Raw genomic sequence first — 71,692 nt, 5'->3', positions numbered from 1 at the left:
CCATTGCAGTGAACCAAACTTCCTGCTCTTAATTTTTAAATTATTAGAGTTGCAGTGGCAACTGACGGAAGGAATTTCCCTTTTTTGCTCTTCTTACAAGCAATCTGCTTCTCCCAGACATCTACAAAAAAGTATAGGTTTGCATAATGAGGTTTGAGCAGTTGTCTGACTTCCTCCTTATCTCATAGCTAACTTATTACATAACCTCCCCACTTGATCAAACTTGGCTGAATAATATGGTAAGCTGAAAAGTTCAACATAAACAGTTGTTAGTGCATTCTCTAGCATTTCATAGTTTTGACTTCACCTGGCATAATAGTGCATTTTTGAGTTAAGAACCTGATTCTTGGTGCACCAGGAACACCTGCCCCTTTTGCAGGATGTTTTGATGTGTCTGTGGTGTTAAAAGGACACTTATCAAAATATTTCATGATTACAAACAGTTGAGGTTAAGTGAAAACTGGAAATCAGCTAGCTGTGTGCATGCCCATCTCTTCCTCCCACTTGCCCTGCACCCCTCAGTAGACTCAACTGGGTCAGGTTTTCCAGGGCCACATCCATTTGGATTTTGAATATATCCAAGGATATATTCATTCCACAACACTTCTGGGCAAACTGTTTCATTATTTGACCATTCTCATAGCAAATAAGTTTCCTCTTACATTTAAATGGAATATGCTGTATCTTAACTTGTGTATGCTGCTGTTTGTCATGTCACTACATACCTCTGAGAGTCTAGCTCCATCTTCTTTACTCCCTGCTTCCTCCATTCATTCTTAATCAGGAGTTTATATACATTGAGATCCCATACAGCCTTCTCCTCCAAGCCCGACTGATCCCAGCATTCAGCTCTCGTATCTGGTGCTTCAGCAAGCCCTTATTGGGACTTTGCTGGGCTTGGTTCAGCATGCCTGTGCCTGTCTTGTGCTGGGGAGCCCAGCACTGCATACAGCATTCCAGCCATGGTTTCACCTCTGCTGAATTGAGGAAAAAATCCATGCCTCACTCAACCCATATGCATCGGTTTTCCTAATGCAGCCCATGAATATGTTGGCTTTCTTTGCTGCAAGGGTATGTTACTGGCTCAGGTAGTTTTTGAGGCTTCAGCTGCAACTGGTATTCAGTTGGAACTACAAACATCAGGAAGATTATAAGTTTTTCCAGGTAGAGACTAAGCAAATGTGGAAGCTTAATCTTTTATAGCAACATTAGAGTGTTGTATCAGAATTCCTTCATAATCTCACAACTGTCTTCAGTAATAAATGCCTACTTCTCATTCTTTAAAAATTGGGTTTTGCATGTCTAGTGGTATGACTCTTCAAATCTTAACTTGTCTCCTACAGCATGTACTGTTCTGTTTCCAGCTGTAGATCTTTCATCTGCTTTACCTTCTTATAGTAAAAAAGTTTCAACTTGCCATCATGTCTTCCATGGAAACTGTAGCTCTGTTTGGTATTTGTTAGCTATTTCAGTGTTGCATGATGCTTAATTATGACCAGTGTCTAAGACGATTGGCATTGCTCCGTAAGCTGTGGCTTGTAATTAAGATCTGTGGCTAAATCAGCCTGCTGTTGTAACTTCTGCTGATGTGGCTAAATGGAAATACGGAGAAAATCTTGGTTGAATTAACTGCTGTAATCAATTTTTCCTTTCTTATCAATTGTCAATCTTCTTGTTCTTATCAATTATCAATCATTTATCAATTCTGTTCTTATCAAATGCCTGAAATGTTGTCTTCAGTGGGAAGAAACTCCTCTTTTTGATGAAAGAATGAGCATTAAACAAAATGCAATATCTGAATTATCATAATTGATGTCTAATAGATGGAAGAAACCAAACAGTCATGTTTGATACTCTTGAGGACTGGCGCGCTGAGTTGGAGCGAACCAAAGGGAACGTGCAATACAAAGTGGTGACTACCAATGAAGGCTACAGAGTTTCTGAAAAGTAAGCTTCCCTGTCTAATGATGACCTTGTATATATACATCTCATTAATACTTGTAAAAATTAATGCTCATCATCAAGAGGTAGCATTATACCATTTTGTAGGATCTGTTTTCAGTTTTGATTTGGGACCCCAGGTCATTTTACAGAACCCTGAACTTCAGTGTTAGGTCAGGCTTAATCCATCAAGTTTTGAATATCTTCGGGGTGAAGAATACTGCCTTAATGTGGAATAGAAAATCTGTACCTCTAGTACCTACACTTATCAGTCAAGATGATGCTATCAGTCTTACATCTTTACTTTGGTAAGACTTAAGTTAACATGCAATTGAAGTTTCTTATTGTTTTAGTTGGGGGGAGAAAATAGTTATCTTAAGTAACTGGTTTGAAGTATATCTGCAAATGTGCCAATGGAAATTAACTTGCATCTCCTGTAGTGGAAGGTTAAAGATGTGTTCATCTGCCAGTTTTGCTAGGGAGTATCTGTGGGTGATTCCTTGATTCCTTTGAGATCTATACAGTACTTTGCATATTACTGTTCGATAGTCAAATCCTGAAAAGCTTCACAGACCTTGGAAACAAAGACCAATTTTCAAAGTAGAGCTAGATCTTATTTGTTCATTCTGGAGCGGTCTTGAGACCCAAACTAAGGTGAAGTATGTATCATTACCTCTGTGGCCCTTAACATAAAAGTGCTGTCTGATGCTGGAAATTCGTAATATATTAAATGACATCCTTGAATTGCGATGAAAACAGCTTACAAGAAATAAAAATGGAAGTAGTTATCCAGCATTACAGTGGTATCTTTGAAATGTCAAAGAGTGAGAGAGCCAAGGCAGTCTTAATGATCAGTTTTGGATGCTACAATTAAATGTAGGAGTTAATTGCAGCATTGTAAAGGCAGGGTAGTGTTGCAGTGAAAATAATGAACATCTCAAGGTTGGAAGAGAATACGCTATCCAGCTGAATATAAAGCAAGGGTGTTAAGGACAATGTAATTATCTAGTTAAAACTTTTCTAGTTGTAAGAGTGAATAGGTAATTAGCATGTGGGGTAGAGCACTTGCTGTTACTAAAAGGAGTTTGGAGATGTTCCTTTTTCAGTTCTCAAGTGCAAGAAACTTTTTTGTCATCTTAGGTTGCCTCTATATTTTGTCGTTCCGATATGCGTTTCTGAAGAGAGTATCTTGAAGTATGAAGGCAGAGGCATTCCTGTAAGTATATTTGCATGGCTTCTCCTACTGAGAAGACAATTCAACTAATGTTTTAGATGTTACTGCATATTATTTTGGAACTTGTTTTTAACAGGCCATGTTTAGAGTACTTAGTCTCTAGAAGGGAAAATAGGTTTTGGAAGGAGAAGCACACAGTATTCTGTATTCCCCTAAACAGTGTAGAACAAAATATATAGTCTGCTTCAATTCAAAGCACCATGTACTTAAATAAAATGCCTGATGTCCTATATTCCACACATACTACTAATTGTATTTCCATCAGCCTGTTTTTCATGAGACTGAGTACTGGCTGACATCTAGCTGAGACAGGATGTAGGGCTTGAAATGCTCTTTGGATATTGAGGTGAAGACCATGTATGTTCAGGTAGAGTTGAATACCTCCAGTACCCTACGGTACTGATAAGTAGTATGGCTGTAATGATGCAGCATTTTTTGCTAGTGTAAATTGGTAGCACAGAACTCTTAACTTCCCAATTTGGCTTTTGTAATATTTCTTATAAAAGGATACTGACTCCTAATTTCACATTGAGTTTAAAGATCAATTTAAGAGGTTCAAGCAGGAGGTGTGACTCAAATTGTTTAAGGGAAATAAACTTGGAGAACTGACTTGCTATAGGGAAAGTCTGCAACAACCCAGTTTGTTTCAGTTGTGGAGTTTGATATCATGTTTCATGTGCCTAGGTGACTTTTCATGCACAGTTCATGTGGAAAGGCATGACAGTATCTATTGAGTTATCTCAAGGCTGAACTGTAGGAAAAATGCTACCATCTGTGTGGAGAAACTGATGACTAGTACGAGTTAGTTACAAGAGCCATCTTTAGCATATCTTCCAAAATAATTTGGCCATAGCCATTTTGATCCATTTTTCACCTGTGAGCACAGTTGAGAAAGCAATGTTTTGATATAATCTTACATCTTATGTATACTTATTTTTTCCTGTGCTTTTATAAAGCTTAACTTAAAACTTCCAAGTGATAATGCAGTGTACTGAGGCATATAGTTGGGGTGCAAATGTAGGAGTGTGCTATTACTGATGGATTCATTGAATGCACCAAACACTCAAAGCACAGCATAAAGAAATGTCTTGTAATGACTCAGTCACTCAGGCAACTATTTTGTACAGGACAGTTTACCAACTTTTATCCACCTGGTAAATGTCTTTCTGCAGATTTGGTGTTGGTCTTGCCATAACGGTGCTGCTCTTCTCAAAATGTCTGCATTTCCCAAAGAACAGGATGACAGTACTTCACAAATGCAAAAAGCCTTCTTGGATGGGTCAGTAATAGCTATTCTGTCCACAACACTTTGCTTGGTATGGACCTTGCTTCTCTTTTTCCATATATGCTATATCTTTAAGCTTGCACGCATCAGGAAACAAGTTCTAGATCTAAAAGTAGTTCTCTCGAGTGGAGTGGGTTTAAGCCCTCGGCCTAACAGCATCATTGGTCAGTTGTGCTGGACTGTAACATCACTGAAGGCTTACTTGCCTATAAATATATACGTGTATATATACACACCAGAAGAATCTCTGTACAAAGGGGCTTCTTAAATAAAGCAGCACCAAATTCTTTAGGTCTTAAGTACAGTGAAAGTATCGTGAACTGATAGGCCTACTTGTGTTTGCAAGTAAGTGAAATTCACTCTTTGTATCCAAACTTGAATTTGCAAGCTGAGGTTTTAATTCTTTTGTAAACTCAGCTGTCCTCTCAACTAGATTCTTACTCTTAGGTAACTTCAGATAAAGTGGCTCAGAATGGCTGAGACAATTTATTGGTTCACATTTGCTACTTTGATTATGTGGTGGCAAGACAGTACTTTGTTTCAGCCCAGTTAGTGAGCTGATTTTACTCAGCAGTTTCAAAAATGCCAAACATAACATAAATCCTTCTAAGAGCACATCTGCCTGTCTGGGAGGTACAGTAATGACTTAGTCCTCTTTTTTCCCTGGCTGTGTTTTTGTAACTTGGGTCCAGGAGAGAACTTCTCTCTTAGGAGCAAGCTATAAGATCAGGTCGGTACATACAGTTTGTAATTCTTTACTGCTTGCTTCTTCATCATAGAAGGAGAGCCTGTTGATCATACAGAATTAACAGATGGTAACTTGATTAGGCTATTAAACCTCTTTTTGTTTTTAAAATTATTCTTGCAAGGGCTTTTGACCCTTCCTGCAGATTCTTCAGCATTTTGCTCTGAAATGGGGAAGTTTACTTGTCTTGTGTCTCTTCTTAATGCTATTTCAAAATGTGAAAGTAAAACTAGCAGTAAGCTCTAACAATGTATAACTGATATTCTGATCTCTTGTCTGTGGCCATCTGAACTTGTGAGAGGTATTGTTGTATGTATTTTTTGCTGTGGAGTGCAGGTGGTTAACCACTAATATTTAAATATATATATATATATATATATATAAAAGTTGTCCATAAGGGTGTGTTAAGCCATTGTGATGAGTATCTGAACTCAACCACACAGCAGATGTGTACTATTGACAGCTTCTTTTATTGAAATTGTTTAGTACCAGATCTTCTGCCAGAAATTGTCAATTATGATACTATTTCCAAATTGAAATGATTGCTTTTGCTCGATTCTCTTTTGATCTGATGCATCTTCCAGTAGGTATAATGATCTGCATTCTCACATGGACTCCTGTGGTTCTTACTTAAAGCAGGGTCCTGTTCTACGATAAACAGGAAACTAGATACTCTCTTGTGTACTGGCCAAGTGTTTGCTTCTGAAGTATAGGCTGGAGTAGCTCTTTCCAAATATTGACAATAAAATTCAGCCCGACAACAGAGATATTTACTAATATATCTGTTCAAGTATGGCACTCATAGACAACCTCTGGAGTCTGAATGAGAGTGGTCATTCTGGATCCAAATCAAAGCTTTATATGACCTAGCGTTTTTGTCCCTTCCTAGGGGAAAAATGCAGATATGTAAGGAAGTATAAGGCAGGTATACTGTCCTGTGTCAAAACAAATAAAACAACTTCTTTTATTCACGTTTCATGAGCAGACCTGGCAGTTAAGTGTCAGAATGTAACTTGGTAAAAGTCGGGAATAATAAGTGTCTACTGGGAGACTTGTGTTTCTATCCATCTGGTCTTTCTGGATTTACTTCTATATAGTCTGCTATTAAAATAATTTCAGTGCCTGACCTGTAGTGAAGACTGCCTACTGAAGAAGCAGTAATAAAAGTCAAGTATTCTTTGTAATATTCATAAAATTGCACAAATATGCATGAACATCACTTTGTGTAAGAGGTCAGAGCAGCAAAACTTGTCCTAAGCTTGTAGGCAGTGTTGTCATAAGCTTCCAGCCAGTATTTAGATATGTATGGAGGCCATTAACTTTTCTGGGTGTGTATCTCTTAGTTTTACAGCTGTTTCCCAAACCATACCTATTAACTTTGTCTTCAGTGGTGGTAGTTGGTGCATGGTTTGACTTGTGAAGGAGAAGTCTTTAATTTCTTGATGATTTGATCTAGAATCTACAAGACAATTAGCAAACCTCCCTATGAACTCCTGAAGACAGATGACTTGTCAAGCAGCCTTCCATCTCTGCAAGATATCCAGACTGCATACACAAGATTTAAGCAGCTATTTCTGATAGGTAAGGCAAACTTTACTTGTTAGTCTCTAAAGTGACTGAGAAGCAAGGCATGACAATGCTGTTTCATGCCTAATGAATGTATTGCTTGTCTTGGTTGGTGTCTGGCTTCTGATGGTGGTTAAAAGCAGACTTTTAAATATATAAATGAGAACTGTGCTTAGGACTGGCATACTAATGGAGATCTGTAGTACTTAGACTTAGTACCTCTATCTAGCTAAGCAGTCACAGTATCTGAAAATCTTTTTTTCAAGAGTGGCTATTACTAGAGTTTAAATGTTAGTTTGAATACATTAGCTGGATTGAAATTGATGTGAGAGACTTTCAATTTTCTCTGGTCCACTGAAATTGAGTGCTCAGTGTAAAGCTTTTTAATCCTTTGGGCTATGTCAAGAGTTGAGAGTAAATGCTAATTAATTTTTCCCTTGCTTTTGTTGTAAACCAGTTACACTTCAAAATGTATGAAGCATGAGCCTGATTAAAATTCTGTGGTCATTCTCTCTGTAGAGCTATACATAACTACTGTAAATAGCAAGTCCACTTGAAAGGGGTGGAAACTGGAGCCATGTGAAAGCGTAATCTAGGCTTTCAGGCTCTTTTTTGGGAATCCTTAACTATTTTGCTGCCATAAAACTACTTTGATCTCACATCCTAGCATAACAAAAGCTCCACACCAACTTGCAATTGTTCAAAATGTGCAATTGGACCAGCTTGGAAAAGTGGGTCTTTACAAGATAATGAGTGTAAGTGTTGCAATATCCTCTGGTGACATGCTGAACACTGGGGACAGTTCACCTAAAGCTATTGATGTTAGACTAAAGGAACTGATCATCACTGAGGACTGTATATTTGTAGTGTATCATACAGTATCTAAGTCCGGTTGATTTTATATGTGGAATGCAGCTGGTAAGTTGAAATTGATTGTGAATTAGCATGAATGGCTTGTGTTAAATTTGCAGTAAGTATTTTGGTAACACTGAAGAGAAGTCTAGGATATGAGGTATTTGGTGTTTGAGGTATTGGTTTATACTGAAGATATTTTTCTAGAATACACTGTCAAATTCACAGTGAATCCTTCGTACTACTTAGGAGCTAAAAACAATTGCCTATATTTTCATGTAATTTCTAATACTTTGCCCTCCTATAGGAAAAAGGCCAAGGTTTGAATTTGAGTTGCTCAACATGTCACAAAACATTGCAAGTTAAAATAATGTAAGACTAGTATACTTACAACATTTAAAACAAAAGGAAATATGCATTCCATTTTATCATACAACTTTTTAATAAGTTTTGTTAGTAGACTACAGCTCACTGAATATAACATTAAGTACTAGGAGTCTGAGAACCATTCAGGCAAATTTTTGTGTAAGTATTACGATCTGACATGAATTATCTGCCTTAACATTGCTTTTCAAAATCTGAACACAGTAACCATTATTTTTGTTCAATGCATGCCTAGTTAATTTGATTTCAGTAACTTTCAATGTGGTTTTAAACTTCCTGAATACATGCCCAATCTGAAGAGAATTTTGAAATTAAAAAAAAAATCCTTAAAAGCTGAAACCAATAGTAGGTAGCTTCTTGAAAGAGGATTTTGATGGGAAAACTTGTATCTTTTTACATTTCAAATAAGGGGAACAATTTTGCAAGGACAAATGCTAGTTCTGCTAGACTGATCACAAGTCTGTGTATGCCATTTCTTTGCACACCTTTAACAAGACTTTAAGTATATCAGTTCTCAAATCCTACTGAAGTATTTCTTTGCCCTTGAAGATGGGGAGAAAGGGAAAGCTTGTTTTCCATTGTAATGTTGTTATGAAAATATTAAGAAAAATGCCATGATTAAGGGTAAAGCTAGCTGGAGGTGTTTTGTTCTGGCTTTTAAAAAGAAGTTCCTGTTTTGACTTGGAGATAGCTTTGGCTGGAGGGGAAGTGCCAGACTAAGCAATTGTTTATAGAGGCCTGCATTCAAGTAGTTGAGTCTAATCAGTGCAATGGAACAACAACAATAAAAACATACAACAAAGCACAACACCAAATTTAGCTACTGAGATTTTTGAAGTAAAACTGAATTCTATGTTGTCCATAATGTAAGAGAGCTAATGCACATTTATATTACATGAAAGTGTAATCACTTTGGGTGAAAATGTAATATTTCTGTAGGTAAAGATGACAAATCTCTTTTCCTTGGCATCACGATTTGGTTTGGAGGTTTTTTTGATAGGACTAGAAATTGGTGCTATAATCTTGCCTAGGTTCAGAATGAATAGAAGTCTTTCAGATAGTGATGATAAGCTAAATGGAACATGAGGCTTGAATGCAAGGGCATATTCTAAAACTTGGATGGAAAGAAGGTGAACTGGGGAGTAAATGGTGTCTTTCTTGAAGTACTGTAATATACATACTTTAAAGGTATGTATAACTTTAAAGTAAAATACTTTTATGCATACTTTATATGTTTAAACTTCCCAGTTCTTAAAATTTGGACATGAACTGGAAGATGTCAGTCAGAAAAGACTGGAGAAAAATGATGTTTAATGTGAATAGAAATGACTAGAGAGCTTTGAAGATGCACTATAGTGCTTAAGTTGCAGAGAACAGTTGGGAGTTAACATTGGAAGCATATGGAGAGACTTAGGTGAAAAATTATACAGAAGCATGAAGAACTGAAGCATCAGAGTGGCACAGAGTTGAGGAGGAAGTGTGATGTATCAAATGGTATCAAATTGTTTTAATAGAACTGTCATAGTCCCTGGGCTTCAAGGTTTGCGTCTTATGCAGGAAAGGTGATCTCTTCTGGTTTTAATTGACCGTATAGGCTAGTGACAGCCTTCAGTTTCTGAATATTGACTTTGGTAGAAATGAAAGCAATAGAGGTTTTGGTTGTGTTTAACCAGCTACAAACATCCTAGAGAAATTCGTAAAAGTTAAATGACTTGGTGGTATTATACTGGTCTCCTGGTTTATCCTAGTTATTGCCTTTTTGATGTTTTAATGCCTCTTTTATAGTTGCAGTGAAAACCGCTTAACACTTGTCTTGGTAGTTTTCCATCTCATAAACTTGTGTAACTCCCTTTTAAAATCCACTTGTTTCTGGCTCCGATAGTAGTGACTTTCAAAATCCTACCTCCTTATGTTAGGCTTTGTATAGATTGTGCTTTAAAGTCCAGGCAACTGGGACTCAAAAGTAAGAATTCATCCCCTCTGATTAAACTTATCCTTCTCCATTTTTGCCAACAGATTTATTTACTTGGTCTGGTTACTATGAACTTACAACATACTTATTCTAAAAGCCTGTCATGCTACAAAGCTTTACTTGTGCTTGTATTTGTAATGCTACTTTACGTACTGGTTTAATTATAAATAGTGTCAACTTTCCTAGTGATTAGGATTTAGTATTTAGTATTGGTTGTTTTATAGCGCTTCGTAACTGAGGAATAATATAATGGATGGCTATTAATTAGCACTACAAATGAGTAAACTTTTTTTCAGATAACAGTACAGACTTCTGGGCAACTGATGTGAAATGGTTTTCATTACTGGAGAGCACAAACTGGCTGGAGATTATCAGGTTTGCTATTTTTATAAATATCTAACTGTCTGGGTTTCAAGTTTTTGTTAAAGGAATTTGTGTGTTTCCAAGAGATGTTTGTATTTCAAGAAACTGTTACTCACCTTTCCAGTAGGAAAGAAAACGAAGACAGACTTATTGTCCTATGTGTATCTTATTTCTATGATACGACAGTATTTTTGTAGTGCACAATTGTGTTAAGCCTCCCATATTAAAAGACGTAAGAAGCAGCAGATCATTTCTGATTACAACTCATTCAACAAACCTATAAAAAGCTACAGATCGGTAACTTCCCTCCTGTACTTAGTCACCTTCTTTCCAAACTGAAGAATCTTTTCTTGCATGAAACCTATTCCATGTCTCTGACTAGCCTTGCCATTCTCTGTACTCTCTACTTCTATAATATCCTTTAGGATGGGATGAACTGCAAGATGTTAGCCCACCACAGATTTATAAAATGACAGTTGTTCTCAGTTTTGTCCCCTTCCTCTCCTGATTGTTCCTCAAGTTCTTTTTCTTCTCTCAGCAGTCCACAGTGAGTAAGTCTTGGGAATGGTGTTGGCTAACGCAAGGCTTGTTGTAGTGGAATGTTGAGGCTATTTTATTTTTAGTGTTATTTCGTGTTGGCTTAATTGTCTGTCAGCTTATTCTGTGATTGGCTTGTTACTCTGAAGTATTTCTGCGGTTTTCTGCAGTCAGCTTCAATTCTTTGTATTCTCAATAATAAACAACTATTGACATTATTGTTCATTCCTTATTCCAGAACTTGAATTTAAGTTGAATCAGAGGTTCTAATGAAGATTATATGTTGAGAAGTGCATGGATGTAACTTATAAGTAGTTAAAAGTACTTACTAGCCCAAGTTCCTATCCTTAAGTTGTTTTGAGACTGGTTACTTCCATACTTGGATCCAGTTGCTTCCTGGATTAGTCTATTCTTAGCTCTTGGAATCAGTAGGAATGCCTTCTTAACTATTCTAGATGCTTGAATAAAGAATTTAGCAATTCCAGACTTAAAAAATAAACTGTCAGCTTTGGGATCTAATCTTTTACTAGAATCCTAGTTTCTGTGCAGACTTTTGCTGAAAATAACGTTATGAAGTTAGGAAGTTAGGACTAGAAACCAACCATGTTACATCTGGTTTTACATGATCTGTAATCCCTCTGTTATCTTTAATGACATTCTCTGAATAAATATTTTCTGCCTGCTTACAAGACCTTGTTGCTGATCCTTCTGGTGCTCAAAAAGATTGTGGGAGAAACATACTATGTAGAAGATTTGAAAATAGCTGAGGCAATGTACGTCTCTTCAGGATAAAGATCTGGATTTTAGCAGTAGTAATACTTTAGTCTATCTTCTGGTTTATACTGATCCTGAATAGAGTACTGTATTATGGATGTGCAGAGGTAATATGAAAATAAACGATTCTTTGCCAGATAAAGATACCTCTTGGAAGTCTTGAAACTAAATGTTTTTTTTATTTATGGAAGTTGAGCATGTCCTTTTTTAGTTTTTAAAGGACTAGGCAAGCTTCAATAGTATATTTTCTCCCCTTTTAAGGGGAGACTAATGTGAAAGACATAATTTTAAAAATGCGTTTAAGATGTTCACTTCACCTTTTTTGTACCACAATAGGCGAGTCTTGAAGAAAGCCATAGAAGTTGTTGAGTGTTTGGAAAGGCAGCATACAAATGTTCTCCTTATAGGTAAGTATTTCATGAGACTATCCTATTTAATATATATTTCCTCATTATATATATATTATAAAGATATCTTACATTTAATTTTCTTCTGATCTCCTTTAAATGTAGCTTAAGCTGTAAGCTTGTAATTAACAGGAAAAGCTGGTACAATTCATAAGCATCTGCTACTTTATGCTAAAGCTCACACATTCCTGGAAATGCTTCCTGTAGCTTAAAAACAAAGCAGAAACAAACAAAAACCCAACTGACCAAAATAAAAACACTAAGTATAGTTCCAGGCAAAGAAGAATATATTATGAATGAGTAAGCTGCTTATAAATTTGCATGAAAGTCATTACCTCCTTATGTGTTCTTATCCTAATGTGCTTTCATTAAAGGTCTTCTTGGACCTTTTGCTGTACTTTCAGGTGGGGAAGAGCAGGAGTTGCACACAGAACTTAGAGCACGAGAACTTTCTGAAAGGATGCCTTTGTTCTAGATGCACACTGAATAATATGCTATCTCCTTATTAAAGAGTGTGTTCATTGTACACATCTCGAGCAGTTTGCCTAGATTGAGGAAAGTAATCACACAAAACCAATCTTAATGTCAACCATTACCCTATTTTTGTGTTGTCAGTTGAGGGATTTTTCCCCCACACTGCCATTTGAGAAACTTGTTACAGTGAGATGCTTCTAGAAGGCACTTGAATGGTAGAGTATGCTTAATGCTTGAGGAAGCAATTTCAGTGCTGCTGCACACTCCATGTGTGTATGTTTAAGGATACTTCAAGTCACAGCCACACCTAGTGAAAAGATGTATGCAGGTTAGGAAGAGTAGGCTTGAATAGCTGTCCTGGTTGCATAATGCAGGGGGCTAATATGTGCACTGTAGTAGAGCAGAAAGAGTAGGGACCAAAGTTATAGTAGTAAAAACTTGCTTTTTAGGTATAATTGTCAAAGTTTTATCCTGGTATAAGTGTACATAAAAACACTTAGGTTTTCATCAAAAAAAAGGATTAGAAATACGGTTTTAGCTCTTCCTGTGGTATGTAATTTGTAAGGAATTGTCTTCTCTGGGTTTGCAGTACAACTTTGTTTGTGTAAAGCCAGCAATTCTTTGATTCCTTATCAGAAACTTTAGAAATGGCTTAGTAGACAATGTAGCCTTTTCTTCTCTTCTGTAGAAGAGAGTGCTGCTGATCTGTGCTGTGTAATCTCCAGTCTGGTTCAAGTGATGATGGATTCATACAGCAGAACAAAGTCAGGATTTCAGAGCCTTATTCAGAAGGAATGGGTAATTGGAGGACATGGCTTTTTGGATCGTTGTAACCACTTGCATAACAGTGACAAAGAAGAGGTATGATTTTTTTTCCTTACATGCTATTTAAAAGTTTACTTAGCATAAGGAGGAAATTAGATGTCTGCCCAGAAGTTCTAATTACTCTGAGGATCTTCAATTTTATATTTTGATTCATGGCTGGGTGTTTTTAGTGTTACTATTTTTGCTGTTCAGAGTTCAGCAGTGTCCTTATAACTAAAAAGAATACTAATTTCACTTCTGATCCTGGAGTATTTTGAAAGACATGTATTTCGTGTACTTTTAAACTGTGTTAAATGGTGAAATTCATAGAAATTACGTAGTGAATTACATTTTTGTCACATGTAGAGTTTAGTTTTGTACTGTATTTCTAGATGTTGCAGTCTCATTTCTATGTATTTGTATTTTGGGAATAAAATAGATTGTTGTACAGAAAGAAAGTCCTAGGTGTAAACTGTTTAGTTCTGATCCAGAATGGCTATAAACTAGTGTTGCTTTGTCAACTGAGAGTTGCTGCTGTGCAGCCTTTTATAGTCAGTTAACCTGAATTTGCACTCACTAGAAAGTATTAATCTCTTCTATCAACAGCTGGCCAGGTATGATACTTCTGAGTTCAGCCTAAGTTATTTACAGCGAATTTTGTAGTTCACCAGATTGCTTTCCTTAAGACTTGTATTTGGGGACACTAAATACTGTAATATAATTGGTCTGTGTGATAGAACACTTTTTCTGAAACAGATGCAATATTTTCTTTTAGGCTCCTGTTTTTCTGCTCTTGCTAGATTGTGTTTGGCAGTTGGTACAACAGTATCCTGCAGCATTTGAGTTCACAGAAACATACTTAACTGTCTTGTCAGACAGCCTCTATGTGCCAATTTTTAGCACTTTCTTCTTCAATTCGCAACATCAAAAAGACACTAACACGGTAAGGGTTTGTTTTGTCTATGCAATGTGTTGGAGAACAGGTTTGACCAATGAGCTAGGGATGCTCAAAAAAAGTACTAGCAGCATGCTTTTTCCTTTTTTTTCCTATTTAATCGAAGGATAATGTGATGCCTTGAAGGTGAATGAGTACAACTTGAGTTGTAAGCAGTCAAGTTCAGTACTCTGAGTCTATGATGACAATATGAAAATAACTCAGAAATAAATTACTTCTAATGTGGAGCTCTAGTTTCATATTTATTGCTCTCCATTGAAAATAGAGCACTTTAACTGAAGGAAAGTATCCCTGTCGTGCATAAGTGATCTACAAAATCGTTATGTACTGTTCTGTTCCAAAATCAACGCTGCTTGAATGTTGCTTTACATTGGGTTCATGCTTTTCTGTAATCTAAGAAGCTGGAAGCAATGGGGGTGTCCTCTGCAAGGCTGAACAGAGACAAAAAAAAAAAGAAAGTCAAGACCACTGTCTTGCATATAAAGTACTGACCATAACATTTAAACTGGCAGCACTACATAGCTGCAGTTAACTTTGAAGTTTGGAGAGGTTTATTCCATAATCGTAACATGCCCCCTATATTTGAAGAATTCAAGTGTCTGTCTCCTGTCCAGTTTTCAAATCTGTTTTTTCCCTCAGTTTTTCGTCTTATTTTCAGCTGTGAAAGACATTCTTGGTGGTGTATAATTACACTGTTGAAATGAAGTACTGTCTTAAGTTAGAGAATACTATACAGATAGCCTTTGTTTTTACTTACTTACATCTAATAATGTTGTCCAGCTGTTGAATATGTAGAAATCAAGTGTTGCAACTCTATGGGCTTCTCTATGAAAAGCCAGTTTCTTAATTTCACCTTGACTTGGTCAGAACTCCTTTATAGTAGTCCTAATTGTGACCTGTTTGTTTTGGCAGACTGGTGAAAGCCTCAAGACACAAAGCGGTCCTTTCAGATTTCTTACTGTGTGGGACTGGTCTGTGCAATTTGATCCCAAGGCCCAGGCTTTTCTGAACAACCCTCTTTATGCAGAGAAGCCAAAACCAGATAAAAGCCAACGGAAAACTGCACGATTCAAAGTAAGATATTTGCTGCTTAACCTGTTATTTCTGTCATTTCAAAATAAAGGTACAACTCAGTCATACTTCCAATGTACTTAGTAGAAACATTAGTGCCAGCATTTAATGGGCAAATTATGTACACCTCAGACTCACATGGGTCTTAAGAATGCGGCTTGCATCTTCCTCAGTTTTCCAATCACTATTTTCACAGTTGCTGTGCCTAGCCATGAACTTCGACTTTCTCATTGTAGTTTTGTGCAAGTGCGCTAATAGCTTCTCATGGGACTTAACATCGAAGTGAGTTGTAATGATGGTTGAATTGATTTTTTGTTGTTCCACAGAATATTTAATTGAAATACATAACAGGTTTAAAGCTGCCTCCCTAAATTTGTTTTGAATGTAATGGGAGTGTGTGCATGCATTTAAAATACAAAACCCAGAAACAAACAAAATTTGTCCAGGGTATTGAATATTATAGATGGATCACCTCATTACTGGAAAACAGTACAAATTCAGCAGAAAGGGTTTTTTTGGTACCTGTTTTTGATTTTCAATTTCCCTGTTATGTTGGCTAAACTCTGTTCTGTACAAAAGCATTCTTAGTTGAGACGTTATTAGTGTGATCTACAGCATTATGTAGGGAAGTTGTGTGGTGGGAAGCAATGAGGAACTGATGAATTAACCTTCAAAATCAAATACATATTTCCAAGTTTAAGCTAGCCACACAAAAAGTAATCCTTTCTTGAAAAAGAAAAATGCTTTTCATACGAGTATGCTTTATCTAATGTTCGTTTCCCTGCTACTATAGCAGTGAAGTATCTTCAAAATAATTTGTGCGAAGTATTCGGCGTATTAACCATTGAAGAGTTAACAGTTTTAGACACTACAGCAAATGTGTAGCTGTGTTTAAGCCACTTTATTGACTGCAAGTATTTTCTGAATACAATTTAATATTATTCTTTCTCTTAAGAAATGTTTAAGTCCCATCAACATTTATCTTCGTGTATTTATCTTTTTTCTCTTTAAAGCATCAGAGGCAGCTTTCTTGTCCATTGACACAAACAAAATCTTCCCCAAAGAGAGGATTTTTCAGGGAGGAAACAGATCATTTAATTAAAAACATTTTGGGTAAAAGAATTGGAAAGTTCATTAATTCTTCAGATGAACCTCCTAATAGCTTCAGGGAATTTTACGACAGCTGGCATAGTAAACCTGTTGACTATCACGGTCTTCTGCTACCTCGCATTGATGGGCCTGAAATCAGAGTCTGGGCACAGCGGTATTTACGATGGATTCCTGAAGTTCAGCTTCATGGTGGTGGTACGATAGCCACAGCTGCCAAGATTTTGGACTTGATGGAGGAAGTGCAGAGCTTACAGGTGAAAATGGATGAAGAACATAGTCAAGCTATTTCTGGAGACATACATGCTGTTTCAATGCTGAGAAATTCTGCCCGTTTGTCATCTTTGTTTCCATTTGCTTTAATTCAGAGACAGTCTGTCAAACCAGCTTTACCCACTAGCACCTGGAAAGACTTGGAAGATGAAGATGACTTGGTCAAGAGGGATGATGAATTCGTTGATCTAAGTAGTGATATGTTAAAGTGTATATATTAAAGTATGAATTGTATGTATGTGGCTAAGCTCTGAGGTTAAAATGTTGTGCTGTATCCTAATTTAAGGAACTCAAGTATTTGCAGCCTGCTGAGTGGATTTGTGGGATTTAAAAAAACACCTCAGTTAACTGAGTGTATTTTGAATTTCTATTTCACTATAACAGTACTGATTGCAGAAACACTTGTAGTGTAGGTGTAATAAAAACAAGTCTAGGCTGGAGCAGCCAGCCATATGGTTGGTTAGTACAAAAACATTTTCTGAGGTAAAGATAGAATACTAAATAAATACCACAACAATCATGAGGAATGTGCAAAATTACTTTTAATATAAGCCCTCTTCCCCTTATGTTAAAAGTACTAGAAACTATTAATACATCTGCATTTCTCCCTGATGTAAAATAAAGAAGGGAAAGTGTAACTAAATGTGCTTTTAAGCAAAAGCTTTTTACAGCTGAGGAATGAACTTGTGGTCACCAGGGTTTTTCTCTCTGTTGTGGCATCAACTGAAGTCACGTGGTTGTCAGCCTCATCTTTCCTGACAGTGTTCATCTTTGGCTTGCAGAACTTTACCTTGTGTAGCATTGTAATAGCAGCTTGGCTTTTCTAAGCCTCTGCATGCACTTAGCTTAAGGATCAGATGCAAGAGCTAACCTAAATGTTTCAAGTCTTGTGTCTGCTGTGCTGTACTCCCTTGCCGACTTGAAATATTAAGTTCCAAATGTTTGCTGTTGATGGTAGGAAATAGCCTGACAGATTCCAGATTATTATGGGTATTTTTTCCCCTCTCCTTTTAATGGAGAGATCTTTCTTTCTAATTTCTGTGCTTATCCCAGTTGCCTTTGAGGCTTTCTGAAGCACTGAGACCCATCACACAGAAGCGAAGACAGTCATGGATTTGCAGTCTGTTGCCACTTGTCATGAGTTAGTGGTACAGCTTATGAATGTGGCTTTCATACTCTATGAACACTTGCATCCTGTTTGCTGGATGTTAGAACAGTACCTCAGTGAAAAAAGCCATGAAGAAATGCCTGACTTTTTGATCTACTGTGTATGTTTATATAAAAAGTATTTTTGCTGCAAGTAATTGTCCTTTGTAAAGTTGAGTATTATTTGACTGTCAAATCTATTTTGAACCCTTAAATTCTAGAGTACCCCAAGAAGGGATGCAAATCATATAATATCAGTCTCTTGGAGAGGGCAGATGTTAATGGTTTTCTCTGTTCTCTGTATTCTTGCACCAATTTAAAAATCCATGCTGAAATATCTACGTGGTGAAGTTGTCACTTAAATTTGATCAGCTCAGTGTTGTTAAACTGGGTTACTGATCAGTCACTTCACAATGAATCGTACTTAATATGTATAGCAAAATATTGTCTGCAGCCCTCTAAAAATATACTATGTTAAAATAAATGTATTAATGGGAGAAGGGGGAGACCTTGATGCAACTCTATGCCAAAGTGAAACTTCTCAACTCTTGATTGCCTTAAGTGTTAGTAGCACAAGGACAATACTTGAGTTTGTAGCATTTTATTTAAAAATGCGCCAGCACTTACACTTCCTTCTGTGATACATCTCCTTTTTCATAGCTAGCATTTGCTAGAATGGGCTGTCCAGTACATGTCCTTCAGGCTTGATTGTAGCTCAAGTGATTCAGTTTTGCAGTAACTCTTGCATATTAAATGAATAATGCATTTTTATGGAGAAGAAATCTATCATTCTAAGGTCATTTGGGTTCAAGGGTTTTTTAAACACTGCTGTTAGAAAAACAACTATTACATGGATTTTTCTATACTTTTGATCAAACTTGTAATGTTTCAGTCATGACGATTACATATTTATATTAATAGATGTTGGACATCTGATTTGTACATAAGTTATCAAAAGTTTATACAGAAGAGAAATATATTTAGAAATCTACATGAGAACACTTCTAATGTAGAATAAATACCATTGTTACTGGTTTTCTGCACTGTTGAATTGGAAATGTACTTAGTATTTTTACTTCAGGCTTCTGTTTATACCTCTAAGTTTTTACACTGAATGCAAGCTAGAAACTGTGTAGTTGGCTTTAAAAAAAAAAATGCAAAGAAGACTGGTATTCCTCTCTAATGGGCTGTTTGGAAAGTGTCAATAAAATACACTTTGACATATTTAACCTGAAATAAGAATGTATAAGCTCATATTTTGCAAAATGACACTCTAAATCATAGTGAACTTGACAATCTGCAGTGCCAAGACTTACTGAGTTGTACGCAGGGTATTTACAGACTTAGGGAAGGAAGCTGTGCGGTTTTGGCCTGGCTTTGCTGTTGGACAAGTGCATCAGTTCAGGGAAGAAAATTCAAAGTGATGCCATAGGATGACTATGGGAAACTACTGAAGTGGTCTAAAAACCACTAGAAAGTGGCTGCTGAATGGTGGTATTTGGAGGTCTATTGAAATATTTCAGTCATGGCAGTATACTTGTCTTTCATTAAGTAGTTCCCCCACTTCATGAGAGCATGTTGTTCTTATAGTATTAAATGAGGCAACTTGTTGAAATAAGTTGAAATAACCTTGAATCAGATGCACAATGAGCACAGATTGCAGGCTGGTCACAGTAGAGTGCAAATGAGAAACATCTTTTTTTATTATTTTCCAAAGATGACAAATTGCTATCACAAATTGCACATTCAAAAACCATTTTCTAAAGGGAATGCACAAAATTGTGATGAAGTTTAAGACAGGCTTCTTGAAGGAGCAGCTCACAGGCTGTCAAGCGCTGGGTCACATTGTAATGCAAGGTGTGCCACTGCCTCTCCCACATCATCTAAAGATCAGCGCGTGTACTTTGACCGCTTGGCTTTAAGGCTGCATTCACTGGGCTGAAAATGTTCAGCTATTGGTGGATGCTGTTTTGGAATGCAAGTATGTGCTTTATAGGGGTACTTACAGCCAGCTTAGCCTCCCGATCTGTTCCTTCAATTAAAGCTTTTTCCTTTCATGGATTTTTCAGGTTAGAGCCGTGTAGCCGTAACTTCTTAGGATGTAGTAAAGTACTTTCTGCAGTGGATGTTTTAACAATGGCTTACTATGATGAATTAAATGACACTTCCTCATTGGCATTCACCTGGGCTGCATTCCATGAGTACTTAGGGGCAATGACAATACCCAGAATATTCATGCATTCAGCACTTTATCTATGAACTCTTAATCTTTGAACTACTTTTGTTACACTGAAGATTACCTTCATGATGGTTGCTAGCTGGAAACTTCATACACAGTACACACTGCCTTGTACACACTTGAAAAAAGCTTAGGTTTTATGTAAAACTCAGTTTAGAAATTACCTGGACTGGACTTCATTTTCTGGGACAGGGAAGAGATGGATTAGTGAACTATTTTGAATCTCACAAAGAGCATGAAGAACTGTAGGCTCCAACATGATGAGGGTAGTGGTTGAAAGTGGGTGGTGGCGGGTGGCGAGATCTTTGTGATGGTCTTAGGTCCTTTTTTTCATTTATAGTAAAGTTATTTTGCGTCATATTCTTTCTGCCAGCATTTGCAGAATGGCAAAACTATTGCCTGGTGGGTTAGTAGAGTTATCTTGGAAATATTGGCACAGATGTGCATAGCTGCTGTTTGAGCTGGAGAAACAGCTATTTTCTCAGTTTTTTGTTTTGTTTTCTTCGACAATCCAGTAAAATGAACTAAGTATTTCCCCCAGCGTTTTGCCTGGCTGCTTGAAGCAGGCAGATTACTTTTACCTAGGAAGTGCCTTTGATACGTTATTTTGTGAAAAGCAGAACTATGAAGGCTGATTTCCCTGCCATTGTCTTGTCCAGCCACACCGCAGTTCTATGAACTTCCTCCTTGCTTCTAGTGTGTCCTACCCTTCCTCGTACCATAACATCTGTCTTTCCTCCATAAACTTCCTCTCTATTCTTAAGTCACATGCTGTGTTAGCAGTTAATAGGTCTCTCACTGCTACTAACGTGCCGGACAAGCCACATTCAGTATTTCTGTTCCCGGGGGACTGAGTAAAGGGCCATGAGTTGACTTGGCCATGCCAGAAAGTCTCCAGCCTGCTTGTTGGAATCTAATAACTCTTAAAATCTATTTCTGTCAAATATGGTCAAAATTACCTACTACTTTCCAAAGCTTTGGTGCGAGTGGGTGGAGAGGAAACATTAGCTGCCCTGTGTGGCCACTAAGGAAATGAGGGTGAGAAAAGGAAACTTAAACCCCTGTGCCTGCAGCTCAGTTGTGATTTCAGCCTGCAATTTTCAGACAAAAAGCCATGCAGCTCACAGATAGGAAAATCCGTTCATTTACAGTCAGATCAGGTATCTGGGCTTTCTTTTAAGGCAACAGAATTGTTATTTATCGTGGTTAATGTCTGTTTTTGCTCTCTGCAATATATTTTTCATTACACTGTAGGAGCCAAAATTCAGGCTTGTGAACCTGTTGAGTTTCCTGGAATTTAACTGCATTTGTATGACTTCTGAAAGGTCACTTATAATCCTTATCGTTAATAGTATTCCCATTCTGGGGAAAAAAAGTAAGTAAATCCAATTAAGAACAGCTAGCAACTAGAATTTATGTAAAATTTTGCAAGTTGAGTGTAAATCTTCGAATATTTTGTAAACACTATCAAGCATTTAAATGTCAGAGCTCTGTAGGCTAGCTGGCTCACTAAGCAGTAAGTGGGATTCACTTCCTCTTTTCGTTTCTGCAGGCATTGTTTTAAAGTATGTTTATGCATGAATGTGATGACAGAGAAACATATTTTATGCGAAGAGCTCATTGCTTCATGTTTTGGTGATGATGCAAGATATTTTAACTTTCACTGTGACCCTGATGCACAAATCAAAACAGGATGCTTCTTACCAAGCTCCTGATGTTCCCTACACAGATTAATCCAGTTTGTTTCCTACAAGCCACTTCCTCTATTTTCTAGTTTCCCAGCCCAGACTTTCCACTGTGGGTTTGCTCTTAAAAAACATCTTTTTGACATTCCTTTCTCAAGGCTCTTTGTTGAAATTTGAAAAAGATTGGTTCTATGCTTGCCATGGTTTTTCCTGTTGTGCCTCTCCTGTGGTGATGGGAATATGTGAAACCCAGATAAGAAGTGCTACAGATGACTTAACTCATAACAATTAACATGCAGTCTTTTCAAAGTGCAGGGTTGCTCATTTCCCCATCAATGGAGCACAGCAGCTCTGGTAGCTGTCCTGTAATAAAAGGTAATTATTTAGAATAAATAAAATCCTATCATGGTCCATTTTTCTGTAAATGGAAACTGCATCAAAGAAAAACCAGGGTGATAATCCCAAACTACGCTTTCTAATACAACACATCTCCTGTAGCTTTCAGTACACTGCTGCACTGGTACCAGCACTGGAAGCGATGGTCTGCTCCCAGCAGTGCCTGGCTTTGGGTTACAACTGATGTGGTGCAGCTGAAGAGGTCCCGCTGTGCCCTGTCCCGGCAGTGCGCTCCCACCGCCTTGCCATTAGTGTCATGTAGCCAGCAGCATGTTTTATGGAAAAACAGGTTTTGCTTTTGTGGATTGGTTTTCTATCGCATCAGCTTGTTGACACGAATCACCCTGTGGTGGTACAAGGGAAAAACACAAGCAGGCTGTTGGAGGATGCCCTGTGCCATGACTGGGGGTTGTCCATTACAGAGGAGGTGAAAGATGGAAGCACAACTGCAGTAAATGTAGCTCTGGAACTGCTGTGTTGTTGAAATAGAGAATTCCTGGGAACCGCATCTAATGTGCAGCTAGCTGAAAGGTTTAAAATAACTTGCACGACTAACTCCAGCTATTTAATACTTAGGAAACAAATAAACAACAAAAACCACCAACCAACCAACCAAAGTTCTGGTTTGAGGTTGCCTGGAAAAGCTTTACAGGGTGATTAAAGAACAGTTGCATTGTATCTTATATGGTTGCTACACTAAGAAGATAAGGTAAGCAAACAAAGCTAGTCTCATCTACAGTCATCAGACACTTCAATGCCTGTTGTTCCTCAGGCTGTACTTTGGTTTGGACTGGGGTGGTTTTAAATACCATCGTGCTGCCTGGGCTGTGATTTAGTAGTGATTGAGTGCGGCTGTTGAAAAGCAAAAATCATGTTTTGACTTGTAACATGAAAACAATCAAAGCTCCGAAAATGATCTTGGACTCCTGATGCATTGCATTCCTGCTTTTCTCTTGTAAGCTTCAGCCATACATAGCTGTTTTTTGGTTTTTTTTTTAGCATATTTTACTCATTTACTTCTGATTTTTGGTTAGTTTTAATGCAGGTGATATACTTTGTCTGTAAGCAGCACATTATCTGCCTCAGGGGTGAGATGGAGCTCTCCCCATTCTGACGAAGACCCTAATGTCCCAGGGGTATTCATCCCCCTAGTGCCTTTGCAAAGGCAATGGCCCTCTTTATGATTCAAATTGCAGCGGAGATGCAAATCTGGCAGAAATGATGATAAAAAGGGCTAGTTCCTGAAATGAAATACATTAATAGTAAAAACATTACTTAATGTATCAGTATTAAGTAGAGGCTCCATGAACACACAAAGCCCCTGGAGTTCTGCAGGTAATAATGGATGCTGGATACAGATGAAATACAATTACCAGGGACCTGGACTCACTTAGGCAGCAGGAAATGACTGGACATAAACGTTTCTTCATAATCCGTGTATCTTATTAAAGCATTAACAGCCCTATTGGTGCTTGCTGCTGACATTAATATTCTGTCTAGACTGGTAGACATCCTTCCCCTTTCCGAGCGTTTTCCCTCTCAGCTGTTAATGCCCAACCTGCTGCTGACCCTCACAAGGCAAAGGCCTCTCCAGCCAAAACGTGTGCTCAGGGGAAAGTTAACTTATGTCATTGCATTTGTCAGAATAACATCGTGTATGGCTGTTCCCCTTGCCAAGAAATTTCCTTTGAAAAGTTTTTTTTCGGTTAATTCCATCATTTTCTGAGTGAGAACGGGAGTTTAAAGGGTAAATGTAATCATGGGACTGAACAGGAGTTCTTTAATACAGCTGAATGAACCCTTTTAAGTGAGAAAGTAATATTAGCTCTTCCTTTGATGTATGTGTGGCAGAAAAGAGACACTGAAGGAGTGGCAGCCTTCAACAGCATCTGGACAGCTGTGTGAGTTTGTGGAAAGTTTTTACGGGGGAATTTTCAGTTAGTGAAAATCCCTTTAGATATGGCTGAGTACTAAAGGTGTGGAAAGTGAATTTCTTGCATCTATCATTTAACAGCCGGTTTACCAACAGGTACCACCCAGACAGCTACACTGGCAGCAAGGTCTCTTTCAGCCCAAATCAGGCACTGATCTGGTTTTCCCAGATCTCCTGAATGTCTGCTGGTGTCTGCTGTAGAAAGGTACACCGTGCATTGATAAATCAGTAACCTCTGCCTGGTTATTGCAGAATCACAGTATGGCTTGGGTTGGAAGGAACCTCAAGGATCATCTGGTTCCAAACCCCCTGCCACAGGCAGGGACACCTCTCACCAGACCAGGCTGCCCAAAGCCCCATCCAGCTTGGACTTGAGCACTGCCAGGGATGGGGCATCCACAAACTCTCTGGGCAGCCTGTGCCAGGGCCTCACCACTCCGAGTGAAGAATTTCCCCCTAACCTATAATCTAAATCTCCCCTCTTTAGTTTAAAAACCTTCCCCCTTGTCCTGTCAATATCTGCTTGAGCAAAGAGTTGCTCTCCATCTTTTTTATAAGTCCCCTTTAAGTACTGAAAAGTTGCAATGAGGCCACCCTGGAGCCTTTCCTTTAGGCTGAACAGCCCCAGCTCTCTCAGCCTTTCTTCACAGAAGAGATACTCCAGCCCTCTGAGCATCCTCATGGCCCTCCTCTGGACCTGCTCTAACAGCCCCACGTCCTTCTCATGCTGGGGGCCCCAGCCCTGGACGCAGCACTCCAGGTGGGGCCTCACAAGGGCAGAGCAGAGGGGCACAATCCCCTCCCTCCACCTGCTGCCCACCCCTCTGTTGGTGCAGCCCAGGACGCAGTTGGCCTTCTGGGCTGCAGGCACACACTGCTGGCTCATGTCGAGCTTTTGTCCACCAGAGCCCCCAAGTCCTTCTCTGCAGGGCTGCTCTCAGTGGGTTCTTCTCCCAGTCTGTGCTCATGTCTGGGATTGCCCTGACCCAGGTGCAGCACCCTGCACTTGGACTTGTTGAACCTCATTAGGTTCACTTGAGCCCACTTCTCAAGCTTGTCCAGGTCCCTTTGGATGGCATCTCTTCCTTCTTTGGTATCAACTGCACCACTCAGCTTGGTGTCGTCTGCAAATTTGCTGAGGGTGCACTTGATCCCACTGTCTATGTCATTGATAAGGATATTAAAGATACTTGGTTATCACCACATCCTCAGTGCTGAGCCAGAGAAGTCTGTCCCATGTTGGTGATCACAGTGTACCCCAATGGGCAACTTCGGTGCATAAGTCAGATCAGATTTTGAGGTGGGCTAGATGGCACTGTGGAGCACGGGACGTGTTGCTTCCTGGAGAAGTGGTAAGAAAAGCCCCTCAAGAGGGCTTTGGGGTCAGGGTGCTGACTGAAGGAGCTGTGTTTCAAGAAACTCTCTCCAGCTGCTTGATTTAAGCAGTGCTCAAAGAAGCGGGGCTGTGTATTTTTTGTAAATAAACCAAACTGCATCAAAGATGCTTTATTCCCAACTGGAGTAACCTATAGGACTCTGAGCTGGCCAACTGCCCAGATCAAGAAAGCTCTTCCTGCAGGAGGGAAGTTGGCAGACGGAGCAGAATTAGGAATTTTGATGGGTTGTGTTTTTTTTTTTTTTTAATTTTTGTCAGCTGTGTTGAATAGACGTAGTAAAAAAGCCTGCTTTAAAGTAGTTTATCTATGTATTTTCAAATCTGAAAATTATTTTTGTGCTACAGTATCTTTCTAGTAGGGTCTTGTCACTCGACAGTGGTAAAAATGGCATTTTCTTACTTCTACAGTTTTGGTCCTCATGTACATCCCATGCTGTATTTCTTGATGTTAGTGTCAAAATTAAATCCCCGCTACTGTCAGCACTCCGGACAGGGGAGAAGAGCTGTGAGTACACCTTCTTAAAAGGCATCTGCTGAAGCGTGTAGTTCAGTCACGTGTACAGCTGAGAGCAACGTGGCCTCGTCACACTCCAGATATAGCTCCCATCAGAAAACAGGATGTTAGAAACACTTTAGCACCTTGTATTAATTTTATTTTCACACTGACTGGTGAACACGTATTCAAACGTGACATTGCGACCTGAGGCCAGTTCACACTCCTGGCTGGGTTCATGCAGATGCAGGTCATGCTTTGGATGTTTATGGCAGACGGTGAAGTGCCAGCTTGGCTCCCCAGTTCCAGGCTGAGTTTGCAGTTAGGAAAATAGAGCCCATTTGAGTCAAAAAAGAGGGAACTTCCTAAAGGCTTTTTTTTTTTTTCTCCTTTTTCTCCACAAAGCTGGTTTTTAGAACAGGACTGTACTTTCAGGACAGAGACTGCTTTCTTTGCTTTGGCGTAGTGCCTGGTCCTGCTGCCAAGCTGTAAGCAGCAGAGATCACCTTGCTGGATGACAGCCACAGGTGCGTTTTGAGGCTTAAGGCCAGTAAAAGCTTAAGTGTCTTTTCCTTGCGTTTGTTCTACAGAAACACGAGTTGCATTTGCTGCTCCAAAATATAGGATGTGAACAGTGAGAGTGGTATTAGGTTTGGGGATTTTTAAAGGATTTTTTTTTTTAATTTTCTCTGCAGGACTTACTGTGTAGGATATAGTTAAATAAAATCAATCTTTTATAATTTGGCAAAGAGAATTAAGCTGTTTCCTAAGTAAATATCAGTGAAAATATTTAGTAAGACTATACATGCCAAAGTAGGACACCTTGATCGGGAAGGTTGACTCATCAGTGTGACATATTCCGTGTTAAATATGGAAAGCTCATATGTCTTCTCTCAGTGAGAGCAGAAAGAGATTTATCTTCCAGATATGACTTATAAACCAGACAGGATCTTGACTAACTCTTTATGCAGGTGAAAATACTGATGTGCTGTGCAGCTTCTTCTCATTCTCTTCCATCCTCCTCATAAGGAGGATCTGGGGAACTCCAGGCCTGTCAGCCTGACCTTGGTGCCAGGAAAGGTGATGGAACAGGTCATCTTGAATGCAATCACACAGCATGTGCAAGACAACTGGGGGATCAGGCCCAGCCAGCATGGGTTCATGAAAGGCAAGTCCTGCCTAACCAACCTCATCTCCTTCTATGACTGGGTGAACCGCCTGGTGAATGAGGGAAAGGCTGTTGACCTTGTCTACCTAGACTTCAACAGGCCTTTGACACAGTGTCCCACAGTATTCTTCTGGAGAGGCTGGCAGCCCATGGCGCGGACAGGTACACTCTTGGCTGGGTTAAAAACTGGCTGGACAGCCGGGCCCAGAGAGTGGTGGTGAACGGAGTGAAATCCAGTTGGCGACCGGTCATGGGTGGTGTTCCCCAGGGGTTGGTGTTGGGGCCCATCCTCTTTAATATCTTTTTGGAAGGCTTGGACGAGGGAATTGAGTGCACCCTCAGTAAGTTTGCAGGCAACACCAAGTTGAGGGGAAGCGTCGATCTGCCACAGGGTAGGAAGGCCCTGCAGAGGGACCTGGACAGGTCGGATTGAGGCCAGTGGGATGAGGTTCAACACGGCCACAACAACCCCATGCATCGCTACAGGCTTGGGGCAGGGTGGCTGGAAAGCTGTACAGAGGAAAAGGATCTGGGGGTGCTGATTGATGCTCACCTGAACATGAGCCAGCAGTGTGCCCAGGTGGCCGAGAAGGCCAATGGCATCCTGGCTTGTATCAGGAACCGTGTAGCCAGCAGGACCAGAGAAGTGATTGTCCCCCTGTACTCTGCTCTGGTGAGGCCGCACCTCGAGTGCTGTGTTCAGCTTTGGGCCCCTCACTACAAGAAGGACATCGAGGCCCTGGAGCGTGTTCAGAGAAGGGCTACGAAGCTGGTGAAGGGTCTGGAACACAAGCCCTGTGAGGAGCAGCTGAGGGAACTGGGGTTGTTTAGTCTGGAGAAGAGGAGGCTCAGGGCAGAGCTTATGGCTCTCTACAAATGCTTGAAAGGAAGTTGTGGGGAGCTGAGGGTCAGCCTCTTATCACAGATAACTAGCGATAGGACTAGAGGGAATGGCCTCAAGTTGAACCAGGGGAGGTTTAGGTTGGAAATTAGATGACATTTCTTAGAAAGAGTGGTCAGGCATTAGAACGGGTTGCCCAGGGAGGTGGTGGCATCACCGTCCCTGAGGGTGTTTAAGGAAAGGTTGGATGTGGTGCTTAGGGACATGGTTTAGTGGGTGATATTGGTGGTAGGGTGATGGTTGGACCAGATGACCTTGAAGGTCTTTTCCAACCTTAATGATTCTATGATTCCCTGCTGCAGCCATGCAGATGCATTGGTTTTGTCTGGAGGATCCTGGACCATGCCAGGACCACCACCTTATGCTGCTGGATGTATTTCTTTTTCCAGTCACCCTCTGGGTTTCTCCACTGAATTTTTGTTTCTGACTTCCATTGAAAATTGTGTGGTAATAATGTTGATGCTCATTCCTTTTCGTCTCTCCTCCTCAGGGAAGTTGGAGTCCTGAGGATCTAATCCTGGCTTCCATGACCACAGTGAGCATCAGACCGCCTCTGGTGGCTGTGGGAGGCAGGTTTTGGGAGGTTTTGTTCTGTAGCCAGCCCTACAACTGGCTCAGCAAGGGGAACCTGCCCAACGGCCCCTTGCCACACGTTGATGTTGCTGTAGTAGCCTGAGGTTGCAGCTGACAGGGATCAATAACATACTTGAAGCTGTAGTTTGACTAATAGTAGATGGGCTCAAGAGGAAGGAAGAAGGAAGAGGACACTGTACAAAGCTAGCTTTTGCAACCACTGAGTACCTTTAGAAAAAGAGAATAACAATGCCATCAACATTATTATCATTACATATCTTGCCATCAGCAAGCCAGCAATTTCATATAACTGAACACATCCCCCTGCCCTGTCTGAAGAAACCCCCTAGAGCACACCCACATCCAGACACGCTCTCAAGTGCACCATCCCTGCCTGTGGGGTTCCCTTTGTATGAGGAACTGCCTCAAATTCAGCATTCCCATGCCCTCTGCCCAGACTGTCCTGTGTTGGACTGATTTCAACTCATTTGGGAGCATCCAGTAAAGAAGTGACTGCAGAATGTTTTGCACAGGACTTTGCTCTTGGGTGACATGCATGCCCTCAAAACCGGACCAGATCCCTGAAAAAAAAAAAAAGAAAAGAAACATCACTCTTGTTTAATGTTTCCAACTATACAGTTTGTCTCTAGAGCTGTTTGGCTTCAAAAATGAAGCCCCAAATGCCCTCTCTTCTTCCTCAGTCTAGTTTTGAAAGGGAAAAAAAGGTCCACTAAAAGGAAGAAACATGAGCAGGCTAGGTGTACAAGGCTGATTTTAACACTATTGCTTTGCCACGACTTGCCAGATCATTCCTGATTACGTAGTCAAGTTTCTGCACTGTTTGAATCCACAGTGATTGCTACAAATATTTAAAAAATGGAGATACTCAGTTAGAAGACACTCTTGTGTCCCATGCTTGGATATCGTACATCATCTTAGCCATGTGCAGGTTGTCTTGTGCATGGGGCTGCACAAGCACACAGCAGGAATTCGTACATATTTATAGTCATTAATGAGCTCCTAACAATGCAATCGGTACTTCTGGAAATGTACTCATTCAACGGGGCAATAACATGCTTTTAGATAATCAGCTGGCCTCAGAGATTATGTTGTATTTCATGCTCAAACACTCTTCAATCTATACTATGCAGGTAACATCCTGAGTTGCATTTGTCCCACCAATTCAAATTATTACTTTAATTTGAACTAAGAATGTGGTCTGCAGAGTAGATTTCATTCAAAAATGACTTGCTATGAAGAGATTTCTGTTGGAACAGCAGTTCTTTATCATCAAATGTAGTAATCAATGTTTGCATTAATGGTGAAGTGTTAGCTGGTGAGAAGATTTTTTTAAAAGCCATCACATAGAAATGATCTAGTGATAATGTTATTTTACAATATTAAAGATAGATGGTTGCACAGACATTATCCAGTGCAGAATTCACCCAAAGAAAATCAATCCAAGTTTGGCTTGTTTTATCCCTGTGGGAAACGTTCACAGGATGATTTTCTCAAGCTTTCTCCTTCACAGTCAATGGAGGCACTTGAAATTCAGTCAAAATGGAGAAAAAGTGCAGTGCCTGGGAGGGTGCTCTGCTGCTGAGTGAGCAGTCCCACTTCTGGCCTCCTCCACCCTATGAAGATCAAGCACATCCCCTCTAGACAACTGGAATTTTGTTTCTTGCCCTGTCATAATCAAATCTACATTTAGTGTCTAACAGGTTGTGATGGCAATGACGGTGCAAAGAAGTCCACAGCAAGATGGTAACACGTGGCGCTCTGTAACACTTGAGTAGCACAAGACTTTGTTCTTCTGTATTTTCAAAGATGACTTTAAGTGAAACAAACCTAGCTAATTAGATGTGCTGCCGTGCTGTTTTGACTTCTGAGTGAGCCAGGGAGAAGCATAACCCAGAGATGTTGGCATGTTTAATCTACGAATGCTTATCACAGACTTTGAGCTCCCTGAGTAGAAGGTATTATGGAAGGCATTATCATCTGTGCCAAACTCCCAGACCTTCTGGTGTTCAATGTGATCGCAGTCTGGCTGCCCTCAGGAGTAAGTGCAAGGCAGGCGTGCAGCCTTGGCCAGGCACAGACCAGATCTGCAATATACTTGGCTGAGTTCTCAGGAAGAAGATTCCTTGAAAATACAGCTTTATCTCCTGACTTTATAGGGCTTCAAGATGGCTGCTACCAAATGTTTCTAGCTTTTTTTTCCATTTTCCCTTCCCCAGCTGCTCACACACCTTTGCTGAGTTGATAGCACCACTAGATCTGGGATTGTTTTGTTTTGTTTTGTTTTGTTTTATCTTGTCCTTCCTAACCTCTGTTTGCCTCACATTTACTACATTCTAAAATTGTCACTCATTATTTGATTATCTTTGCATGAATCTGTGGACATAAATAGAAGGTGTAAACCTACCAAAATTAATGGACCTGTGTTCAACACACACTTCTGCATGAATGTGAGTACTCTCTAATTAGACAAAAAGAATACTGTACTAATCACTATTCATCTTGTAAATTGCAACTCCTTGGAAACTTTTCCTTTACACCATCTGGCTTTATGCATTTTTTTTTAATGAGTTGATGAGTATTTATATACTTTGAAAGGAACAGATAGTAAAGCATTTGTTACATGGGAAGTGAAATAAAGCTTTTTCAAAACTGAGTTTATATAAAATCAATTGCATTAAGCATTTTCAGTTTTGCCAAATACCAATGACAGTTTTGGTGTTTGTTTCATGGGACTTGCACCTCATATTACTCATTGAACACGTTAAGAAAGCTGCACATTTTTCCTAGTGATGCTGGCTGAATTGAACCACTGTGTAGAAATGAAAGCACATCTTCATTAGAAACAGCACCTTAACTGATACTTTTGTCTTTATGATTTCAGTACTATAATTGCTATATTAAAATAACAAGTACAGATTTTTGCTACTGAACAGGACCACTCAGACATAGGGAGAAGATGGTATTAAAATACAATGATTTCAGGAACTAGCAATCATCTGAACTCCACAGAAGATGAGAGGATCTGGAAATACATGGAATGAAGAAAAAGCTTTTTGAAATGAGAAAATGTGACTAACACCTTTCCATGTTTGCCTTTGTTCCTCCTAAAATTTTTGTCACTCAGTCTACAAAAACCAAACCAAACCAAACCACAACAATTTATTAATTTTGTATATATAAAAAAATAAAAGCAGTACTATTTTTTTGACTGAAAACTCTGTGAAGTTAAGAGAAATCTTTTTACTGACTTAATGGCTAATCTGATTTTATTTGAGCTAGGTATTAACAGCTGGCACTATGCCACTGAAAGCAATTTGTGAGTTCATCATACACTGACTCATTCTATGTCAAATATGGAATAATTCTTCATATTTTTGAGAAAACATCATATTTAAATCATGCCAAGGTAGACACTAAAAGAGAGGCTTATTGGAAAAGATTTGTTGCCGAATTTCTACCTTGTGAAGTGATAATTTGAATTACGTCTAACTATTGAGTGCAAACAGCTGTCAAAGCATGGGTTTGTTGTATGGACAGAAAGAGACAAATCAGTTGGTGCATTTTACTTAGCACAATGCGCTGCTAGTCTTGTAAAGTTTATCCCTAAAACCGAAAGAAAATGCCAGCTGGTCTGCACTAGCTAGTGAAAGATTTACTGGGTAACCAAAACAACACAATATGAGCAAAACAGGTACAGCTGGAACTGAAAGGGTGAAAAGGATAGAGACTATTATGCATCCACTGTGTACGAGACGTGATTTTTAAGGTCAGTTGACCACTGACTCTGGTTTCTTCCCTCTTACAATATTGCACATTAGTCTGCTCACTTCTCTTGACCAATAACCCTCTCGTCACTCTGCATCTTTCAGCATCTTGATTCTTACTGCAAGTCTAAATCCTGTTCTTGGAGATCACACCGGTAATAGTGGATAGAATGATTCTCAGAAGATATTTTGTACCTTCAAATTGCTTTTTATTATTAATGTCTACTGCAGCACTTTAGCAGCATGCTTGTAATCAGCATGGTTTTAGGGATGGTTTGGCCTTAAGAAATCCCTGTCTCCCTTTGCTCCTGTCCACTGGTTTCCACATTGCGTATGAGAGCTCCTTCAGCAATGCTATGGTGCCTATTTGCGAGACTGCCTGTCAACAGATTCCTGAAATGGTATGGGGTAAAAATAACGTGGGTTTTTTTGGTTGGTTGGTGTTTCTTTTTTCTTTCTTTCTTTCTTTTTTTTTTTTTTGTTATTATATTTTCCAACAGCTGCTCCTGACACCAGTTTGCAGTGGCATAGCTGGGAGTGGCAAACTTTCACTGCAAGGGAATGGAAGACACAGATAGGAATGTAAACAAGCTCAGCTGGCAAAACCACTGGATGGTGAAGCTGTAGGAGAGCTGGCAGCCTCCTTCTAGCTGCTGTTTCTTCTAGAAAACCACTTCTGTACTCTTGCTATCAATCTCAGAATTGGCACACGCTATTAAGCTGATTGTCCTTCAAGAGAAAATCTACCCAGCTGTATCTTGTTATGATGCTGTGACAGTAGAGCTGGGATTTGCCCCCTAAGTCATAAGGTTCAGAGCGTGGCATGGTTTAGACATTTATGCCTCCTAGTTTTAACCAGCTCCATGTCATGCTCAGGATGTTCAAGCTACAATGCATTTGTTGAAAGTGAATAGCAGGTGACCTCCTGCTTATTAAATAACGTTACTCTTTGTTTTACCTGCTATCCTGAGACATTTGTGTTCAGTTTGTTAATCAGTTTTTCTGCTGACATTAGAGGTAAGCCCCACTCCCAGTGTGATGTAAATCATGGGAACTGCAACCAGTACAAAACAAAATGAGAGACTAAGATTCATGCCTTTGCTATTTTCCGTTTTATTTCTCCTTCCCAGGGGGCTGGCAGCAGTTCAAAAAACCCAGGTACTTTTGAAGTTCTAGTACAGATAATTTAGACTCATTGGCAACTGTTAATAGAAATTCTGCCAGAATCTGGCATAAGAATAAACAGGGATGCGTTACAAGGTCAAATTACTGTAAGACAAACAAAAACTATTTATAGACTACAGCCCCTGCTTTTGCGTTATTGGTTCTTAACAGAATATGTCAAAGATCTAGCCCCTCAGCTCTCAGGCTGGGGGCCACTGGAGTTGGGGCAGGGGGAATGACATGCCCAGTGACAACGCAATGACAGGAAGCATACATTGCAGCGGCCACTGCCAAGCACAGGGCTGGGGGTTACAGTCTTCTGAACTCCTGATAAAGCCATATATGACTCAGAAATATTTTAAAAATATACCCTAGTACTGTAAAATAAATGCAGATGAGAAGGTTGTGATATGGCACATTAGGTGAAGATCCAACCAGCTGTGTGGTCCCCTTCTGAAACAACAGGTCTTGGTAGTGTACAAGGGATAAACACCACTGAAATATGATCCTGAAATGCCTCCTTTGATATCCTTTTCCTTCGAGTTTTGGTTTTGTCTATCAACGTTGTGCTGGTGTAAAAAAAAAAAAAAAGCAATTGTCTCAAAATTCAGTGATAGGCATTCTTAATTTGATTGACGCTGACCTGATTAGTTGAGTTCAATGATAAATGATAAAGAATCAGAATTGAAATTAGTAACAAAACCCCCCGTATTTGCTTGAAATTACACCATTAAATTCAAGCAAATATCTGAGTGTGTAAATCAGAAAAGTGACTCTATCGAATAATATATGGAATTTCAAAGTACACCTCATCCTAACAAACATGAAATCAGTCAACAAAATATTAAATTATTATTAACCTGTAAGTGATCCTATTTGATCACTTTTGTAACACAAAACAGAAAAGCAGGCAAATCAACAGAATAGTTAGCTACTGCTTTTAAAAAGCAATTTTCACAAAACTGAAAATAATGATGAGTCTTTTGGGGCTCTCTACAAAAGGACCCAAGCCAAAAAAAAACATCAATAACTAGGAGCTGCTAATGAACACTCCATCAATTAACTCTTAAAATGCAATCACGGCAAATAATGAACACAGTTAAAATGCTGTAGTAGCATAGTGGGAAATGAAAACAATTGTAACAACCCAAACAGTGCACGGTATAGATAAAAAAGGAGAGGATAATATTGCTGTGTTAATTAAAGAAAAAAAAATATATGAGGAGGAGAAATTTTTGCCAGCAGAAAGAAACTGAGAAATTAATACAGGTGCAAGGAGAATGTAACAATCAAATTGCTAGAGGGAAATGCATGAATTTTTAGCAACAATGCTTTTTAAAAAGTGTTGAATAAACACCTTTGTATTCTGGGGATATATGAAAGTTTCATCATATAATACAATGATGAAATGCTTTCCATTAACAGTGTACTTCTGTTTGAATTTTTCTTAGAACTAGGTAGTTTGTAATCAGTAAACCAGGGTAAGTTGCATACAGGCTTTTAGAAGATTCTTTTGGAACTTCTTTTTGATTTCTTTTCAATAAATACTGGGAGTTCCAAAGAACTGGAAGAAAGATAATGCAGAAGGTAAAAGGGATGAGCCAAGTTAATGACATGCCTGTCATCTTCATCATAATCCTCAACAAGATATCAGAGTGGATTATACAGGACTAAATTAATAAAGATTTGATTACAATTACTACTCAGAAAAGACATTTCCACAAAGCAGGTCTTGTAATGCTGTTGTGGTGTCTCTTCTTCATGCAAATGCTTATTTGATAAAAACAATAATGATGTTATACCCTTAAGCTTCGGTTTGGCATCTGACTTGGTACAGCGAAACATTTTAATTAAAAACAAACAAACAAAAACCAACCATGCACACACAAACATAAAAAAACTAGAAAGACTGTGAATAATTGGTGGGCCTCAAAATATGTAAGAGGAATGATTAGCAAACACTTGTGTCAGTGATTCAGTGTGTCAGGGTCTACAAGGACCTCCAATGATCAGTTTTGTCCCTCTGCTGTTCTGTTTTATCAATGACCTTGAAGAAGCGTTACTGAATGATCACTAAGTAATGTTGACAGATGATATTAAAATCAGTGTGTGGGAAATGGTGGAGGCTAAAGTCATTTACAAAGTGACTTGGAGTCTATCCTACCTCTGGAGTATAGGCCGTCCTTGTGTCAAAGGCAGCTTTATTCTGCAACAAAATGTACTACCTCAGAATGAATACATGTGGGATTTGGCTTTAATAGTTTGAAGTTTTGGTGCAACACACCATCGCAGTGCTTGAATGGGGTAAAAAGGAGAGAAGTGCATGGGTACAGAAGTTGTGTTGCCTCCGTTTCTGGCTGAAGCAGTGGCATTGCTGGCAGCGAGGTGTTGGGCAGGCCCACAGGAGTGATCAAGCTTGACAAGGTGCCTTGGGGACAAAGGATTGCGTTTGTTCGGCTTGGAGTCCAGACTGCTATGAGGAAAATACAGCTTGAGCTCCATCGTTGTTTTTATATATAACGTTAATATATCAGATACACACACTGAGAGGGCTGTGGCAGCAACCGGGCAATGCCTGGCAGCTGTAAGTGAAAGAAAGCGGAGCGAGGGTGGTCAGTAGGACACTTTCCCTTTGTCTGGAGAGCCACGGCTCCCGAGGGGACACCGAGTCTGCCCTGCTATAACCGAGACACCCCCGGGGGCCCTGCTATAACCGAGACACCCCCGGGGGCTTCGTGTCCCCTTCAGGTCCCTGTCTGTGCCGGCGTCCGTGCCCGTGTCCCTTCCCCTCCGCCCCTCAGCCACCGTTAACCCCCCCCAAAACCCACACCCCCCGTCCACAGCCTCCCCTCCCGGGGACCGCCCCGGCCGCCCCTCAGGGCGGAGCGGAGCCGTGAGGGAGGCGGGGACAGCCCTGGCCCCACCACCGCCGCCGCCGCCGCCGCCGCCGCCGCCGCCCGCGGCCCTTTCCGGTGCCTCCCCCTGGCTGCTGCTGCCACATCCTCCGCTGACATCAGCCCGCGCCGCCATATTGCGCCAGGAGCCGCCTCCGCCAGCTCGGCCGCCGCAGGGGGGGGACCCCGGCCCCCGCCGCCTCCTCCTCCTCCTCCTCCTCCCCCGCCGCGGCCGAGCCCCGCTCCCCATGAGTCCGCCCGGCCGGCCGCAGCCGCGGTGCGGGTAGGGCCGAGGCGGGAGCGGCTCCCGCGCCTTCCTCCTCCTCCTCCTCCTCCTTCTCCTTCTCCTCTTCCTCCCCAGCGGTCGCCGAGCCCCCCTCTGTCTCTCTCCCCCCTCCCCGCTGCCTCCGGCCATGACTTCCCTCACCCAGCGCAGCTCCGGCCTGGTGCAGCGCCGCACCGAGGCTTCCCGCAGCGCCGCGGCCGCCGACAAGGAGCGGGGGGCCGGCGGCGGCCCCGAGGACGAAGGCCGCCGGGACGAGCCGGGGGACGACGAGAAGGGCGACTCCAAGGAAACGCGGCTCACCCTGATGGAGGAGGTGCTGCTCCTCGGCCTCAAGGACCGCGAGGTGAGGCGGCCCGTCGGGGGATGAGGGGGGCGCTGACCGGGGGCGTAGGGTGGGTTTGGGGCAGGGGATGTAAAGGAGAGGAGGCTCCGCGGGGACCCCACTGCGGCTTTTCTGTACTTAAAGGGGGGGGTTGTGAAAAAGATGGAGAGCGGCTCCTGGTCGATCAGGTAGTGACAGGACGAGGGAATGGTTTTAAAGTAAAAGAGGAGAGGTTTAGGGTAGAGCTCAGGAGGAAATTCTTCACTCGGAGAGTGGTGAGGCACTGGCACAGGCTGCCCAGAGGAGCTGTGGGTGCCCCATCCCTGTAAACGCTCAAGGCCAGGTTGGATGGGGCCCTGGGCAACCTGGTGTAGTGGGTGGCATTCCTGCCCGTGGCAGGGGTTTGGAATGAGATGATCTTTAAGGTCCCTTCCAACCCAAATCAGTCTGTGATTGTGATGTTGCTGGAGGATTTGTGTGCTGTTGCAAGCCAAGGGGTTTGGAGGAGGTGGGGAAGGCACCTTGGGGAGAGTTGCTCCCCCCCCCCCCCCCCCCCCCCCTTTGGATATGGGGCTGACAGAAGGGTTTTAAAGTTTGTAGCATCTCAGGCAAGGCTTGAAGGGAGAGTTTGGGGGTTGGATACCTTCAGGTGAAGGTCAAGACCTCTGGACAGCACAAGTGCTTGTCTTGGAGGCCTGGGTAGACCCGTGATGTTTATACTCCTCCAGTTTACCTGGGGGACTTGTCCACGTTGTGTCAGACACAGTTATATTGTACTTATGGGATAAGTAGAGCTATATTGTATTTATGGGATTGTACTTACGGGATACTTCAGGATGTGCAGCAACCCTTTCTTAAAAGACTTTTCAGACTGAGGCACGTGAAAAACGTCTTAAAATTCAAGGAGATACATGTGATAAATATGGGGTCCTGAATCGTAAGTGGGTCAAAATGAAACAGCATTACTGTATAATTGTGTTTTTGCTGAATTTATAGATTAATTGTTTGACATGGTACTGTGAATAGCAGAAGGTATATTTCTACTGGCACAGTGGTCAATTTTATATTGATTATCATTTGGAAGGGATAATCAATATAAAAAACATGCACACTGCAGAAAGTCAGTCCTATCAGGGGAAATAGTTTGATATGGTGTATGGTGAAGCATAATACCTGTTTATTTTAGATCTGAATTATAATATGAATTTCATTGAGTGACTTGTTTTAGTTGTTGTTGTTGTAAGTAAACTACTGAAGACAGCTCTTTGATTTGGGTGGAATTCTCTTGAAGTCATGCCTGTTCACGAGCATGGAGTAACGGGGGGGAAGCTGATAGGTTGTATGCTCTTTGACAGTGCATTGCATCTAAAATAGATTTGCTGGTTGATGACAGATTAAAGAGTAGTTTTCATGCTTAATGTTTGTTTTCTAATGTGTTTCTAATTTCTGTGTACATACCTGCTACAATAACATGACTTATTTCTCTCTGACTGCGTGCTTCAGGCCATATTCTTATAATCCCATTTTTTTCAGATGGACCTTGCCATGGCACCCTAATAAAGTCAGTAGATACTCGCAATGATGTGTGCTTCCACCTGTTGACTCTGAAGATGTGTCTATGCACATTTCTCTTCCAACTCACCTGAATAGTTACAGGGAAGTGGTAGGCATGCTGAGACAGGTTTCTGTCAGGATTGCCTACGAGGAATAGGTGATAGACCGGGTTTCCTTTCAGCCTCATTTTTTCATGAATCTGTGGTAAATCTGCTGAATTTGTGGGTACTGGGCTGTAAAGATTTCAAGTTAGGTAGTGTTCTGTCTGCCTACAAATATACAGTGTAAGTGTTCCTAGTATATGGAAGTTAGTAATTAACATTGGGCCTAAAAAAAATCCAGCTTTGCACTGGTGCACATCAAAATTATAAATCATCTGACTTTACGAAGAGCAGCAGGGGCACATGCTACAGATAATGTATTATTTCTTTGAATGGAAAAAAAGAACCGATTACAGTGATGTGGATATTCATGACTCCCTTAAGATTTTGCAGTGGAAACATCAGTCAAGAAGAATGGTGATATCTTCTCTAGGGTAGGGGGCTTATGTGTACAAACAGCATATACGGTTTCTCAGGTTTGTTAGACATGAATCACCAGGGTTTGTTTTGCTTTTCTGTCCCTTGTGTCCCTCTCTTTTATAGTAAGTAAAGGTCTTTGTCTTTTTTATTTTAAACTATAGGTTCGTTTTCAGAGATGATTTATTTTCTCTATTTTTGAATGATAAGTAAGCAAAAGAAACTTATGCAACTGGGAGTGCTTTTTATAAAGTTTTTACTTCTAATAGAATTGGTTCCCAATGACATTTATGTGAGCCTTTGTCATGACAGAAAGCAGAGAAAAAAGTAAAACAAGGTCTGTAAAGTGTAATTGTGAAACTACACAAAATATAAGGGAAAGACAAAAGCAGGTATGTGAGCTTAAAACTCAACTGAAAACCAGTAAATCTAAAGCTGACAACATCCTTCCTGTTCAACTGAACACTAAATTTATTATTTTATTCCAAAAGGATAAAATATTCAGCCACAAGGCTGAATTCGTGTAAGAGCATATTTCTCTGAAAATATTTTCTCTCTTGGAAAAGTCACTGATAACTGCATTGTTAACTTAGCTTTGAGGTTTTGGGGGGTAATTTTTTTTTCTAACATTAAACACTGGTGAATGTGGCATAATACAACGTAAATTGTGTACAGAACACCTTGCATGCAAGGCAATGCCATTTATAATTTGTATGGGTAGGTGGAAGAGCCTTTACTCTTAGGAGAGTATTACAGGAAGATTCAGGCAGCGATGGATAGATGATTTGTATGTTTCCAGGAGATTGTTAGATACTTACGTGAATCCTGCTTTCAGAACAGAGCAAGGCCTTTAACAGCCATAGTAGAACTCTTGAGTTGTTGCCCGGTTGTCGCTGCAGTATTGGTTGAGTGATGTGAATGTCCAGCTGCCCTAAAACAAACACAGCACGCCTCAGCCCATTCTTAATGCTTGCACACAATTAACTGCCTTCACTCATGCTTCCTGGGCATTGCCTTCCCCGCCACCACCACCCCCCCCCCCCCCCCCCCCCCCCCCCGGTTTGATTTATTAAGATGTAATTTATGGAGGGCTGTTCGCTCTTTTTTTTTTCCACCAGTGGTTCCTCTTTGTTTGTACCTTGTATGTATATTTAACTATTTCTGTATTCCAAAGTCAAGATAGGTTGCAAGGGATATATGCTGAAATGCCTGCGTAACATGACAAACGCGGTGTCCTTGGAGGAGCAGGTAATACACTAGAACAGGATGCATTACTGCAGTTCTAGAGGGAGCATCCTTGGGGAAATACTTGGAATCCCTTCAGAGATAAGACTGGGAATGGGAATCATGCCCATCCATTTAGAGCAGAGCCATAGCCTGTTGCTATAGGAATAAAAAATACTCACTGAAATAAAACACTTTGCTGTATTAAGTTAAAAATAGTTTTGTGGTGGGGTGGGTTAAAGCTGCAGTGAAAGGGAGGCTATTATGTAGAACTCCTGAAGCATCTGAGGTCACCGCTGCCAAAAGAATGGAGTAATAAATAGTGACAGTTAGCTGATTTGAAAATGACAGCTCGGAGATGAGTGTAGGCCAGTTTGTTCCTTATGGCTCTTCTGGACATCTTGTGACTCTGTCCCATAGAAAACTGACAGGCTGAAAGGTGGCTGTGCTCTGTGACCGTCTCCCCGTTTCACTTGTGTGTGTGTGTGCATACATGTATTCTTTTTCTTCTTTCCTTTTTGGAGTTTTCTCTCTGTAGTAGCTGGGAATCTGTTCAAATGCAGCAACGCTCACAGCTGCTCCTGTACACAATGTGCCACAGCGAAACAAATTGATCTAGCTGTAGAGACATGGCACCTACTTCTGTAGACCAGATAATTGTGCTCAGTAAGTAAAAATACTTACTTCAACTATTTCCTTATTAGAAAAGAAAGAAAACTCAAATAAAGTATGCTGAAATAATAGTCCCGCAGTGCTGCAACAGTGAATATTTCTGGATTTATTTATTCTTTAAGGAAGCCAAAACACTGTGGGTGAAGTGATGTTCAGTACAGAGGTTCTCTTGGATCTTTGCTACTCACGTTAGTTCGTGTATTGCTGAAAAGTTGGTGTTACAGTAGTCTTACAGCATAGCTTTCTGTCCAGATAGTTCATGAGAAGGTTTCTAGATTGTATTTTCATTGTATTAAGCAAACTATTAGGGAGGTGTTTTGCTTATTTCAAATGCGGTGTTTTGTGTTGGTCGGATTAGTGCTAAAATGAAATTTATTCTTTATTTTTCTTACAAATCTGAGCAGCTGGCTTTTTTTTTTACTGAAATTTGTGTTTTAATCCTAAAGATATTCTTTTTGAAAAATGAGAAGAATTTTAAAAACATCTGAAATATGGGTGGCATTTTCTATAGTCTTAAAATTTGTATTTGTGGAATTCATATCCTGATGCAGAAGTGGTGTTTTTTTTCTTTTTTTTTTTTTTTCCTCCTGTGTAACAAGTAATCAAGTTCTGGAAAGTCTTGTTGGTATCTCTAGTTTTTCTGCTTGTATGTGTTTGTTTGTTTTCAGTTGTTCCTTCCTGTTTAATAAAAGGCTTCAGCAGCAGCCAGAATATCAACTCGAGCTCCCAGGTTTTGCTGAAAAAATTCTGGTACAAATGAGTGAAACATGAGGAGGCGTCTGTCGGGAATTCACATCACAGTTGAAGAATGATGTATGAATGTTGAAACCTTGACAAAGACGTCCTTTTTCTCAAATGTTCAAGGCCTAATAACAACAAAGTGTGTAATGTCTGTTATGAAAAATTCTTTTTCGTGATTGCCTACCTCTCTGGTCTTTTTTGTTTTCATGACCATAGATCAGGCAATAGAAGAGATGAGGCATGGGAGGAGGAGTGCCCAAATTCTGAGCACTACAAGATGCAGTGAAGTGCCTCTTCACCGGGCTTCTCAGTAAATCCTGCTGCTTTGGGGCTCTTGGGCGGACATGCTCATCTGGAAGCAGCATTACAGTTACAAGTTGACTTTATGTATTAAAATGGTGTTTATTTTTCATGTTTTTTCATGCAGCCAGCATGGTTACCCCTGCTCTTCTAGCATGGATAATTTGTAATCTATATGACTTATTCACGAGTATCTTCAACTGTAGTGTAGTGCCTTCTTTAATATCAAGCTGGCGACCTTATCGCACTCTACAGGTACCTTAAAGGAGGCTGTAGCGAGGTGGGGGTTGGTTTATTCTCCCACGTGCCTGGTGACGTGCCTGAGGTTTAGGTTGGATATTAGGAAGAACTTCTTTACTGGAAGGGTTGTTAGGCATTGGAATGGGCTGCCCAGGGGAGTGGTTGAGTCACCATCCCTGGAGGTCTTTAAAAGACGTTTAGATGTAGAGCTCAGTGATATGGTTTAGTGGAGGACTTGTTAGTGTTAGGTCAGAGGTTGGACTCGGTGATCTTGGAGGTCTCTTCCAACCTAGGTGGTTCTGTGATTCTGTAATGCCAGACAAAAATTTGTCAGAGCCTATTGAGACACTTCTCAATTTTTTAAGTGCCCTTAAAAAGCAAGGCTGTAACTCTTCTTCCTCTCCTACAGCAAGCTAATTTTTTGTAAATTTTGTGTGAAGTACACCTGAGAAAGTATGGCTGGTTAATCATGGAACTGAAAAATTAATGTTTTCCATTAAAGAAAAAGTGGTATTCAGCTGTTTTTTCATGCTAAAGTAGTTCAGGCACTGCTGCACTTAGAAGCTACATGCAGGGGGCCGCCTTTGCAAGGCTAAATTGACCAGCCAAAGTGTTGCAGACAGTAAAAATAATTAAGAATGACTTTTCTACTCAGAGCAAATGACTGCTGCACATGTTCACTTGTGTTTGTGGAGAGAGGAAAATCATCTCCAGTAGTGGTGTTTGTCAGTTTCCTCTGGATGGACAACATTCTCAGGCTGTCTTGTCAGAACTTTTGGTAAAGAAAGGAAAAAAAGTTAGCCTACAATGTGCCACTGCTGACTGTTTTTCACAGCTAACCTGCTTATAAAACATGAATTTCAGTAATTTTTCTTTCCTTTCAGAAATAAATATTCATAATACGTTATTTCTGAAATCTTTCTGCAGTAAAATTGTGAATAAAATAATACACAGCTGTTTACTTCCTCTGAATTGCACTGTATATCAGCCTGGATGAGTAGGAGCACACAGATGTGATATTATGATTAACCCATATTATGCATAAGTAAGTTATGCCCACCACCCCCATATCCTAAACTAAACTACTGTATTTCAGCCTTTTTTTTGTTTGTGGTGGACCTTTAAAAGGATGAATGGTATGCCTTGTGAGCTAGGCCTTTGTAATTACAAATGCAATGAACATTTGCAGGTCCTTTGCTGTTTGTGGATGTTGTATGATATATTTCTCACACTAGGAAATCAGGCTAGTGGGCTTCTTTGTGTATCTTTCTGTTGCTAATTTTCTTTTAAGCATGTGTAAGCTGCTTATTGCTATGTACTTTCTAATCATCTTCCTTTATGGTCTTACTGGGTAGCACCATTTGGTTCAATATAGTCCTTAACTGACAGGCTATCTGTCTTGGGTACGCAGGCTAGTGTTGTACCCTGGGTTTTCTGTCCAGCAAATGATTCACAGGACATCACACTAACAGTTTTCGCTTTTGTAGATGCCTGACTTTACGCTGGCACTTCCATGTCTGTAAGTCTGTTACCACGAGTGGAGCATGCCTTTGGTATTAAGTTTCAGCACACGTTCTGCATAGTGGAGAAGGCAGGTATTACATTCATTGGTTAGGCTGAGGTAAATGCCAGGTAGATGTTTCATCTATGCTAGTCTCTTAAATGCTAATTACAACTGCTTTGCCCATGTAGGATATTTAAATGTGCCTTCTGCTTTAGCAGCATCTGCAGACTGTGTGCGGGGCTTTCAATTTGCCGGTGGTACATCTTAAGCGCTAAATGGAATAACGTGTTCCTTTTAATGCAAGAACAGTGCAATGAGTGGAATTTCTTATCTCACAGTGAAAATTTGTGATGTGGCACTGTTATGAGATGGTCTGTTTCTTGCGAATTTTTTGCACCTGGGCAAGTGAAATAGAGTGGTTCTGAAAAGAAAGGACAAGCTGAAAGGAAACTGGGGGAGTTCAGACAAGAGAGGGGAACCCCTATAGGTTATGTACACTTTTTTTTGGACACCCAAAACATTACTCTGGATGTACATACTCATTGATGACTGATAATTAAAGAGCGCTACAATCCCTCAAAATGAAATACTGCACAGCTCCCCAGTTTGAAATAACCCCCTGCTTTACTTAGAGTTTAAGTTGTGTTAAATGTGGGAGAAAAAAGTTTATTTTTTTAGTAAAAAAAAGGGATAGCTGTTGTATTTGGGGACAGATACAGTATATTTACAAACTGAGAGGAGGGCGTTTTAGTTGTAATATTGCCTAGTCAATAGACAGTTGGGCCAGTTCTCTTCAGTATCTTCATCGACAATCTGGACAAGGAGATCAAGTGCACCCTCAGTGAGTTTGCAGATGACACCAAGTTGGGCACAAGTGTTGATCTGCTGGAGGGCAGGAGGGCTCTGCAGAGGGATCTGGGTGGGCTGGACCCATGGGCTGAGGCCAAGTGTATGAGGTTCAACAAAGCTCAGTGCCAGGTCCTGCACTTGGGGGAAAACAACCCCATGCAGTGCTACAGGCTGGGGTAAGAATGGCTGGAAAGCTGCCTGGTGAAAGGGACCTGGTTGTGTTGGTCAATTGCCAGCCGAATATGAGCATTCAGTGTGCTCAGCTGGCCAAGAAGGCCAACAGCATCCTGGCTAGTATCCGGAATAGTGTAGCCAGCTGGACCAGGGAGGTGATCGTCCCCCTGTACTCAGCTCTGGTGAGGCTGCACCTCGAGTGCTGCACCCAGCTCTGGGGCCCCAGCACAAGGAGGACACGGAGCTGTTGGAGCAGATCCAGAGGCCACGAGGATGCTCAGAGGGCTGGAGCACCTCTGCTGTGGGGACAGGCTGAGGGGGCTTTGGGTGTTCAGCCTGGAGGAGAGAAGGCTCCGGGGAGACCTTACAGCAGCCTGCCAGTGCCTGAAGGGGGGTGCAGGACAGCTGGGGAGGGACTCTGTGTCAGGGGGTGGGGTGATAGGACAAGGGGGAATGGCTTTAAACTAAAAGATGGTAGGTCTAGATTAGATGTTAGGAGGAAGTTCTTCACTCAGAGGGCAGTGAGACGCTGGCACAGGCTGCCCAGAGAAGCTGTGGCTGCCCCATCCCTGGATGTTCTCAAAGCCAGGCTGGATGGGGCTTTGGGCAGCCTGGGCTGCTGGGAGGGGTCCCTGCCCATGGCAGGGGCGTGGAATTAGTTGGTTGTTAAGGTTGCTTCCAACCTAAACCATTCTGTGACAGTTGGTCAGAGTCAGTTAAATCTTCTCCTTTTACTTTGCCAGTATTAGGCCTGCTTTCTCTGCCTTAGAAGGAGTTAGCAGATTTGCTGTTTTCTTCTTCTATTTAAGAGAAGTGTTCTGAGTCTGGCTGGGTTGGAGTTAATTTTCTTTGTAGCAGCCAGTTCAGTACTGTTTTTGATTTGTGACCAAAACAGTGCTGATAACACACCTGTGTTTGAGCTGTTGCTGAACAGTTCGGGCTCAGCATCAAGTCTTTCCCTGTTTGCCCCTCTGCTCTCCCCAGCGATGAGGCTGGGCCTGTGCCAGAAGCTTGGAGGGGACACAGCAGGGACAGCTGACCCTAGCTGAACACAGGGATATTCCATACCATATGGCATTGTGATCAGCAGAAAATTTTTTTTTTTGGTACGTAGTCATTGCTTGGAGGTTGGGTGGGCACCAGTCTTAACTGTGGGAGGTGGTGAGCCACTGCTTTTGCATCATTTTTTTTGTCTTCTTCCTTTGTTCTTCTTTTCCTTTGTTTATTAAACGGCTTTTATCTCACACACAAGTGTTCTGTTTGTTTTTTCTTTTGCCCTTCCTAATCCTACTGATAGGGGAGAGAGAGAGGGAGCAATTATGTGGGGCTTAGTTGCCAGCCAGGGCCAGCCGCAGGGAGGCACTAAACGTGTGCAAGTTGCCTGTTGTAAGCTCCTGCTTGTTATACTTTTATCTGGGCAGGACGTGAGTTCTTTTTTCTTTTCCTGCCATGTTTGCTTACTGCTGTTTGAAGACTTCTTTTGAGTGAAGTATCTGATGTGGAGGATCTGAGCACCAGTTCTAAATAAACACTTCTTTCAAATGCATGCCAGATTTTATGCTCAGTGACAATAGCTGGTATTGTAGGAAATAATTTTCAGGCTATGGAACAAATAAACTGCAACTTTATTTTACACAGAGTATGGGGAATATAGGTTGGACCCTGATGGAAGGTTGTGGCTTTTAAGTAATTCTCTCCATGTGCATACACCTAATCGTGCTGAAAGTTAGGATTGTAAGTTTCTTTTAATTCCTAAAGGAACAATCAGACTTCCAAGTTGTGTGTGGGTGAATTGCCTCCTCTTCAGCAGAGTTGCATTTTTTTGTCTTCCTTTCAGTGAAGAGATGTCTGTGTACGTACATAAAAAGCTGTGTGGTAGCATTTGGCTTGAGTGTTTTCAGTAGTTGACAGCAGTTGCTGTTTGTTACTTATTCTTAAACACAGTGTCAGGCTGATCAAATACGACAAGTTTCTTGTCAACAATATTGGATTCTTGAATATGCATGCTTGCTTTCCAAAAGTATTTCTAGTGTTTGGCTATCAGAACGCTTCAGAGACTTTTCTTGCTAGCTTACCTTCTGTTTATAACTAGACTGCAATTTATGTTCCAGTAAAATGGCTAATGATTTAAATTGCATCAGAAGTTGAAAAACAGGGACTGCAGTCTGACATCAAATCTTCAGGTTGAGGTATTTCAATAAAAAATGCTTCTGAACTCAGGCTTGCTTTTCTTTCTTAAACCAGAGATTAATTTTTAAAGGTTCTGTAGGTCAAAGTGCATCATTAGATGTTCCTGCAACCACCTTGGCTGAGAAGGTGATGACTTGCTTGAAAGATAAGATATGCAGTGAAGAGCTAGCTAGGTATAGATTGGCATAGAATCTTAGTCCGGTTTGCAGAGAATGAGGAGGAATCTGGTTTATTTTAATTGCAAAAGTGCAGACTTGAAGTTAGAATATTTTTCCTTTGACCCACGGGAAAATCTACAGTTTTCCTTTAGAGATGTGTATTTCTTGAATATTTTGAATACTCACAAATTCTGGACATGTTTTTGTCTATTACTACTACGTACTGTTTATTACTATATTTGCGGGGTGACTGGTAAGAGTGATGAATGTCTCTTCTACATTGTTTTGTTTTCAGAAGAACATCTATATAGTTTTTTTCCAGTTATGTAGATAGACAGAATTGTTACTTTTGCTGAGACTGAAATCTCTATGTACCCATTTAAGGGCTACCTGAGAAACGGCAATTCCAGTTTTGGTTACAAGCCATATAATATATACAGAGCAGCCCTCTCTGAATACAGTTCTGTCAGGTGAAGCTCTATCTTGTATCTTTCACCAAAGAAGTTGGTCCAGAGAAACAGTTAAAATTGCAGTCTGGCTGACAGTAGGTGTGAGAACAATTCTGTTTAAAGAAAAAAAAAAAGTAAGTTTGGTCTTTTTATAATTTTCTAGATGATAATAATAAACTTTATTGAAGCTTATTGCTGTCAAAAACCAAAAAAATTTTTTTGCGTTTCAGGGAAGCTTTTTCTCATGTTTAGATTCTAACACAAACTTTGAGCATGTTCTCAGCTAACTGTGTTCTTGTATTCCTGAGCAGTCTTCTGTTAATCCTCTTTTAGGAGTGGATTGATAAACAATGAAAAGAGACAAGGCAAGCTATTACTGAAGAGCTCTTTAAGCAAGACCCTAACCTTGCACATTATCTTTTTAGACAAGCATGAATAGGTTGGGGTAAGACCACGCAGTTCCTTGCCAAAGGAAATCGATTTAGGACTTGCTAGAGAATTCTGCCACAGAAACTCAATTTGGTTTTGTGTTTTAATGCATGTGGCATTGTGTGCTACTGTAGTGTCATGGAGTATCAGATTTTCTTAGAGGTAAAAAAAATCTATAGCTGTTAGACTTAAAGATTAATCGAGGAGCTTTGAATGTGTATTAGAAAGTAACAGAATCTCTAGGTCATTAAACCACATGCAGATAATAATAAATAAAATTAATAAAAGTAAAATAAACATCTGCTTTTCTCTTCGTTGTTAGCTGCAGCTTCTGTGCTGTGGTTAAGCTCATCTTCAGGTAGATTAAATTACAATAACCTGCAGTGGAAAGAAAAGAACGTATCTTTTTATCCTCTGAGGGTGAAAATGGATTAATGTGTATAATAGAAAAAAATACCTGTGGTGGGGTCAGCCTAACATTACCTTGATGGTTCAAACAATTCTAGACATGCCAGCCTGCGTTCAACTAATGTTGCAGTGAAGCTTTTCCTTTTCTCTTCTTCCATCATTGTTTTCTGTTGTTTGTGTTTCCTCCCAGCTCATTATGAACATGTTTATGCTGATGAAGGAAGTTCTGACTGGTTCTCTCTGGAGTTCAAGGTCCTTTGTATGTTCACAGGTTACTTGAATAGCTGCCTAAGAGCATGTAGAAGTCCACGTAAAGACTTAGTTGAGGAGAAACAGGTGCTGGCTGGCTGCACAAGAGGAGTTGAGCAGAACCAGTGCAGAATTGCCCATTATATTCGTGTTATGTCTTCTGTGCCCACAGTGAGCTATCAGCAGTTTGAAGCTTATTAGATTTTTGCAGAGCAAAATTCTGTATGCATCATCTGTTTCCTGTCTGATAAAACTAAATTTCCAGTTTTCCAGGTTTTCAAGAATTAAATTATTTTAGTGGCCTATAGGAAACATACAGAAGAGGTATTTGAAATACTTGTTAAAATATTTAAATGTAATTAGCAGATTAGATAAATTTATAGTTTAACACAGTAATTAAATTTGAAAGGCACCGTGTATTATCCAATATGTCAACCAGTATTACATCAAATTAAGTATTTGTGCAGATTGGAGAAATAAGCAGCATTTTTTTGCAGTGCTTTGAAAGTCTAACAACTTTAGTAACTTCTGTACATGCTTTTCTGGTATTTCTGTATTGAGATGTGTGATTGCCAGCTACTCCTACTGACATGGCAGTGGGTGTTACCTGAAGTTGTGCCACCCAGCCATGTTACATAGACCACAGTTTGAGAAATGTTGATCTGAGGGATTCAAATGATAAGAATGAATACGCAGTTATTTGTCCAAGTAGTGACAAGCTTTTCCTACATGTAACTGAGAACTTGGAAAAATTTGTGGTTTTTGTGTTTTGTGTTCATTTTTACAAAACTTGTTTACTTATTTTTATGTTGAAAAGCTTCTTGCAATGATATTCTGGAAGAATAAACTTAAATCATCTTTTTTTTTTTTAAGTGTTTGTTATTCTAATATAAGAATTTCCTGCTCTGAAAAAGGATATGGTTGAACTTTTTAGGGTTAACTGGAAAGCTCAAGTACAAGATTTGTTGGACAAATACTTTATAAATATGCTTAATGTTAAATTAAGCATACACTGCATCAATCTTGCTGATTTCCACCCGAGATTCAGAAGCTGTATTTGTTCTTCTTTGTAGAACGATGGTGTTTCTAAATAAAACACCAGCTTCCAAGGGGATTTCTTATCTAAAGACTCTGTAAGCATTCTACAGTAACTCAGTTATTGGCTTTGATCTGCATGAGATTTTTACTTAAAGTTGCATTATCTCAAAGAGTAGATTTACTTACCTGCAACAATACCAGGCAATATTTTTTTCTTTTTAATCAGTGATTTTACTTTCAGCTAAAAGGATAGGAACAACAGAATTGTAAAGAATTCTCTGGATTTGAGGTTCACTTACTGTTCTTTGTCCTCTCCTGCCCCTGTCTCTTGGGATCTCCGTTTAGTTGTATGACTTGACCTTAATATACAAGAAGATGTAGCCTGTTTCTTGAAGAAGAATGTTGATAACAGGTACACTTGGAATTCATAAAATGAACTTTTTGGGTCGATGTGAAGGAGTGAAATTTTATGTTAAAGCATAATTTGTAATAAAGGATAATGTAAGCATCTGGTTTATGTATACATACTGCTTGTATTTTGTATTTTACCTCTTTGGATTTGAGAACAGCTTTAAGGTGATGTTGACACTCGTGAGGTGATTGCAGCTGCTTTCAAAAATTCAAAATATTAATAATCTCGGAGACTACATAAAGGGAGCAGTACATTAAGATGGTTCCCCTCTTGGGGGTTGTGATAGCCCCACGCTCCCCAGTTTGCTAGTACTCTTTGTTAAAATCAGAATACTTAAAAGCAGTGTTTGGTGTCAGCAATCATAGCTGTGCAGCAGATAATCTGTTGCAAGCCACTTTACAATTTATATGTCAGCAAGAGGATGCAAGGGGAGGGAAACAGCCATCCCTGACATGAAAACTGTGGCAGAAAAAATTCCTTTTAACCTGTTGCAGTGCACCTGGACAGCATCTGCTGTTACTCCTTTATCCTCTGTCCTCTCCAGTTCTCTTCCTGTAGGTGCCAAAATTATTACTTCAGACAGGAACTCCTTGACTGAAAAAAGCAAGAGTTGCGTCGCAATTGTGATCAAGTCCATTATGAAATATGACTTGCAGCAGCCCACGTTTCAAGAGGAATTGTCTCTGCCTGCCTTTTGCAGTAGGTTTTGTATGGGTGACAGATGATTATTTGGGATTATTATGTTCTGTCTGTGCTTTGTGCTGGCTAATAATAGGCTGGCAGACACCTCTGAAAGTACTTGCTGTTGCTTCAGAGAATCAGAAAGGGATGCTATTGCCGTCCTGTCAGATTTAAATAATATAACTTCAAGTTTATGATGATCAGGGTAATCATTGCTGAGATCCAAAAACAGGGAGCTAAAGGTAGTGATGAATATAGTGTGTGATATCTCAAGCATTATGTCCTTTGTGTCTTCTGAGCAGATAGTGCTCATTAATGGCTTCGCTATAGGTCACCCAATAATGTGTGATTTTTTTTTTTGAGCTTTTTATCCCAAAGACTAACTGAATAGTTCTAGCCTTAACTATTCAGGTTGTGGTTTAGAAGTCAGACTAAAGAGGGGGTTGTCACTGAAGGGGATATCTTTGCCTTTTGCCAACTGTCCCAACCATGTTCCTTTGCTTTCTTGTGGTGCCACTGAAATTCATTCACCTGCTCAGTAGATCAGGTAATGGAACTGTCCATTAGCTTTCACAGAGACTGCTTTCCTCATCTCGTGTGCTACATAAACGCTGCTGTGGTCCCACTGAGCTGCTATGGGGTGACAGAGTAAATACTGTTTCTTAAGCAGCAGTTCAGGATTTGTTGGACTGTGTTCTCAGGTTTGGCCCTCAAATGCTAACAATGAAGGCGTCGGGGAGGACTTACCCTTCTCAAGTTAAATGTTTTTGTTCAAGGTTAAAATGAAACGCTCTGACATTGATTTTAAGTGTCAGTAAAACTGATGTGAGTCACTTGAAGGAAGGTTAGTTGAAAAGTTTTACATTTTAAGAGATGCTTACACTGGCAGAGGAGTTAAACACTGGGATGTCATTTTGTTCTCGATTTCTATTCCTGTTTTTTCTTTTCCTCCCTGGTATTTCTCACTTCCATGTTAAGTACCTCTAAGAAAAGATACTTGAATTTATGTACATACAAAATGTGAATCTTTATCTCAGCATTGAAAACGAGCATTCAGGTATTCTTGCTTCATGATGCACCATGCTGTGTAAATGCTAGAAGACTTCTCTGATAACTGTGCAGGGCAACATATAACTTCTACCAGCAGCCTACTCAGGACTGCTTTGCACAATCCTACAAATGACCCAAACTGACTTGCAGAATTCTTCCAAGTTCCATGTTTGCTTTACCTGGTCTGTCTCAGGCTATATGTCTGACAACAATTTTTCCTTGCCCACATCTTCAAAGGAGAACTGAACTACCTCATATTTTTTACTCCTCCTGAACCGTGACTCATGAGCAGGCCATGAGGTCTCCAACATTGTATTTTTATTATGGTGGCATGCACATTTGGTGATGTTGATCAATGAGACCTGGAGATAATTAATCCCAATAACATCCCCTGATGACACCAAGCACGGAATGTTTTCCAGTATGTTTGTCATCTGTGATGTCTGAGAACATACCATAAATAGTCTGCCACATATCAGAAAGAATAGAAGGCAATGAAGAAAACCACTGTTTGGGAAATCTAGATACTTGTTTATGTATAAACATAATGATAGTTTTGTCGCGGAGCTTTTATACTGCTGCCAGTGACACAGTATTTGAATGCCATCCATGCAGAAGTAATGTAATAGCAAACTCCAGCAGAGTTCGAGAAGTCCGGTATTTCTGTCTCAGCATCCAAGCAGAGCTGGTTGAAAATCTTCCACTGAAGTATTCTTCTAATGGGAAACAGGCTACCTGTAAATTCAGGATTCACTGCTAGTTAAAGCAAAACCTTCCTTTGACCTAGATTGTGCCTCCTGGCTGTGAAACCCTGAAGTTAGGAGTTTCATGTCTTCATGGTAGACTATCAGATGTATTGCCTTGGACCTAGGACTTTCAAGCCTCTTGGGAACTGCAGTTGCTGTTTATCATGGCTTTCTGTTACTTCCCAAGTTGGTCAGCTCCTATTCTGATGAGGCTATAAGGGTTCAAAAGGGTTACAACATTTTTTTTCCTGGTGTCTCTACATGAAGTTTCAGAAATTGCATTCTTTACTAAACTTTTGAAGTCTTTTTGTTTGTGTCTTTCATAAAAGAAGAATTTGGAATTTTCTGAGAACAGGAATTTAGGATTTTGGGTAGCTTCAGTGATGGTCCTGATTCAGAATGTTCCCCTTTAATTGCTTGGTTTATTTCAGTTTGGTTACAGTAGATCTCTTGTCTTGCTTTTAAGTAGAGGATGCTAGGTGAGGGTTTAGGGAGTGCTCTGAAGTCCAAATATTAAATGAAAAAGCTTTTAGAGAAGTTTAGACTGGGTAAGCGTTGTGTGCTGTCCCAGAGAAGCTCTGCTGTTGTGGTTCTTCATAAATGTGAATAGAGGTTAGTGTTAGGTTGAAGTCTCCGCTCTGACTCAGAGTCAAATACTAAATGTGAGTCTGGATCTGAGGGTGGGCCTGAGGGGGCCTGTTGTTCATAAAACAAATATTTTATATTTTTTGGTGAGCAGGCCATTGTATCCCTCAGTAATCTTCACGGACTATTACATAGTTTTATGATGTTTTTAATTAAAAGACTTATAAAGCTGATATTCATTTGCTCCGGCTCTGGTCTGTAAAGCAATCTGTAATAGCGTGAGGCTTGCTGGGTTAGATCAGGGAGTGCATTGGGAGCTGTAGTCTGCAGTGTGCTTTGGAGGGATTTGTAAACAGGTAGTCTTAACCAAGCAAGTTAAATGTGATTTTTATTACCATATGTGTATTTTGAAGCCTCAGGGTTGGAACTCTGCAAGTACTTTTCTTCTCTTCCTTTCTTCTGAATCTGAGATATTTTCACAGAATTTCCAGATTTCCTTGCCCTGCTCTGATCTCAGCCAGGTAGACTAGAGCTGCTGGTCTCCCCTTGTGAGTTAGTTGAAGAATTGCAGAGATAATGTAATCTTCTGTAGTGGGAAGAGATTCTTAGTAACTCCTATGGATGAAACAAAGTATTCAGAAGTAAGACATTATATGATCCAATACAAGTCTTTTGTCCTCAATTTCAAAAGGAAGTATTTTTTTTTAACCTTCACTCTGTAGTCTGTTAGACTTTCTCAGTCAGTACTTTTAAGATAACAGGTATAAATGTGAAATGGCATCTGCAAGTTTTTTTTTTTGCATTGCTACTGCTAGGTGGCTTTAATTTGCACTTGAGATAGAGAAACTATTGAACTTTTTCTTAATAGAACAAGATTGACAATTGCCTGGAGGCTGCATAGAGCAGTGAAGGAGGCAACTGAATGACTGCTCTGTGAAGGCTGGCTGTTTTAATACTTAGGTGAGACATTTTTGTAGTTTCCTTGCAAGTTTTTTTTGGAGGCATTGATTTTGTTGAAATCACTGATACACTTGGCATTGATATTTACCAAATATTTGCAGTTGTTCTGGTCAAGTTAGGGTCTTCTCCTTCTGATTGTTTACATACTTGGTCAATTATAATGGTCATTAGTGCAGCAGCTTTTGGGATCTGAGATGAAGAAAGTGTTATCTTCTCTTTGATTTCTTTTTAAAATATCTTCAAATCATAACATTTATGTAACTTCCAGATTTTAAATATGTGGAAATTTAAATTTTGAGTGTTGTGGAAAATAGGAAATAAATGTGTTCTGTGGGAGTGTACTCTGATACTTTTGCAACAGCTCTTATGCTGTAATAGTACTGAGTGATTCAACAAAATATATGAATAGACTCCGTGCGCAGAATCCTGGTGTTGTCAGTGTTGTGTATGTGTTTTTGCAGTGGCTTTATTATAGCATAACCAGATGATGGCACCAGATTTTTTTGTAATCACAGTGATAATGTTTTAGCTGCTTTAAGACTTTTTTTTGTCTATGCATGATTTCTCGCAATTTCTAGCAATCCTTACAAACACTTTTAGCAAGTTCTAGGACCCTATGCTATTTTAAGTATAGTTTTGAGAAGATTGAGTTTCAGGGATGTTGGAGGCAATCTGGGTAAGGACATCCTTAGGGAATAACACAAGTGAAGGGTTTGAGGGACACTGGTAGGACCTTTCAAGTCATGGCCTCTTCCCTGTGGGGTATATGCATGAGCCCTGCCTCCTCATGCTCTGTGTGCCAGCATCTGTAGGGGTTAGAGTCCCAGCACATGGTTACACTGTGCTGTATACAGATGTGAGCCTGTGGATTCCCCTTGCACACAGGAAGGAGCTGCAAGAGTTTGCGCCTTGCTCAGCAAAGCAAGACCTGGTGTATCAGTAAGGCTTGCTTGCTTGAATATGTTTTAATATAATTGTGTGGTTTTTCCATCCCTCTTGGTGGCTGCTCACCATATATAGCGTAAATACTTTGCCTTGTCTGCCCCATCTGCCTGAACACATCTGAGGAAATCCACGAGGGTTGCAGAAACTCAGTCCTTTATAAATGCAGAAGTGAAAGTTTAATGTATTTTATGTTATAGGAGCATGCGGTGGCGAAGCAGGCAGCTGTAGGATAGGGTGTCGCAGGTGGTGTGGACGTGCAGCTGAAGAGGCAAAGTAAAAGTGGGAAGTGGAAGGTAAGGTGGTAGGTTGGTAACACCCAGCCAGGCACAGGGCCATGGTCAGGAGATGGGTGGTATTTAGGTTCCAGGTGACTAAAGGCTAACTGAGCAGGAAGGCTCGTATCAGCAGGGAATTGGGGAAGGTGCATGTGAAGAGGAGAAAGTGAATAAATGCTGCAAGAAGTGATGGGAGGGACATGGTGTAATGAATGTGGATTTTAGATAACCTGTTCTTTAAGTAGAAAGGGGATGTTAGTCTTAGTTATGTGCTTTGCCATACTTGAGTGGAAAGTCTGAGCTTTCAGAGTTAATAGAGTAGCAAGTTTCCATTATAAAATTCATTTTCATTCCCCTTTATGCTTGTCTAGCAGAAGTATTTTTTAATCTTAGAGTTCCTAGGTCAGCTCAGAAGAAAACCACTTTCATGCTGTTTCTGTAAATAAACATGACAGTTGTAAATGTTCTTCTGATCACTGAATCAGCGTAGATTTTAAAATTGGCTCATGAGCTATTCATAACTTAAAGTGCTATTCTAATGTGAATGCTGTCAGATAAAAATAATTCAGTACCTTTTAAGACACATGTGCCCCTTGCTTAGCACCTTTAAAGAAACAAGTATTTCATTGAGTTAGGATGTTTATAAAAGTAGAAAAGACTTGTAAGAAGACAGATACAGCAAAAATATTTGGTGTTTTATTGGTGGCAATATTAGTGCTATTTAAGGGTATTAATTAGTGGAATGACTTGCATCTGTAAATGTAGTGATCTTTGGTCTATAATATAAGTTTTTTGAGACTGCTAGGTATTTGGAACATAGTAGGAGAGCAGTGTTAAAAGGTCAAACCAAATCCCTACTGTCTTCAGTAACCTGTAACCAGCAGTGTTCAGGGGCTGATAGGCTCAGACAGACCTCTCTTCCACTGTACACTCTGACCTTTAATTGTGTGGGGGTTTCCCAGATTGTGTGTGGCTTAACAAATCCTTTTTTCAATTTTGTTTTTAATTTTGTCTTCCTGTAAGGACAATTGAATGCCTTACATAGAGAAGGAGTTGACCTGTGACTTTACTAACCTGTCAGTTTCAATAGCCACCCTCTAGGTCTTGCCTGGAAAAAGAAAAAATACTTGCTTCCTGTGTAAATAGTACAACAGTACTTTATACTACTGTTCTTTCTTTCTGTGTATTGGTATTCTCTCTGCCCTTTTCATTCCGCTTTTCTTCACTGTCCATGTTGCCTCTTTAATAGGCAGTACTGTAATGCTGAGCATTATTGTTTCTGTTTTCTGTACTTTTTTCTAGTTGTGCTATATGCTACTTGAGGTAGGTGTCAAGGAACTGTTTGCAGTGTTGAAGACAAATGTCTGCTTCTATTCTGTTTCAGCTACACCAGGAAGTTTGAGTTAATTTAAAGGATGATTTAGTTAGACTGTTGTGTGCTAACCTGACCTTCTCTGAAGGTTCCTTCAATTGTCTGAGGTCTTTACAGTAAGTGCCAAACATTATCCATCCATCTGCTTGAACTACCTGGAAAGAACAGTTTAATGGATTGAAAAATGTTCAGGATGACACTGGCTGTTACATAATACCTCCTTCCTCACTTCATTAATAGCGGTATAATTTCTGTATATTGAAATAAGATGTTCCTTCTCTTGGATCCCCTGCAAACTCTGAGCCTGAAAAAAAAAATAAGTGAGGCAGTATACATTCTTATGACTTTAATGTCATCAAACCCACTAGAGCAAGCAGTTCCGTTTATGAAGGTCATAATCTTTTTGAACTGCCTTTCTGGATCACTTGATTAAAAACTAGCAGATGGTTGTGCAGTCTCCTTCCTTGCAGATTTTAAAGACCTGCCTGGATAAAGCCCTGAGTAACTTGGTCTGACTTTCATAGCTGAACATGCTTTGAGCTGGAGGTAGGACTAGAGATCTACTGAGGTCTCTTCCAACCTGAATTACCCTAGGATAATTTATTTCTCTGCATCCCACAGCTTGTGGCCACGTATGTGGAATAAGTGCTGGAGCTAAGGATTTTATACCTGGTAATTGCTTCTGGGAGTAATGTAGTTAATGTCACCTCCTTGACAAATGCTTTAAATGCAGTTTTCATTACTAAACAAGGGAAAAGTTTTTAGAACAAACTGTTTGCATAATAATACAACACTTTTTGTGAATAGAAAAAAGTATGTATTGTGCCACAGCTGTTTGTCCGGTAGATATTTAATTTGCGTACGTGTTGTCTGATTTCATTTTTTTAATGTAAAGAGACTGTTTGTTTGGAAATAGAATGTAGGAATCCTTGTTCTTTTTTTTTATCAGGAAAATATGGTACCATATCTCACACTTTTTTTTTTTTGGCAAAGAAGTGTCTGGTGCCTACCAAAACGAATTACCAAATGGCTGTTTTCCAAGAGTAGCTGTTTAGATAACTTCTCAAATGCCTCCAACCTTATGTTTATGGCCTTTTAAGTAAATATCTGTGACATTTCAGTAATGGCTTTCTACTAATTAAGTGTTTTTGTAGAATTTTTAGAAATATGGGTCATTTATGTAATAAAGCTCTTGAAAATCGTAGAATGGCTCGGATTGGAATAGACCTTAAAGATCATACAACTCCAACCCCTGCCATGGGCAGGGACACCTCCCACCAGCCCAGGCTGCCCAAAGCCCCATCCAGCCTGGCCTTGAGCACTGCCAGGGATGGGGCAGCCACAGCTTCTCTGGGCAGCCTGTGCCAGGGCCTCACCACCCTCAGTGAAGAATTTCCTCCTAATGTCTAGGAAAAATAGCTAAGAGCTAAATGGAAACAAATATTTTCTTGTTTCTAGAAATCTGTATTTAGTGGCATGCCTTTGTTGGTGTCTGGGTTGCATGTCTAGTGGACTTCAGGTGTTTCCATCTGGTGTCCCTATATACTGGCAGCTGTCATTTGCAAATAGGATAAAGTTGTATTGTTCATGATTTAAGCTGGTCTTTGTTACTGGCTAGGGTAACTTTTATGAGACAGTGCTCGTTTTGTTTGGTCTTTGTTTCCTGTATTCCAAAGTGGATGTTCTTATCAAGAGGATGTATTGCTAGAGGAGTTTTGGAAGGTCTTTCCAGGGTTGTACCAAGTGTTTCCACAACCATTTCCCAAAAGACAAATTATTTCTCAGAATGATTTTGTTTTGATTTAAATACTGTTCTTGCATGTTTGGTAATATTAAATGTCTGTTACTGTATAATTTAAATAGAATCCTTTTCATATTTTTTGTCATAGTTGTCAAGCAGTGAAGTACAAAATTCAATAAATGTATTTCTAGGGATTGAGTAAATTTATCATGTTGAATATTTGGTTCTGCTATTTAAGCAGACAGCTATCATTGCAGAAATGTAGATGAAGTGTGTTAGGTGTTGTGTGGTTCATAGAATAAACGTGGTTTGCAGCTTTGTAATCCATGTAAAAACTATATATATATATATCTTAATATTAATTTTCACATTATTACTTCAGTGCTATATTGTTTATGGAAGTAAAAGCACGTTAATGTTTCTCAGGAAACACAGATAAACTTGTGTGATATTAGTAATGCCAAATGCTTGATGTCTTAAAAATGTAGTTAGTTAATTTTGACTACGTATAAACTAAGTGGTATGTACTATTTTGTTTGGTGTCATTTTCCCGAAGTTTCACTGTTCTTCAAAGAACAGACTAAGTAAAAACTAACAGAGGATGAGTATGTTTCTCTTTCACATTTACAGTACAGGAATGGTGGTTGTCTAGTAGTGCTACTTTAAAAGTGCGCGAGGATAAGAGGACTGCTTACAGAACACAGCAAGCCTCTTCTATTTGTTTTAAGGTGGAGGTAGAAGTATCTTACTGTCTTTCGATTTTCTCAGGGTTACACATCGTTCTGGAATGATTGCATCTCCTCAGGATTGCGTGGCTGCATGTTAATCGAATTGGCATTGCGAGGGCGTCTTCAGCTCGAGGCTTGTGGAATGAGACGCAAAAGTCTATTGACCAGAAAGGTAAGTGGTGGAAAGTGGTCACGTTTGCTTTTGTGTCGTGTTCCAGGCAATGCAGTAGTTATAAATTACAATCAGTTGTAAGGAAAAACTTTTTTTCTTTTTATGGGTTTAGGCATTCTGAGTAGTGGCTTAGGTTACAGGCACAGAGTTACTAACTAAACTGTTTAAATGGTGAGCTGAAGGGCTTTGTAAAATCTTCCGTACTTGTTCTCAGCTTCTGTTAGTTCTCTTGATGTGTTCCTGCTGCTGCTGGGAGCCTTGCACAATCAGCTGGCAGTGGCTGTGGCCAGGGTGCGGTGACAGCAGTTACTGCTGGGAGCCATGCAGCACCAGTTGTAATCTGCCCAAGGAACTGGCTTTTGCAGTATCGGTGAGATGTGGGCTGGGGCTGAGACGGACAGCTAACTGACAGCGAGCCAGATGTATCCTGCAAGCCACCAGTTAATGCTGGTGTACACAGTATCCTCTGCATGGTAAGCTTTGCACTGCATGGGAAGGAAACATCCTTGTACCTTGGGCCCCTGAGAGCTCAAAATTATCTAACTAAAGCACGTGACTGGTGTGTTAAATTGGTTATACTCACTGACCTTTAAGTTGGGCAAATTTTTAAGGTCCTATATTGAATTAGGCTGAAGATTTGAAGCTTTAATTTATTACTTTTGCTGCTGGATTTTTTCCTTAGTACAAAATGTGCAAAGTCATACTGCTAGAAGAGTTTCTACTTCATCAGCATTAGTGGATTCTTGTAAAAGAAGTTTATTGAATACATGGTCAAATATTTCTATCCACCACAAATAATTTCTCTTTCATAGCCTGTTTCCCTGTTAATATTACGCTTTGCTGATTTTTTTTTTTTTTAAGGAAAGCTTCCAAATTCCCTAACCTTCTCCCAGCTTCCTTCTCGTCTAAAGAATTGAACCTCTGTTCAGGCAAACAGCTCCTACTTCTTTTAGCTTCATTTAAGCATATTCAGCACTGATTAATTTGTACATTTTTTTTCCCCCCACAAAGCTTTTGGCTCCTTAGGCATTCAGGAATGTTCTTTAGCAGTTATTTTCTTTCTATGCAAACCTTGTCAGGTCTGTCTAACTGAAGTTTTAACTGCTTTTTTTTAGGAAAATGGAGAAATAACCTGTGCGTATCTTTACTACAGCGTACAAACCAAATTCTTGTCTGCCTCCCCTCCTTTTTTTTTTTCCTAATTTTATCATGTGATTTTTGGGGGTGGGTCTGTTTTTTTTTTTTAAGGAGAGCTAAAAGCTACATAGTACTCAATGCTTTGTTCTTTTTGTTGTTGTAAGAAAATGTAGAGTTTATTTTTTTGCAGGCAGGAGCATTCTATAAAAAAGACCTAATATAAAATTCAAATGAAGATTGATTTCTGCTTATAGAATTTAATGCAAGTAAAATGCCTAACTTCTGATATGTATATTTCTTCTGTCCTGCCCCATTTCTCAGTTTAGAAATCATTCTCGTGTTTTTTTCTCATTTTATGCAAACTCTTGCATTGTTTAATATGAAATTGCAGTCTTGTTCCCATAGTTGCTAGATTTATGTGCCTCAGCTCTACCAAGTGTCTACCTCCACCCTCTTTGGTACAAGCTCGCAGGCTTTGCTTGCTTTGACCTTGTTTTTTTTTTCCTGTGAATTAAATACCGTGGTTAGTGAGTGGAATGGGCTGTCTAGTTGTATACAAGGTTGTGATTCAGTGAGGCAGCAATATCACTTTATATAGCATCTGTACCTCAAGCTAACCCTTCTTCTGCACTGCCCCAGACCTTTCTGGAACTTTGTGGGAAGACAGAAGCTCCTGAAAACTCAAAGCTCTGATATGTGTCTCAAAAATCCTGTATCTTCCAGCCATGGTCTGAAGGCAGGAGTTCCGTTTGTTTACTTCAGTTGGTGCTGCAGCTGTGAAGGGTAGTCCTGTCTTTGCAAGGAAGCTTAGTATTTTTGCAGTCTCTTTGGTTTTTACTAGTGTTCATGCAGCCTTGTCAGGTCATCACTCTGTCTGAAAACTGATTCACAATTCTGATTCACTGAATTTTTACTTGGATCATTTTCTTGGTCTTGTCATGAGGTGTGGCACAAGTAATAACTGAGAAGAAGAGGAGGGTAGAACTACTTCTTTGGGCAGTAGTACGGATACATAAACATGCTTGAATGCTGGAGCCAAATGAGACTGAGAAGCTGGCAGGCAGACTTGATGAACATCAGTAAAACTTCTGAAAGTCAATATGACGTGTTTTTATCTTGCAACATCCGTGTAAGTTTGGCTTGAGAGTATATAATCAGTGCATTGTTTTAGAGTTGTATCTATAGATGGCATCACTGCTGGAAACAAATAAATGAAAGCTGAGGTTTGTATGTAAATAAAGCAATTTCTAAGACTAGTGGTTATTGAAGACAGAAAATGGCACTCTATGCTGCCTTTCTGTGTCAGAAAGTAGAACCAGTAATTACGTTTTTTTGAAATAAAAGAAATCTCAACAAATCCTTGGCAGATTAACTTCGTATTTTATAACTAATAATTCTGAGTGATTCACGCATGAGTGACTTTTTTCCTCATAATTATTATTAAAACTAAATAATGAAGAGTTTACTCAAAGTCAGTGCATGAGGTGCTTCATCTTTAGCATTGCCTAATTGCAGAGCTTCATTGTGGAAAATGCAAATTAAAGACTCTGTATAATTGAAATGTTCATAGCAGTCAGATACCAGGCAAAGCTAATATGTGATAAATTGCTGAAAAATTGGAATAAAGAAAGACTTCCTTAATAGGGCTAAGGATCATCATGTCTGAAGAACCAGGCTCTTAGCTTCTTTCTCTACTTTAGCTCATCTATTAAAAAAAGGAAAATATTCCCCTTGACGACACTTAGTCTTCCGTGATGATCCAATTCACAAGATGCCCGACGCACTCGATTTCCCACTTTTCCTGTGCTCTAATTAACCAAGAGACATTGATCAATAAATCCTCATTCAAGAAAGAGCAAATCAGTGAACACAGGAGAGAGGTGGCTGAGCTCCCATTATTGCCCATCTCCATGGGCTGAGAAAGGGAGGAGGAAAAGAGATACTGGGGAGGTATAAATCAAAATGCTTTTGCTTCAGGGGAAGGATAATTGGAAGAATCTGTACAGTAAATATTCACTGTAGCAGAGAATGAGAAGAAACAGTGCTTTATTGCCTGGCTGCAGAGAATGGTAAACTTGGAGACAAAATCGCCGTGTTTTGTGGCTTCACAAGAGGTTATGGTGTCCTGGCTGAGTTGAATGGAAGAGTCTATGCTCCCTGTAGGTCTTTGCTCTAATGCCTGTATGTTTAGTCTCAGACTGTCATCATGGATTATATTCAAACTAACTTCTTAAACTTCCTTGCAGTGGCAGTAAAAAGTATTTTAGCTGCAAATAAGCAAGGAAAGCTGTTCTTTAAACTTTTTAAGAAATCTTTTTTTTAAAAAAATGCTCTGAAGTCTGGGATATATCTCTTTAGTGAGGGGTATATGTGGTGGTGGTTGTTTTTCACAAAACATGTCAATAACTTGACTTTGCATCTCAGTGAGATGGTGCATAGTAGTAGGTTACCAACTGCAGGAGGCTGGAACTATTCACTATAAGGTTACAGTGAAATTAATCATCTGGGACACTTCAGAGAAACTGAAATTTTGCTGGAATGTCAGTTTTTAAAAGAAGTAAAGATGGGTATATGTTGGGTGGTTTTTGGCTAGTTTTTTAAGGAGTACATGAAAGGTGACTATTAATAGAGCAGAATATAGCAACCAAAAACCCAACTTTAAATATACTCAATATTATATACTCAAATAATACACTCAATATACTCATAACCTCAATACAATATATTTACTTGAAATTAAAGAATAGAAACTTAAAGTTCAGAAAAAACGGTATAAAACTGGAAGATTAGACGTGGTTAAGTTTTTGAGTGAAGCTATCCTACAAGCTTGTAAGTCAGAAATGCAATGTGTTGTTGTGTGTGTTTAGTTTCAAGTAGGGATTGTCTGGACTAAAAGCCTAAACTCCTGATTGCTACCCACTTTGTAAAAATATTTTACATGCTTTATTTTTATATCTGAACAAACCTAGTTCCTTTTATCCTGTCATTGTTGACTGTTTCATTCTTGGTGATTTAATAAAATTTTAATTTTTAGCGCTTTATATGCACTGTCTAAAACAGACATAATATTCTAGCTGTGACCTGCTGGGTATTCACTAAAATCGTTCATAAAACTTTCACATTAATACAGCTTAGAATGAAATTTTCCCGTTGCCAGAAGACTTGGCTTTTGTTGATTTGTCTGTTTTTTTAGTCTACTGCTAGAATTAGTAGATGTTTTTTTCTGCCATTCTAAATTAGGCAGTCACTTATTGTATCTTTCATATTTGTTCCCTGTTTTTCACTCTGACTGTAATACTCTGCATTTCTTTCTGATTTTATCTCATTGTCCTTGGACACATCTCCAGTTAAGGATCACCTTGCCATTATGAAGCTGTCCTACCATTGCAACTCATTTCTGTTCAGTGTTATCTACAGACCCTATAAGAACATTCTCCTCTTCTATTGTTTGTAGTAAGAATTATTAGAACTACAGAACTGAACTTTGGATGTATTTCAGTGGAACGCTTAAAGCTTTTACTGGCTGGTAACAAGCATCTTTCTGATTACTGGGAAGCTTTACCAAAAATAAGACTTTGTATCTAATGCTTCTTCTTTATTTATGGAATTGTTTTGATGTGGTTAAGTTTTTCTTTGTTTCTTGTTAGCACTTTTTATGCATCAGGTAAAAAGATAACTTATAAAACAATTTGAATTGTCATATTTAATCATCATTTTCATAAGCGGCTTTGAAGCTGTAGTAATTCTTCCTTTCCTAAAGAAATAGTGTTTTTTTTGAGGGCGAAGGTTATTTTTTTATAATTAAAATATATTGACTTGAGCTAATTAAATCCATATGTCTTTAGTTTAGTGCTGTTGTTTATCTAACCAGAGGGGGGAAAAAAAGAGTATTTGTACATGGTTGATATAACTGCTTGTACTGGTAAACAAGCAGTTACTCAAGTTCTTAAAATTTATTATGTTCCTGTGAATGATTTTCTTTCTCCTGTGCTCTCTTGGGAAAATAATTCAATTAAATCATTTTAGAATTTATTAAATGACAAACATAACCCCCGTAATATGTAATGTCATCTCTTGTACATACATATTTTGCCTAATATGTATGTATTAACTGTTAGTGAATGGAACATAATATTGCTGGTCAGCATATTCTTCGGCGCTGTAAAACTTGTCTTGAACCTATTTTTATCTGCTGATCTATGGAAGAGAACCAATTTTCTTGTTTTTTCAGTTTCTAATTGATTTTTCAGTTTCTTGTGGCCTAATTGTTTAATACTGCAGTATTTTGAATAAATTGATTTGAAGCAGTAAAAGAGAGTGCCATCAGAGAGCAGTTTAACACTGTAGCGTACTTTGTTTTGAGGAGGAAGTGAAGGACTTAGTCAGGTCAGTGGATTATCTTCCTTAAAAATATGTATATATAAAAAAAAGTTATTAAATATGTATGAATGCTATAAGTTTAGTTAATTAGCCTTTAATTTAGGTTACAGATAACTGACTTATATAGCTTTTTATAATTAAAGTCTTGAATAGTTTTTTTAACTGGATATTTTTTAAAAACTTGAATATTCTTACAGATTTGTCACTTTTTAAAATTTTCATTTGTTCTCATAACAGGTAGATTTTCCTGTTTTTTGTTGTTGGATGTTTGTCATATGAACTATATGAAAATACTACGCTTCATTCTGTCTTAGGTGATTTGCAAGTCAGATGCTCCTACAGGGGATGTTCTGCTTGATGAAGCTCTGAAACACATAAAAGAGACCCAGCCTCCTGAAACAGTACAAAATTGGATTGAACTGCTTAGTGGTAAGCCTTGGACATACCATATTTGCTTTTTTCCCCCTCAATATGACATCACTAGAGACTACAGTACAAGATTTTAGAGAAGTTATGCAAAAGTGTAATTAGTCTGTCCTCTAGAGTAGTCTCTTGTTGATTGTAGCCTTTAATCAAACATAAGTAACTGTTTCCTTTGACTTAAGTTGGTACAGAAAGGATGTAGATGTAAGTGTCAGAGAACATTTCAACTCCGTGGAAGAGATGTCTTCTGCGGAATCTGAAGTGAATCAGAGCTGTGCCCTGGAGATGTATAACTGCCTTCCTCTGTAACTGGCAGTGAGGGGTAGTGGAAGTTTAGAGTATATTTATATGGATTCAGTATTCAGAGCTTTTTGATAAGGAAAGAAGATAAGGAGCTCACTGTTCAGATGTAAAAATTGAGGGAGAAAATTCAGCCATCAAGCACAGAGAAACAATAAAGAGGAGTTCTGTTTTTCTATTAACTGGAGAGATGTAATATATATTCAACATATATTCTAATGTCATGCATTTCTAGTTGTTCAAAACAAAGGCTTCAAAGGGAGCACTTAGTGCACAGCTTTTCCTGTAAAGGAAATTAAATTAAAATATATTAAACTACATAAATTAAACTGAAAAGACCAGTGACCAAAAGCATGTAGCACTTTTTTTTTTCACCAAAATTTATTACTAAGGCTTGGCTGTTTTTACAAAACACACAATATGCAGCTTCCCTGGAGTAGATCAAAGCTCTACTTCAGTTATATGAGCAGTAGCGGGGAGGGAATTGCTATTTTGTCAACAACATAACTTTGGGAGGTAGGAGGTAATGAGAGTTGAAGTTGTTCATCAGAATACGTTTGTTACTTGTAACAACACATAAATAAGTTTCAAAAATGAGCAAAACCTCTCTAGCTTTCTCTGCCTTCTTGTTTTCATTATGTTCTTCCTATTCCTCCTGTACCACCTGAAATAGCCTTCCTTGTACTTAACTTGCACAGTTCATACTCTGTGTCCTTGCCACTCCTTCCTTCCTGTCCCATCAGTGTTTTGTCAGTGAGAGAGAACAAAACATTTCTTGTCAGTAGGGGGCACGGCTGCTGCACATCCCTGCCGTCTAGTCTGTTCTTGCTCAGCTCTCCTCCACTTTTACAGCTTGCAAAAACAATTCTTTTTCTCCGCCCAAATACATAATTTGCCTGACCTTGTCTCCCAGGGAAGAGCACATCAAGTTAGTACTGACTCAAAAAAGGTCAACTAATGAATAAACAATGCTGTAGGTTTCCATGAGGCACGAGCCTGCTAAGCTTTGTCTTTGGGAAGATCATCATGATTAGTGCTGTGGCTGAGACTTGGATCAATCCTTTTTACTTATCCGTGGGTATTTAATTACTAGTTCTTTGATAGCATTAGGGTTCTTTGCATTTCCCATGGTTAAGAGAACTGCCCTGTGATTTTTTTTTTCTTTCAAAGTTTTACTTTATGGCTGGATCCTGGAAAATAGCTATTTCAGCCATAATTATCAGAGATGCAAAGAATACTGCTTAAAGTTCTAGTACATCCAAGTTCAAAGCCATCACAGAAATACTTGTATGGACATTTGAGGCTATGTTTGTCAGGCTGTTGTTGTTTATAAGATCACTAAGGGAAGCAAGTAAAGGAAATACCGAAGTTCAGATCAGAATGTCAGGTCTTTCTGCAGATGTAATAAATGTTACAATGTTACGTCTGTGTAATGGTGGAGGTTGGTCACAAGGTGTCAGCACAGTACTGATTTTTATTATCACATAGAGGCAGTCACCTGACAAATTCAGAAGCATCTAGGAAATAACATTTGCTATGGGGAATGCTATAAGGAGACTGCCTTTTTTGGGGTGTGGTGGTGGCTGGCATATGATAGTTTCATCTGTGGTCAGGCTGGGAAATCACACCTCGGCGAGGTGTAGGACCTGCGGGGACTTGCATAGCTCAGGCCTGGGTAGGTTCTTTACCTTTCACTATGCAGCTGGTGTCGCCTCGATTGTGTACTTAACCTGGCTGTTACTTAGATGCAGTTTGGCACCGTTCATCACAATGAGAGAAACCTTAAATTCATCTGTTTTTTATTATTATTAAAAGTTAACCAAAGATTAGCTTTCTGAAATAAACACAAGTTGCTGTAGAAGTTGTCATATTGTTTATGGAAAAAACACTTCTACATAAGAAATACTTAATGCTGTTTCTGTGCTTGCCTCTTAAAGAGTATAGGCTCTTTAATATCAGGAGGAGATTTTAATACTTAAGGTAAATACTAAGGTAAGCTGGACGTAAAAACTTTTAGCTGAAGTAAATTTCTAATTAAAGAAGAATTTCTCAGTGCTTAACAACTTCAGTTTTATCAGTAGCTCCTGGTGTATTATTTTGTGCTTTTTAAATTTCTTTAAGTGCATGCACATGATCTGAAGTGCCCATTTGTCCTGCCATAACAGAAAGCATTAGAAATAATTTTTATAGAAACGTCAAAGCCCACCTCAACACAAGTGCTCTTGTGTACATCCACCCACCCACGCTCACAAGGGTGAGCAGAAATGGAAAGAAGAGCATAAACCTGAAGAAATAAGAGAAATGAGGAGGGCATATGGGATAGGTGTACATTAGCTTGTCTTTGTGACAGAAAGAATGGTGATGATGCTTCTTCCAGTCCCTGAAATGACAAAGGCTGAGCAGACAAGGTTGGAGGAGATGCTTTTTAAAAATTTTTATTTTTATGGTTACTGTTTAAAAAAAAGTCTTCATGACTGTTTTTTTTCATCAGTACAGGAGTGCTTATTTGTCATATCCTTCCTCAAGACATGGCTTAGCTAGTGTTGCATCCCAACTTTAAATGCACACAAACTCCTCAAAGAGGCTCTCATGGTCTCAATCTCGATGTGTGTATCTAGATGGGTCAGGGATCAGAGAAACGCTGACATGAGCACGCTATCTTACTGGTATAGTCAGCTATATGAATTTGACAGCTCATTCTGCACCACAGGAGGGGAAAAAATTGCTGTAGTAGTACAGCTTAGATTTTGCCTGACTGTTGGTTTTTTTGTTTGCTTTTTTTAGGTGAAACATGGAACCCATTAAAGTTGCACTACCAGTTACGAAATGTCCGTGAACGGTTAGCTAAAAATCTAGTGGAAAAAGGTGTACTGACAACAGAGAAACAGAACTTCCTTCTTTTTGACATGACTACGCACCCTCTCACCAACAACAATATCAAACAGCGCCTCATCAAGAAGGTTCAAGAAGCAGTTCTTGACAAATGGGTGAATGACCCCCACCGCATGGACAAGCGCTTGCTGGCACTTGTTTATTTAGCCCATGCTTCAGATGTTCTGGAGAACGCTTTTGCCCCCCTTTTGGATGAGCAGTATGATTTAGCCACAAAGAGAGTGCGGCAGCTTCTGGATTTAGACCCTGAAGTTGAATGTATGAAAGCCAACACGAATGAGGTTCTGTGGGCTGTTGTAGCAGCATTCACAAAATAACTGCAATCAGACTGAAATGTTCTCTTTTCTTTCATGTAAACCAGTTGTTTCTCTTCTATTGACTATTCATGTTTTCTGTAATTTGTACCTTCTCATATGAATCGACTCTTGTTTAATGGGAATTATAAGTGGTGTATTCCCTCACTCTGTGCATCTGTATACAGGATTCTGCTGGTACAAGAGACCTTCCTGTTTAAAACAACAACAGAAAAAGGTTTTACTGCCATATTGGCATTCCATTTCCTATTAAATTTGAGTTAACTGAAATATTTCTGTTACTCTATTTTTCATCTTATTGTTATTGAAGTGGTTTAACATGGAAAGCACCTCGAGGAAATGTGCATGCAATTGGATCACTAGTCTCAGCTGACACAGATGTGTGCATGCATCAGTACTTCTGCAGTACAATTCATAACAAATCAAAAAGGGCCTTTTCAAAAAATCACCAAAGCTCCATGTTGAAGTGTCTGTCAGGGCATTTTATACACAGATATTATTTCAATTATATCTAACAAAATTACTTTAAAAGCAGAAATTCCATTTAGCAGCTTTATTGATAGTTCCTGTAAAATGCCCCATAAACTTTACTTTTCATGTAAGTCTCTTGTGTACTTATACTTTCATTAGAATGATAGCTGAGTCACAAGGCTAGTGTAGAAAGGTCCAATTGTTTCATAAACCAGTTTTGGGATGGGATACATTCCATTATATTGTAAATATAGTTCAAGTTGTATATTAACAACTGCCCCATCTTAGTATTTTGCAAGATCTACTTAGTTGTACACCTGGTGCCCCTTACTTGCTGTCAGTCATTGCCATTTGGTGGAAGGAAAGGCCTCTTACAAGGAGTATGTATGTGAAAGCTGTTCGTTTCCAGCGTCTACAGAGTTTGCCGTCTGGGTATTCTCTGTCTGTGCATTGCCTTTTGATAATTAGTATACAGAAAGAGACCACTTTCTGTCCTCTTTTTTTTTTTTTTTTCCTCCCTCCTGTATGGAAGAGGCTTGTGACCAGTGCAGTTCTTGAGTGCAGTTTTTAATTTTGTTTGTACACAAGTTAATGTTTGTCTCTTAAATGTTATAATCTGTTTTACATTTTAAAAACAGTCTAGCAGGTGTTGCATGTAAATGGTTAGCAAGTAATGACTGCAGTTCAGATGATTAAGATTTCTGTAATGGGACACTCTACTATATTTTAATTTTTATATACAATTATGCTGATTAGCACACTTGTAAAAAACAAAACAAAAAAAACCAACTATATAAAACTTTGGCTTTTTAAAACTTATTGCCTCTTTACCACTGCTTGTTACATCTCCCATTCGTTTTAGTGTAAATATTATGCATTGAACAAATTAAGCATTGATTTATATATATTTTTTTCCTTATAACGCAGATTTATAGCGGGGCTTACAGGTGTTTAGAAACTTTATTGGTTAATATTCAGAGCAAGAATACTAGATGGTGTATAACTGTAGAGCTGAAATTTAAGAGATCCCTTAATCTGTATACTAGCTTTTTACCTACAGTAAATAAACTATGATCTTGAAAGTGCCTGAAACAGAGCAAGCATGTCATTTTTATTTTTTGTTGCTAATTAGTAAGGTTTATTGCTTAACTGAAAGCTTTAGTTAATATCCTTCTTATTAGAAAGGGCGAGTTTATATTAAGTAGATCAAACTGACCTAATTGGTGGAGTCGCTCAGATCTGCAGGGTTCATGACCGAGACAGACTGAGTTAGCATACGAGTGTGCAACTGTGCCAGCCATGGGTAGACCTCTTCTATCTTGAGCACAACTCTACAGCCTCATCTGTGACTGGACTTCCAATTTTGCACCTCATTTCGTATCATTTAGATGCTTAAGTAGTTGACTTTAAAATACAACTTAAATTCATCATACTTAAGTAACCTTTTTTTAAATAAAGGTTTTTAAAATGCAGTCCTTAACATTTAATGCCACGCTGTTCTTTCAGTTCTTAAATGCTGTTTCTTTAGAAAAATGAAATTAAAAGTATATTGTAAGGTATTTCAAACTCTGGTTTACAAATAAAAAGATACAGTGTTTTCTCAGTTGTAAGATGCTGTGTTTAAAACTTTGAGGAGCTTGGGCATGAACTTTCAGCTTGGACATTTATTTTAAGCTTTTTCAAAACTTGTTCGTTTTAATGAAGGAAAAATGAGAGTTGCTGTGTTGCTCTTATATTTGACAGCTTACAGAATACTTTCTGTACTTGATAGTATATGCTCACTCACTGCTTTCATTGTCTCTCGTGATGTTCTCTCATTTTCTGTAGCTCCTTGAGAGGAGAAAAAAATAATTGGAAGGGTCAGAGAAATACTGAAGTATTCAGGAGTAAGTTGAATGCACAAAATTTTAAAACAGCTTTGAAAAGCTGTATTTGAAACATCCTTCAGACTGACAGTATCTTTTTGTAGTCCCTTTTCTGTCCTCTCATCTTCATTCTGTATTTAAGTTTCTGCTGGGTTTCACGTTAGGTTGTGGAAGATACAGGGGTTTTGTCTCCCTTAGAGCCAATATGTTTAGAAATGTCACCCTTCTTTAGCCACCTTTTAGAGGGAGGTTTCCACCCCACAATAGAAGATAACTCCCTAGAATATTTATCAGCTTTCTCTTCCTTCAAGGTAGAACCTGTGTGATAAGAGTTTGTATTAGGTGTATCAAAGAACCCTCTGATAGGTTTGATGTAAGTAACAAGTGGTTTGTGAAGAGCGATGGTACCTTTTGCTAGACC

General features: G+C 39.4%; 2 protein-coding genes across 5 annotated transcripts in view; both read left to right on the top strand.

Moving 5' to 3' along the window:
• The window catches only part of MTMR12 (myotubularin related protein 12), a 33,881-nt gene extending 13,590 nt beyond the window's left edge, over positions 1-20,291 (top strand). Inside the window, exons 7-17 of one of the 4 annotated variants that reach the window (XM_050716281.1) lie at positions 1,824-1,947; positions 3,082-3,157; positions 4,348-4,454; positions 6,662-6,786; positions 10,276-10,354; positions 11,990-12,060; positions 13,223-13,395; positions 14,114-14,281; positions 15,206-15,367; positions 16,378-16,728; positions 16,840-19,120. In XM_050716281.1, the coding sequence (XP_050572238.1) occupies positions 1,824-1,947; positions 3,082-3,157; positions 4,348-4,454; positions 6,662-6,786; positions 10,276-10,354; positions 11,990-12,060; positions 13,223-13,395; positions 14,114-14,281; positions 15,206-15,367; positions 16,378-16,728; positions 16,840-16,965 (1,562 nt within the window). In that variant the 3' untranslated portion in view covers positions 16,966-19,120. Of the gene's footprint in view, positions 1-1,823; positions 1,948-3,081; positions 3,158-4,347; positions 4,455-6,661; positions 6,787-10,275; positions 10,355-11,989; positions 12,061-13,222; positions 13,396-14,113; positions 14,282-15,205; positions 15,368-16,377 lie in introns of all 4 variants that reach the window. The other 3 variants (XM_035563834.2, XM_050716280.1, XM_050716282.1) reach the window with 3 other exon arrangements.
• Positions 20,292-36,517: 16,226 nt separating this feature from the next.
• On the top strand, positions 36,518-71,009 carry GOLPH3 (golgi phosphoprotein 3). Its single transcript, XM_035563835.1, has 4 exons — positions 36,518-37,146; positions 59,358-59,489; positions 65,321-65,435; positions 68,514-71,009. The coding sequence occupies exons 1-4, from the start codon at positions 36,931-36,933 to the stop codon at positions 68,936-68,938; spliced, it is 888 nt and encodes a 295-aa protein (XP_035419728.1). The 5' UTR covers positions 36,518-36,930; the 3' UTR covers positions 68,939-71,009.
• The last annotated feature ends 683 nt before the right edge of the window (positions 71,010-71,692 follow it).

Source organism: Cygnus atratus, chromosome Z, assembly GCF_013377495.2.
Source record: "Cygnus atratus isolate AKBS03 ecotype Queensland, Australia chromosome Z, CAtr_DNAZoo_HiC_assembly, whole genome shotgun sequence".
Taxonomy (NCBI): domain Eukaryota; kingdom Metazoa; phylum Chordata; class Aves; order Anseriformes; family Anatidae; genus Cygnus; species Cygnus atratus.
Note: the sequence above shows the minus strand (reverse complement) of the source record. Positions and strands in the feature narration are given on the sequence as shown.

Bases quoted from the DNA above. Each gene is read 5' to 3' on its own strand.
- GOLPH3 (XM_035563835.1), top strand. From the start codon at position 36,931: ATGACTTCCCTCACCCAGCGCAGCTCCGGCCTGGTGCAGCGCCGCACC. The intron at 59,490-65,320 runs GTAAGTGGTGGA...ATTCTGTCTTAG, and splicing joins AAAGTCTATTGACCAGAAAG to GTGATTTGCAAGTCAGATGC. The intron at 65,436-68,513 runs GTAAGCCTTGGA...TGCTTTTTTTAG, and splicing joins TTGGATTGAACTGCTTAGTG to GTGAAACATGGAACCCATTA.